The sequence below is a fragment of the Rhinatrema bivittatum genome, chromosome 6, assembly GCF_901001135.1.
Source record: "Rhinatrema bivittatum chromosome 6, aRhiBiv1.1, whole genome shotgun sequence".
In the NCBI taxonomy this organism is placed as follows: domain Eukaryota; kingdom Metazoa; phylum Chordata; class Amphibia; order Gymnophiona; family Rhinatrematidae; genus Rhinatrema; species Rhinatrema bivittatum.
In genome coordinates, this window is record NC_042620.1 from 45,994,252 (window position 1) to 46,066,340 (window position 72,089).

Below are 72,089 nucleotides of genomic sequence, written 5' to 3' on the forward strand. Positions count from 1 at the left end.
GCAAAAATCCACAGAAACCCTTGCTAGAGCTGATTATCTATATGCCTATCTGGCTTGACTAAAAGAAGATATTGGTTGTATCCTAATTCATATGCAAAGGCTCATTATACCAATAGTAGATAAATTAATTAGTCAAATACAGAGTACAAAATACTAGAAGCCCCTAATTTACCATAGGTGTTATAGGCTAAATGCCGTTTGAAACATTTTGACTGTATATGTGGCATACAAAATGGAGAATCTGGAAACAAAATGGATGCTTGTCCTGTTGTTCTCTGCACATGTGCTGACAAGCTGGACTTTTCTAAGGCGCAGACAAAAGCCTGGTATGAGACTACATAAATAAACTTATTTGCAGAGCTGACCTGGAAGCAAAGAAAGGACTATGTACCTGCAAAAACCGAGCCCGCAAGGCACCTCTCAGTCTGGGGTTCTCAGCTTCATTGTCCAAACCCCCAATCAGTGTTTAGGGGCTCATCAGAAATATATTTACCTCTCAAAGCCTGTTGAGTGTCAAGCTGGCTAAGGATAACCTATTGCATTTAAAAAAAAAGCACACAAGAATGTTAGACAAATCAGATGGTCATACTAATGAGCTAGAAAGAGACAGAAGAATAGTTATAAAAGAGGAGAGACAAAATAGGGGTTTAGTGGAAATTCCATCTATTAAGAATGGACATTTGGGTGAGATCAGAGATTATGTCTTTTCTGTAGTGGGAATCAATGCCTGGAATAACATGTCAGAACAATTAAGAATACAGAGTGAGATAGCTACTAAAGAGGTGGCTGTTTCCATGGGAATTTGGAGGGGAAGTTTAACATGGAGTCCCAGAAAAAAGGGATTATTTACCTTTAGTTTGAATAGAGTCCAGGTCAGCATTATATTGTATTGTGGTTTATATTTTATGTATGTGATCTCCAATTGGAAACCACTGCGATATTACTATGACTGGCAGTATAGACATTTTTTAAAATAAATAAACGGTTTCACTTCGGTCATGAGGAACATCGTTAAGAACTCTCAGCTCTCTTCTGCCACTCCAAGTCAGGAAGAAAACTTTTGAAGTTCCCTTCAAGGAGCTATAATGCTCCTTTAAATTAAGCTGGACTAAGTGCAGATAGGATGCCTCCTGATGTCTTTTCCAGCAGCGAGACAGCATGGCCAACGATTCTCCTGCAGTCAGGGATGAGCATGACACAGAGACTGCATAACAAGCTATGGGCATTTGTTTTCCTCACAGGATTTCAGTCAGAATGCCACTTTTGTAATTTATAAGTGCGAGAAGCAGTTGATTTAGTATGCCAGTGCCTTCCTGATTATATAACCAAAATCTTTTTTCCAGTTTTAATCTTTTCTGAATCCTTGATCCTTGTAACTCTGATAAGTAATAAGCTTATAGCAGTAAGATCATTATGTTACCTCTAAAGAAATCCCTAATAAATTTCCATTATCTAAGACAAACAGAGTAGTTTTATTTTCTGATAAGCTCAGATCATATATATATAAAAGTAGAGCTATATAACACTTATATGCTCAGTCCTTACAGCATCATGTGTTCAGATAAGTCCAATCTTATTCCGACTGCTTTATGGCAATCTCTAGTACTTGGTAAACCAAAAGAAGGAGAAAAGTATGATGAAAAGTATTTTTTTCAATCCTACATATAGAAATCAGCATCTTGAATCTTTTGAAAAACATCAACATAGGTAATTAAGCCCAATAATCTTTTTGTCTCCAATCTCCAGCTTTCTTTTGTTACCTCTTATTTTGTATCTTCACTGTGGAATAAAGATACTATGTCAACAAATCATAGTTGGAAACCTGATCTAAATTTGGAGGCCGTAGATATACCTTTAATTGTACTTCACTTTTACTGCTTAACCTCTATTAATATTCTTTATAGGTGGATGGTTTTACAATACAGGATAGCATTTATCTATTTCTTTAATTGAATGTGTTGAGAGACATGATCTGTATAGCCCTGGATATATGTAAGCCTAAGTTTCTATAGTGTAAAAAGAGATTTGAATATTAGAAGGTAGTCTAAGGGAGCAAAAGTATTCCTAGCTTCTGGGGAACACCCCTTAAGGCCATCTGAGGTTCAAGTCCAGAAGGGCTTCTTCTTTTATGATGGATGCTGGTATGCCAAATAATCCTCCTAGGTGAAATGCCTAGTCAGAAGCTCTAGGAATGATCATTGACACATTTATCTAATAAAACTATTTCCTCCAAGTTTGTCCTATGCCGTCTAAAATGCCATTACTGTTTTAGACTGTACCACCCACCCAGAAGGGTTTTCCAAACATCCACCATCCTTTCTATGAAAAAAAATGATTCCTAATGTTGGAAGACTTAAGGCGAAAAGTCAGGAAATATTATTTCAAAGATGTGTGCAAATCCTTTTTGGGGTGGGTGGTGGAGGCTAAAACAGTAATGGTGATTAAGAAGGCATCAGATATACATGGAAGATACTTAATTGCTAAAAATGAGGAGACTGGAGAACGCATGACTAGGACATGTGTTTAAGTGTCTCGGCTTATGGCGCCATACTAGATTGATTCAACAGTGAGTTAGGACCTCCAGAATTATTGACAAAGCGGGTAATTTGGTAATGTTAGGGGGTAATGTTAGAACTCATAGTGGAAACACAGGCAACCACGTTGCCATGTACAACTGATAGGCTGTGATGCTAGAATCAATTGCTAGCTGGGTCTCTTTGGCAAGCTGCAAGTTCTGTGCTACCTAAAAGTTGCAGCAGAAATGCAGATACTCATGGCAGGCCTCGCAGGGGATCTAGGAGTCTTACTAGTAATGTATATATATAATGTGTTTAAGAGGAAGTTGTATCTTTCTGTTTGTAGCAGAGGATCGGAAGATTCATCTACATACTTCTCCCAGCAGAGGCCACCAGAGGACCCTATAATCTGTCTATGCTTCAACATCCACAGTCACTACACTGTTTCCAGCTGCAGAAAACTGGAAGACTCATTTGCATACGTTTCTCAGCAGCCCCAGGGGAGGACTCCAGAGGACACTGCAAGCCTTTTAGGTTACAGCTTTTACAGCCTCTGCATTCTTATAAGCAGCAGAGGACCTGAAAGCTCATTTTCATACTTCTCTCAGCAGAGGACACTACAAGTCATCTAGGTTTGAGCTTTCACAGTCCCTGCATTTGTTTTCTAGCACCAGAGAACCTAAAGACTCATTTGCAAATTTCTCCCAGCAGTCCTGGCAGAGGAATCCAGAGGACACTGAGTTGTCTAGGCTTCAGTTTCCATGGCCCTCACACTGTTCCCATCTGCAGAGAACTGAAAGGCTCATTTGCATACATCTGCCAGCAGATGACACTGTGAGCCATTTAGGTGTGAGCTTTCAGAGTCCTTTCTAGCAGCAGAGGCTCAGAAAACTGATCTGCATAATTCTTCCAGCAGCTCCAGCAGAGGGTAGAGGATACAGCTAGCAAGCTAGGCCTCAGCTTCCACATTCTAGCTTCCACATCCCTGTTCTTTTCCAGCAGCAGAGGTTCAGAAGGCATGTGCCAAATACCACTTCCTATAAATTTCAACAACAAATTTTTATTTGAAACAATAAAAGGGAATTAGTTCAAAAGAAGGGTCAATAATGTGTGTAACCAGGTAGTTATAAATAGATTAATTGTAATGTCTGGAGGATCACTAAAAAACAAATATAAAATATACAACTAGATAATAAAAAAATATATTAAATTAGTGTGAACATCACTGCTCCCTTAGAAAATGTAAATCAGTAAGAACTGAACAAAATGAAGATGCAGAAAGTTGTCCAGCAGTAAGAGGGGGACTATCCAATCTTTTGCACTGAGTGTCACAAGTATGATTATCTACCAGTTGGTGAGAGATTGTATGTGTGTACTCGATGCTAGGGATGTGCATCCGTTTTCCACGGATTTGTAATCCGCAACTTATTTTTTGCTATCTGTTAAATACGTGGGGAGGCGAAACGCATCGCGACCCCCCACGTATAAAACAGATATCCGTTTTATTCGGCCTCCTAAATAAACATTTAAACCCCCCACCCTCCTGACTCCCCCAAGACTTACCAAAACTCCCTGGTGGTCCAGCAGGGAGTCAGGAAGCCATCCCTGCACTCGTTTGCGGTTTCCTCACGGCGCCGATAGCCTGTGTCACAGGGGCTGCTGGTGCCATTGGTCAGCCCCTGTCACATGGTCACCGACGCCATCTTGTGCTCCTACCATGTGACAGGTAGGTCATGTGGCAGGAGGTCTCTCTGGGACCCTCGTTGGACCCAACCGCAACTTTTACGGTCTGGGGAAACAAATAAGAAAGGGGATAACTTGCTGATGCGGCAGTTACTACCCTAAAACCAATAAGCCTGATACTTTGATGCAACTCCAACATTGCTCTCTGCTTCAACGGCAAGGGGTAACATGGAATTGGATTCAAACTGCACCCAACAAGGGCCCTGATGTTTACGGTCTGGGAAACTGATAAGCGTGGGGGTAACCTGCACAGTGTGGCAGATACTATCAAAAGCTTGCTGGGCAGACTGGATGGACCATCTTGCCCTTTTCTGCAATTATTTCTATATTTCTACGTCTTCCTCTTTGCGTGATCTCATACAGTTTATGAACACTAACTTTTTCTCCCTTACGTTTTCAGCTACTTTTTTAGAAAACCATAGTAGCCTCTTTTTCCTCTTCATTTTAATTTACTCTCCAACCAGTCTGCCTAGTTAAGAGTCTTCCACATAAACGTCCCATATGCAACCTAACACCAACTCCCCATCCCACCCCCATGTCGTCTTTTACCTGCCTTTTCATCCCTTTCCCTTCACTTAACCCCATATCTGTCCCTAGCATACACTAAACCTGTTAGAGTGATTTCCTCCACCATCTCTGCTGGTAGGCAGTATTAGGCCTTGTCATCTTCAGCTTTTATTCTTACAAGACTAATGCTTATCTCAACAACCAGGCTCCCATCCATGTCTTAATTAACAAGTTTTGTAAAACTCCCCACAGTCAACTAGTGAGGTTGTTGTCCAAAAAGAAAAACCCAGCCTTCCCATGCTCATTGAAGTTTAAGTTATAATCATGGTCCCTAGGTGCACGTTACCCCAGCTATCTTGGAAGCCTGATACAATGATACCACTGCTGTTCTGTGTTGTAACTGCTGCTCTACGCAGGTTACCTCAGTGCTTCTTTACCATTGTCTTTGCCACTAGGGATCCTATGTGCTTATAATATATTTTATGGAATTTTGTTATTTCTTCCCATCACTTTCTCCAGGAATCCATCCCATACATCTGGTATCCTTTTTGTGAATACATATTTACTGATATTGCTCCTAGACACAGAGAAACTTGATAATAAAAAAAAAATATTATACAGTTTAGATTGTCTGCCCATCCACAACTACTCAGCTTTGTAATCCCTACCTCTCTTTCAGAGGTCCCCAGTGCTGAGCTCATGCTTTCTTGAATTCAGGTACTGTCCTTGTTTCCCCCATCATCACTGGAAGGCTGTTCCATATATCCAACATCCTTTCTGTAAAAAAAAAAATATTTTCTTAAATCACTCCTGAGTCTATCCCTTTTCACCCTCATCCCATGACCTCCTGTGCATGGATACTGTGGAAGTATTCATAAGTCTCTATCACATCACCCCTGTTCCACCTTTTCTGTAGGGTATATATGTTTAGATCAAGTCCATTAGGAAGGCCATTGACCATGTAGCAGCCACCCTCTGGACCAGCTCCATCTAATTTATCTCCTTTTGAAGGTGTAGTCTCCAGAATTGTACACTGTATTTCTAATGAGGTCTCATCAGGAGGCTATACAGTCAAAACATCACCTCCTTTTCTTCTGCTGACCATTCCTCTCCATAGACACCCAAGCATCTTTTTCTGCCTTTTGCCATCGCCTTATCCACCTGTTTGGTCATCATCAGATACAATCAATCACTCCCAGATCCTGTCCTCAGTTTGTGCTCAGAAGACTGTAGCATTCCCTTGGGGTTTTGCAGCCCAAATACATGACCCTTTTTATTTATTTATTTATTTTTAGCATGCAAATGTAGGAGACCTGAGTACAACAGAAATGTGATGCAAATCAATGTAACAATGATTCAGAAGTAGCTCAGTGGAAAGGGACTCAGAAAGGCTGTTTTTATTTTTTTAGTCTGCAGACCTTTACTGGTGCATCAGGGGGGCTGTAAGCAAATCTCAGAAAGTCTCAAATTGCTATTTAGCAATCCTGGCAGAATCTCTTTAAGGTGCCTCAAACCTGGCTTTAAATTGCCAGGCAACTTCCTTGCAGATCAGTCATAATCACTTGTACAATCCTGACATCTGTTACAGTAAGTACTGCATAATGTGCACATGCTGAAAAGTCACAAGCCTCTCACAGGTAACAAAATCAAGCGTCTGGAATAGCTCCAGTACTGCATTTCAGTGCTACAAATGCTTTTATCTACCCTGTAACTTCTTAATTCTTGCTCTGCATCCTTTTACTAACCATATTAAAACTAAAGAAAAACAATTCTGGGTAACCTAAAACCAATCTTTTTTTTATTCCTTGCTTTTTCAGTTCCGTGTTCACATGCATAGACATGGCTAGATTTTGCCTTCTGCAAGAGATAGAAATATACAGATGGAAAACAAATAGCAATTGAGCTGTAATTCCAATGTGAGATTTCAGTGAGATCATAAAAGAGCAAGAACAAAGCTTAGGCTCTCTCTGTGAAGTCATTGAAATCCCTGGCTGGAAGGCAGGTATTTCAGATTTGCTATTTCTGTACACCAAATGTTCATCTAATAAATAATGATGTGGTGGCTGAAATCTCTATAAGCTTTGGCTTTACACACCACGAGAGCGGCTCAATTTTCTCAGCAGAAACTTTCAGCATGTAATGTAATCCTTTTTTATGGCTGCTATTGCATGTCTGGCTTTGAGATACCCACAAAATAAAGGATTAGATGACAGAGTAGTACCTTAGCTTACATTTCCTCTGAGATAGGGAAGCTTGCAGGAATGTTTGTAGACAAACCTGTCTAGGCCGTTTGTCAAGCAAACCCCTTATGAGCCTCTGTGCTTAAGTATCCAGTTTAGTCTGCTATGGTTGAACATCTGAGCATTTTCTTGCATTTCATCCACATCCATAGCTGAACTAACAATAATCTGAGTTTTCATGAAAAAATAAATACTAATGCATTCCTTGTGAAATATGACTGTGCTTCCGTATTTATATGTAGCAGCCATGTTAGAGGGCTGAGAAAGAGGGACATAGCCATTGCACCCATGCATGGAGTGTTTGATGTTTACATCTGCAATATGGCCATTAGAATTTGAAAGAAACCATGCACCTCTACTGCAGCAGAGAGGAAGAGGAAGGGGCCTAAGGAAAAGAAAAACAGAGCAAGTGCCGCCTGAGAAACAGCAGGGCCCTAGGATAGGGTGTGGAGGAGAGCATAAAAGATGGACTGGCTGGATATCAAAGAGGCAGAAGAAGAAGATAAAGGAGAAACCTAAGGGAGCCCTCCCCATCTGCAAGAACAAGGAGTTGTGGAAAGGCAACAGCAGGCGGTTGGATGAAAACTAGGCCCACCGAAGTGAACCAGCTCTCAACATAACCCTCTCCATCAAGGGTTCGCTGCAGCAGACGTGGAGCAGGATAGGCGAGAAAATTGAACTTTCTCTGAAGAGAGAGCGGTGTTAAGTGGTGTACCACAAGGATCGGTGTTGGGACCGGTCCTGTTCAATATCTTTGTGAGCGACATTGCGGAAGGGATAGAAGGTAAGATTTGTCTTTTTGCGGATGACACTAAGATCTGCAACAGAGTGGACACGCCGGAAGGAGACGGGATTTAAGGAAACTGGGAGAGTGGTCGAAGATATGGCAGCTGAGATTCAATGCCAAGAAGTGCAAAGTAATGCATATGGGGAATGGAAATCCAAATGAACTGTATTCGATGGGGGGGAAAGGCTGATGTGCACGGAGCAGGAGAGAGACCTAGGGGTTATAGTATCTAATGATATGAAGTCTGCGAAACAATGCGACAAGGCGATAGCAAAAGCCAGAAGAATGCTGGGCTGCATAGAGAGAGGAATATCGAGTAAGAAAAGGGAAGTGATTATCCCCTTGTACAGGTCATTGGTGAGGCCTCACCTAGAGTACTGTGTTCAGATCTGGAGACCGTATCTACAAAGAGACAGAGACAAGATGGAAGCGGTACAGAGAAGGGCGACCAGAAAGGTGGAGGGTCTTCATTGGATGTCATTCGAGGAGAGATTAAAGATTCTGAATATGTACACCCTGGAGGAAAGGAGGAGCAGGGGTGATATGATTCAGACCTTCAGATACTTGAAAAACTTTAACGATCCAAAGACAACGACAAACCTTTTCCACCAGAAAAAAATCAGCAGAACCAGGGGTCACGAGCTGAGGCTCCAGGGAGGAAGACTAAGAACCAGTGGCAGGAAGTATTTCTTCTCGGAGAGAGTGGTGGATGCATGGAATGCCCTTCCGGAGAAAGTGGTGAAGTCCAAAACTGTGAAGGACTTCAAAGGGGCGTGGGATAAACATTGTGGGGCGGATTTTAAGAGCCCTGCTCGCCTAAATCCGCCCAAAACGGGCGGATTTAGGCGAGCAGGGCCCTGCGCGCCGGGAAGCCTATTTTACATAGGCCTACCGGCGCGCGCAGAGCCCCGGGACTCGCGTAAGTCCCGGGGTTCTCCGAGGGGGGCGTGTCGGGGGAGTGTCGGGGGCGGGCCCGGTCGACGCGGCGTTTCGGGGGCGTGTCGGCAGCGTTTTGGGGGCGGGTAGGGGGCGTGGCTACGGCCCGGGGTGGTCCGGGGGCGTGGCCGCGCCCTCCGTACCCGCCCCCAGGTCGCTGCCCGGCGCGCAGGAGGCCCGCTCGCGCGCGGGGATTTACGCCTCCCAGAGGGAGGCGTAAATCCCCGGAGAAAGGTAAGGGGGAGGTGTAGACAGGGCCGGGCGGGTGGGTTAGGTAGAGGAAGGGAGGGGAAGGTGAGTGGAGGGCGTTAGAGGATTCCCTCCAAGGCCGCTCCGATTTCGGAGCGGCCTTGGAGGGAACGGGGGTAGGCTGCGCGGCTCGGCGCACACAGGCTATACAAAATCCATAGCCTTGCGCGCGCCGATCCAGGTTTTTAGCAGATACGCGCGGCTCCGCGCATATCTACTAAAATCCAGCGTACTTTTGTTTGCGCCTGGAGCGCAAACAAAAGTAGGCTATTCGCGCTCCTTTTAAAATCCGCCCCTGTGGATCCATCAGGTCTAGAGGACGTGTATAAAGAGGAGGCAGCAAAACACTGCACGGAGTGGCAGTAGCCACAGAGGCATTCACGGAGCGGGATGCCAGTGGCCAGTGGTTGGTGTTCCACCTTCACGGAGCGGAAGGATGGAGGGCTGCCATCTCCAAATTAAATTAAAAAAACAAACAAAAAAAACATGGGTGGGAAAGAGTATGTAAAATTAACAGAGAGTTCATAGGCTATAGGTATTACCAATTATTAGGCTAATTCAATATTTGTTGATAGTTAATGTGGCTTTCAATGCATACTTCACTTTCAATGCATATCCAGCATAGCTCTCTGCTTCAACGGCAAGGGAGAAGAAAAACTAATACTTCACGCATATCCAGCATAGCTCTCTGCTTCAACGGCAGAGGAGAAGAAAAACTTAATACTTCACGCATATCCAGCATAGCTCTCTGCTTCAACGGCAGGGGAGAAGAAAAACTAATACTTCACGCATATCCAGCATAGCTCTCTGCTTCAACGGCAGGGGAGAAGAAAAACTAATACTTCACGCATATCCAGCATAGCTCTCTGCTTCAATGGCAGGGGAGAAGAAAAACTAATACTTCACGCATATCCAGCATAGCTCTCTGCTTCAACGGCAGGGGAGAAGAAAAACTAATACTTCACGCATATCCAGCATAGCTCTCTGCTTCAACGGCAGGGGAGAAGAAAAACTAATACTTCACGCATATCCAGCATAGCTCTCTGCTTCAACGGCAGGGGAGAAGAAAAACAACCAATAAGGGCTGAATAACATAGTCTGGGTAAACAAATAAGTATGGGTGTAGCTTGCTTGTTGCGGCGGTTACTACCCCTAACTAATCGGGCTTGATGTTTCACTTGGCTGCAGCTCCATCACTGCTCTCTGCATTGATGGTGGGGGTGAAAGGGAAATGGAACCAAGGGTGGCTGGGAGCCAAGAGAAACAGATAAGTATGAAGGGAAGGATGTGTGAGGCTTGCTGGGCAGACTGGATGGGCCGATTGGTCTTCTTCTGCCGTCATTTCTATGTCATAAAAAGAGCTAGAAAAGAGTCACTTCTGGAGCAGGTGAAAGGAGCAGCCTTGAATGCAGAGCCCAAGATCCAAAAGACATAACTTTAAAATTTAAATGCCAAGACTTCTGAACTGAAAGATTTTCCCAGGCTCAGTGCCTAAATTTAAATCACCTTAAATCACAAGATTCCTAAAATCACAAGATTCCTAAATTTAGGTGCCTTTAAAGGGGTGGGATCAGGGCAGGGACACAGGTCTCAGAGCTGATTTCTAGCATTGAGCACCTAAATGAGACTTCTAAATTTAGGAGAGTCAGTAACTCACCTATGTCCAACTACCTCGAGTTTAGGATCCTATATTCAGTCATATAAAGCACCTTATTTGCGGATCTTATGGAGGCACCTATATTCAAGTGTCTTAAGGCACCTTATTTAGGTGCCTGAAATGACTGAATATAGGTGCCTAATAAGGTTCCTAATTAAGTTGACTTAAATCAGGCTCTGAGCCCCCTGAATATCAAGTGTTTGGTGGTAGAAAGCCCAGTAGACACAAAACCAACAGAAGTGTGGTAAAGAGGTGAAAAACCCCAGGACCATCTGATTGCCCCAGCACCAGCAGTGATCAAGCATTAGGCAGTAAAGGAGAACAGCTAATGCCAGACACACTGGCACCTAAATTGTCCACTTCTAGAACCAGAGGCAGTTCTCTAAGCAAGGAACCAGGAGAGCCAGATGAATAGAGCATCCTGCAGTAGTAAATCGGATACTGCCTCAAGTCATGTGGGGGGTTTAAACACAGGCCTCTAGTAAGCCTACGCCCTTATCCCTGAGAGTCACCACTGGCTGGGACCTGTGGTCTGCACCTTCCCCGGATAAGGATGAGGGAGGCATTAGGGCAAGGGGCCTAGATGACAAAGGCAGACAGGATAAGCTTTCAGGTTATTGCCAGCGCGCCAAAGTAGTTTTCACCTACTGAGTTTTAAATTTGAGAAACAACTTTATTTTGATGAATGCTTCCCCACGGATGGCTGGATTTCATGTTTGGAAAACTCTGTACCTTCCTGCATTCGTCACCAGAGAGGGTAATTGGCTCAAAAAAAAAACAAAAAAAAAACCACAGCATATTACCTGGACAAGCCAACCTATGCTGAGAAGTACTGGAGGTTTTCCAGCTCATGAGAGGGAAGCTAGGAGTATCTTTAGCCCAAAATAAACAGAGGGTCCCAAGCAAGTCATAACTTTTGCAGGCATTGGAACTGATACCAGGAGAATAGAAACTAAACTACCGGAAGGCAAAATGAAAACATTGAAATGTCTCATTACATGCACAGTGGGAAGCAACAAGGTGATGCTGAAACAGCTGCAGGCTTTAATTGGCCATTTGTGTTTTTCATGCCAGATAATGCCAATGGAAGCTGGCCCATTCAACTGCTGGGATGCAAACAGGCCATCATTTTAGTAGGGTTAATGCCAACATTAGGGACGTCTTGTCAGTGTGGAAGTGACTGATGGATTTATATAACAGGAGAATGTTGCTAAGGTTACCTGAAGTGAGAATTAGGGAGATACAGGTGAATCTGGAAGGAAAGGATGCAGGATGTACTTAAACAAAAAATGGTGCACGGAGGAGTGGTCTAGAGCGTGACAAAATAGAGGCTTTACCAAAAATGTATTGGTTTTGGAGCTCTTTCTAATAGTCATTGCCCTGCACATATGGGAGTCAGAACTGAGGAGCAGATAGGTAGTTTTCAGAGACAACAACATGACAGTGGTACAGAAAATAAACTCGTAAGCTGCACACTGTCATTCAGTAAGTATTGAAATTAATTGGGGAGCTGTTTCTAAAGTATTTGAATCTCAGTATGGATTAATGGCAAAGAATTTGCCTAGTAATGTAAATAACATTGCTCATGCCCTTTCCTGCTTCTAATGGTGTTCTTTCAGGTGACTGGCACTGGAAGATGAGGAGCAACCCACATGAATCCTGGCAAGGTTCAGGAAGATTAAGAGTGTTCATTCATTTTGAAATGACATGAAAAATGCAAACAAAACACTCTGTATCAATAGGAAACAAAACAAAAAACACGAATGGCCAGATAACAGAATGGTGCTGGACTCAGAGCTGGCCAGTGCCATTTTGAAAATGGGACCATGTGAGACAAGAGCAGCTGGGGTCTGACCCTGCCCCATTGCAACATCGTAAGATACATGGATGGGGTAAGATGGGACTCTTAAGGTTGAAATGAGGGTAATTTTTTATTGCAGCTGTGCTTTGGGGTTGTCCTTCATTTCTTGGGGGGGGAGGGGGTTCCTCTTTGATGTTTATTTCAGTCAAGTAAACAAAATGAATCAAAATAAACATCAAATGAAAAGTAATGAACTAAAAATCACAACTCAAATGATAAAAAACAAAACGAATATTTTTGCCCTTGCACAGAGTTTCTAGCAGACTGACCAGAGAAGTCACTGGTAAGGACTGGAAAAAAATTAAGACATGAAGAGAGGTGGGTGGAGTATATGATCAGAGGATGGAAATATGGCCCAATTCAGAGAGGAACAAAAGAAAAAGGGTGCTTTATGGGCAACATTAATTTATTTCTTGCAGGTATAGATTTCCTTTTAAGATTTAGCAGTAATGAAGATCTAACCAAAACATTTTTCATAAAAGAGCTAACGTAGGCACGGAGAAAGCAGGAGAGCTCAAAGAAAGATTGGAGGTAGCAGAATCAATGCTCTTGAAGGACCAGTATGGGGCATCAGTAAGAATGGCAAGGGACAGTTATGAGTGCAGATTATATAAGGTGGTTGTTTGGATCATGGTTTTCAGGGCATTTATGTTGCGTAAGGGACCAGAAGAAGCAAAAAACATTGTACATGGTCCAGCACTCCCTTCAGAGGGGAGACGGCAATAAGATAAAGATATGACTGATGTGCTCTAAGATGGATACGACAGCAGCAGGAAGAAAGATTCAGAGCTAAGAAGGAGAATCTGTACCAGGCCATCAGACGGGGGGGGGGGGGGGGGGGGGGGGGGCATATTTTTTATGCATAAGGATCAGAGTGTGTTGTAGCAACTTTCACTTCCTGAGGGTAATGTCTAAAATACCTGGAGACAATGGGTGAGGGATCCCAAAAATTTCTGGACACACTCATCCAGAGCTGGAGTGGCTTTGCTTGTCAAGATGCTGGGCAGATCAGGGTTTGGAAGTTGGACAGTGAAAGGTTACGTAACATGGGAACAATACTGAAATGAATGCTGTCTTTGTTACAGAGGCAGAAATAGTGTGGTGCTCACTAGAATAAACTACTTGGACGGTGGGGTATTCCTTTACATTTTGCGCCTGGAAGCAAGGGATTGGGCATTTCACATGAGAAGGTGGTGGTGAAGTGGGCGAAGTGAAACCATGAGATACCTGCATTTTGGCAGGAGGCAAGGGGGCAACCAAAGCCAGACATAGCCATAATCCATTTAAGAGATAATGACTTGGTGTCCCTTGAAGGCATCAGTCTTAGTAGTAAAAATCAGAAAAGGCATGCAGCGGTAACACTGATGAAAATGCAATGGCCAAGGGTGACAATGCATTGGTCTTACGCAATTCCACGGTGGATCTGGAGGGGAGCTGGGAACGCCAAAGGTAATGAGAGGAGCAGGAAACTGAATAAGGAAGTGAGCGAGTTTGTTAGAACTTTCAGCAGGGAATAAACAAGGCACAGCAATTTGAAAGGTGCATACGAAGACCTTTTTGGGGCAGATGAGGTCCTCCTTACAAACACAGGGCTTGACATATTTAGCCAGGCAATTCAATTGGCAGACAAAAACATGGGGGGGGGGGTGTGGAGGTAAGCCCATGTAAGGTTATACTGGCCCCTCCTTGTGGCAGCAATCCAGTGTCTAAAAGGAAGAACAGCTGGAAGTGGGGTTGTTAAGATGTCATTAGATAGGGGCCACCTGGCCTGGCAGTGCTGTGTGTGTTAGTTTTGTTCAACGAAGGCCCCTGATAGCAAGGGGGGGGGGGCGGGGGTCTGGAGGTGAAGTTTTGGAAACTGCCTCCTTGCCAATAAGTGTTTTTCTCAATGTTTGAAATGTGTTATAGGGAATATATTGTTATTATTGCTATTGCAAAAGGTTGCAGCCCATTCATCTGCATATAAAGGTTGTGGTATTAAGGTCCATTAGAGTAGTTGATATTCAGAGTAAGAGATTCTGGCATATTTATATGGAGGAAAGGCTGAAAAGGAAGAAAGTGTCCGTGTGCAAGTATTATGTACAGGGCACACTGTATTCCTTTCCATCCTAAGTCTGTCTCGGTCAACTCAGAGAAAGTAAATGCTTCATTTCCTCTGATTATTTCCACAATGAATACAATGAGTCTTTCTCCGATGAATATTTCCACATGAATATTATTACAGTAAAAGCCTGATTATCTGGCATTCAACCAACTAACTGGCATCCAGCCACACGGCTTTCTTTTCTCTTTTACTGCAGGACCATGCGCTCATGCATCCTTTTACAGCTCTGCCATACTGCACTGAGCAGGGCCTTCTGCCTTAAAGGTAAAGGAAGAGAAGCACTGGGGAAGGAGGGAGAGCAGAGGAGAGAGGGAGGGAGTATGGAGAGAACTTGGGGAAGGGAGAGCTGGTTTTAAGCACAACAGGACCACCTGATGGTGCTTCGTTGGGGTGCAGGAAGAGCACTGGGGAAGGGAAAGCAGAGGAGAGAGGGAGGAAAAGCTGCGGAGAATGGAGAGCAAGGGGGGGGGGGGGGGACAGCTGGTTTTAAGTAGAAGAGAATCCATCTGATGGTGCTTAGATGAGGTGGAAGGAGAGCACCGGGGAAGGGAGGACATTTGGGGAAGGAAGAGCACTGTGGGGGCTAATTTCAGGGAGGGGGTGGCAAAGAGAACCCCCACATTACATCTCAGTACCAACACTTTTTATCCTAGAAAAAAAAAAAAAGCACCAATCTTGTCTATTCTGCAACGATGGCTAGTACTAGTACTCCATCAACAAGCGAAGGCCAGAAACAAATAAGTGTGTGGTATAGATAGACCCTCAAGCAGAAATTGGACATAATCAGTGTCCTGTCTTCACAGGTGTTTTCCTGTTTGTTTATTCTTGTCCTTCTTTCACAAAGTCCTGCTACCATAGCAGCTTTGTCGGTTTCTGTTTGTTAATGCTGTGTCCATGCTTTTATTCTACATAAAGTTTCTTTATTTGTTGTTATACCACCAATTGGTGGTTGGCCCGGATGTTCAATGCTTCTGGTGTATATTCACTGCAGCTGGCTCTGAAGAGTTAACCTCTGAGGGGAAACCTCAGAGTTTTTACTCATATGTCCAATCACCTCGGCTCGGCCTATGTGCTTCATCAGCTGACCTGCCCTACTCTAGCCCTGCGAAGAAGCCTCTTTTTACCTGTCTTTATTTTCTGTGACCCAGACTGCTTTGGTTGTTGTTTCCTCCAGTTTATTCACGGTAAGATTCTTTTACCTGTTTTAATTTTTAATAAGGCTTGGAGATGAAGAAGTGAAGCAAATACTGAGTTAAACTATCTGTATAGAGCCTTCCGAGAACAGGAAAATGCCTACAGTATCTGAATGCAATCTGCATTGAAGTGGCTGAAAGGCAGAATATAAATCAAAAGAAATTAAAAGAAAATAAATACAAATAAATAGAATAATCACCTGGAGAAAGGAGAAAACTGAGACAGGTTGATGCAGGAAATCAATGTTGGCTCATCTACAATCTACAACATCGAGGCACAGAAGATGGAATTACTGACACAAGCAAAGCAATTGATCAATGCGGTATGATGCACAAACCCAAACCAGAACATATAGATAAGGTAATGTTTGACTGCTTTCCCTTAAAACATTTTGAGGGAACTCCAATTTCTGTTATAATGCAGTGATTTTTGCTGAGGGATCTTCTGAGGAAGAATTTGAAGATTTTAGTGTATGAGAAAAAGAATTAATCAAGAGAAATTCTTGATGTTCTTTCAAATACTGACCCCACACACCCTGTCACTAAAATTAAAGAGACAGATATTAGAAACATAGTAACATGTCAGTAGAAAAAGACTTTATGGCCCATCCAGTCTGCCCATCCATCCAATTAATTTAGCATTATAATTCCCATCACTTCCTTAGAGATCCCCTGTATTTATCCCATGCTTTCTTGAATCAGATACTGTTTTTGTCTCCAGCACTTCCACTGGGAAACTTTCCACACGTTCACCATCCTATCTGTAAAGAAATATTTTCTGAGATTACGCCTGATTCTACCCCCTTTCAACCTCATCTCATGGCCCCTTGTTCTAGAGCCTCTTTCCATTGAAAAAGGCCTACCTCCTGTGCATGGAAGCCTTTGAGATATTTAAATTTCTCTATCATATCTCCCTTATCCCACCTTTCCTCTAGGGAATACATGTTTAGATCTTTAAATCTATCCCATATGCTTTAGAACGAAAACCAAGTAGCCACCCTCTAGACTGACTCCATCCTGTATACATTTTTTGAAGGTGCAGTCTCCAGGATTGTTCACAGCATTCCAAGTGAGGTCTCACCAGGGACCTATACTGGGTAATATCACCTCACGTTTTCTGCTGACCATCCCTCTCCCTAGGCATCCAAGCATCTTTCTGGCTTTTACTGTTGCTTTATCCATCTGTTTGGCCATCTTAAGATCATCAGATACAATTACCCCCAGATGCTGCTCTTCCTTTGTTATTAGAAGAATTTCACCTCCAATACTGTACCTTTCCCTTGGGTTTTTTAATCTAAATGCAATACTGTACATTTTTTTAGTAATAAATTTTAACTGCCAGATCACTCCTGCTGGGCCTTCCCGCCTGCACCACCAAACCCCTCCAGATGGTCTTGAATGCCACAGCAAGAATTCTCACCAACGCCAAAAAAAGGGACCATATCACCCCGATCCTCCAGCATCTCCACTGGCTCCCCATTAAATACAGGATACAGTTCAAAACCAGCATGATGATTCATAAGGCCCTACATAGCATCTCTCCACTCAACTTAACCTTCCAGCTCCAACTACACACTTCTAAAAAGCCAACCAGAAGGGCATATCAGAACAGAATGATCACCCAACCAGCAAAATCCTCCCTGAGGAAACGCGCACTATCCACAGCGGGCCCTTCGCTCTGGAACTCACTACCACCAGACCTCCGCCTTGAGCCGTGCCATTCCACGTTCAAAGTGAAACTCAAGACTTGGCTCTTCCTACAAGCTTTCCCAGAGAGCTAAGAGCAGGAAGAATAACAACCCTCCCATCCCACAGCAATTTTGTAATGTTTATTTGCCTTATTTATGTGTTCTTAGTAGATCTTAGTTTGTATTCTACTTTATAATAGATTAACTGTTCGATATGTTCCATGTAAACCGCCATCCCGGCGATAGTTATCTCTGTTATCTGTGAACCGGAGTGATATGTATATTATACAGGAACTTCCGGTATATAAAAACCAAAAATAAATAAATAAATAAATCTTAGATCATTCCTTGAGCTTCATTAGATCCCTCCTCATTATTCCACTTCCTCCTGGCTGTTCACCCTGTTACAGATTTTGGTATAATCAGCAAAAAGACAAATGTTTCCCAACATCCCTTCGCTTACAAAAATGTTTTAAAGATGGCGCGGGCCATCCAGTGCTCCTACTATGTGACAGGGGCCGGCCAATGGCACGGATACCCTGTCACATGGTAAGGTCAAAGGCCATTGGCGCCATTTTTATTAGTGGCAGCCGACGGCCCGAGAGTGGGACATCGCTCCCGGGACTCCCACTGGACCACCAGGTACCTGTAAAAAGTTTTGGGGGGAGGGGTCGGGAGGGTGGGGGAAGCTAAGGGATTATTTTTAAAGGGTCAGGGTGGGTTTTTTGTTTATTGGCTTGGGCGCAACTGATAAAAAAACCACGATCGGGCCGGACGAAAAAAAACATGATGTGAATCGGAACCGGAATCAGAACCAATTCCGGTTCCGATTTACATCTCTATTAAAATCCCTTAGCAGCAGCACCTTCCTTTTCACATCAATGTTGTTAATATCCTGCATTAAATCTCTATCCATCTCTTCTGTCTGTGATAGAGGTCTGTATATTACACCAATATAAATAGATGTTCTATACTCTCTTTCCAGATTAACACACAATGCCTCCTCCTTACCTCATAAGCCCAGCTGTGCTGTTGCTTTAATACTGTTCTTTATATATATATATATATTTAATGCCAAATCAAAACTTTAATATTACAAATAACCCTTACTTATGCTAAAATTATAGAAAAAAATCGTGAATTTGGAAAATTCCACTGCACCTGAAGAAAAGGAGCGTTGCTAGGTAATTTATAGACCCATAAGTCCTTCCTTTCCTTCAACAGAGTTGCCATAATTCCACAGACCAGAAATGGACACTTGAGGTCTGGGGGGTGGGGGGGAGCAGGAACCTGATCACCTGATCCTCCCCTTCTTTGCATACATTTGCCCCTGAATTGGCCTCCTCTCTCTCTCTCGCTCGTCCCTCTGTTCCTTCTTTTTTAGCATCCCCAGGATAATAGTAATGAACAATCTAACAATGTATCAACAGAACCAACAGTGATGAGTGATGCACTCATGAACCAACTTGAAAGAATATGAAAATGATGGATCATAATCTGAATAGATGCATGCATTCCATTAATTGTGTGCATGTATGTGTATTATGGGGGCATTGCTCATTTTTCCTAGTGTTATGAAAACTTTATGAGTGCATCTATCATCTACATTCTTCACTGATCTCTTCTTAAGGTGTTCCCAACAGCTGGCTGAGGGCCCAGACACAGCATAGAGAGCATACAGCCTTTAGATTATATTGTGCTGTCTTTGATGCAGAAAATTAATTGATAATGAATCCTCTGAAAAAACAGAATAGCAAACCTCCCATTCCAAAATGGCACTAACTGCCAGAACTCAAATCAGTAACAACCCTACCTCTGAAAAGGCAACACTGCAAATATTACACTAGTATAAACAGAAATGTGCAGATAAAACTGAACTGGAAACCACAAGAAACCAGACCCTGTATGCAGTACAACAATGGAAAAACAGAAACATCACATTCCACAGAAAACATCAAACTTTAAAATCAAGAAATCTAAAACATCATGATAGTAAAACCATACTCAGAAATTGAAAAAATATTTCAAATAGCTGGCAAAAAAATATCCAATTAAAACAATAAAACATTTTCTATATTTATCTTAAAAGATTTATAGCATGCACCAATAAAATGTTTCAAAATAGAAAAAACATCAAATAACATGAAATAATTAAAACATTAAGAAAATTTCCAGCTCTCCATACTTGGAAACTTTTGATTTTCAGTCATGTTGAAATTCTCATGGATTAAATGGGGGGGGGGCGAGCGCAAATTTTCTCCTAACTCATATACACTCTCTAACACACATACACTCATCTACTCACACATGCTCACTCTCTCACACCCCACACATGCTCTCTCTCTCTCTTCCATATGTTCTCGCATGTCCCCTTATCTCTCACACACACATGCCTGATGCTCTCTCTTTCCCTCTCCCTCTTCCCAGAACGTAGAGACAGCTTCAGCCTTCTCCTTGGGCTTGCATATCATTTCTTACCCACAGACATGCTCTCATGCAAGCTTTCTCACATGCTCTCTTACATAAGCTCTTACATGCTCTCTGTATTTTACATACACACCCCCCCCACACACATGCTGTCTCTCTCTCTCCCTGTAACATGCAGGTGACAGCAGCAGCCTCCTCCTTGAACCCACAAAGCATCTCTCACACACATGTACTCTCTCTCTCTCACGCATACATAGATATGCTCACAGCACAAGCTCTCTCACATGTACTCTCTGTCTCCACCCTCCCCACCCCCACCCCCAATATGTTTTCATACAGTATGCACTGTCTCTCTCCCTGGAAAATGCAGGCAGCAGCAGCCTCTTCCTTGGGCTCATGAGGCATCACTCATCACTCAAGAATTCTGACTGGTAAAAGTAAAAGAGACCATATCACTGAAACCCTAGCTGAACTACCCTGGTTACCCATCGAGCAAAGAATACAATACAAAACCCTATGCACCATACATAAATTAATACATAATGAAAAAGCTGAATGGCTGAACACAGCCCTTCGCATACACGTCCTTCACAGAAACCTGAGATCAGCAAATAAAGCTTTACTAACCATTCCCTCAATTAAAACAGCAAGAGTAACCCAAGTAAGGGAAAGAGCACTTTCCTTAGCAGGACCTAAACTATGGAACACCATGCCTGTCGAGATCCGCTTACAAAGAGACATCAAAACCTTCAGAAAACATTTAAAAACATGGTTATTTAAACAAGCGTACAACAAAGAGAAAGGAGAGTAGAACACAAGGAAAATGGGAGGCGATCTGCAGAACACCCACGCACACTACCCTAATCTATATGGGTATGTATTTTATTTTTATATATTTTCGCTCACCACCAAAGAATAAGATACTATACGTTATCTATTTTAAATCTGTCACTGATAAGAATGGACATGATGTATCATACCCACCAATGAGTAATTATAACAAACTATGTTGGCACCTGTTTAGTGGATAGAAATCAAGATTTTTTTCCAACATTAATATTTGTGCCTTATTGTAAACCATTGTGATGGCACCTAACTTAACGATGGTATAGAAAAGTTTTTAAATAAATAAATATACAAACAAGCTCTCACAAATGCTATTGCTCACACATACTCACAAACACAAGTTCTCACTTATGCTATTGCTCACACACACACACACAAGCTCTCATGCATGCTATTGCTCACACACACATACTTTTTCTCTCTCTTCCCGGAATGTGCAGGTTGCAGGCAGCAGAAGTGTCCTCTCTTTGACTGAGCTGACACGGCAGCTTCATCTTTACTACCACATGGACCAGATATAGCAACCCTCTCTAATCAGCACACAGAGTGGGTTAACACAGCAGCTTTCTCTCTTCAGCTGCATGACCTAGCCTGACACAGCAGCAGCCCCTTACGTTTAGCCACAGACCGAGCCAACACAACAGCTCCCTCTTTTCAACTGTACAGGAGTAGGGACCTAGCAGGCATATGTGGTCTTAAGAACATAAGAAATTGCCATGCTGGGTCAGACCAAGGGTCCATCAAGCCCAGCATCCTGTTTCCAACAGAGGCCAAACCAGGCCACAAGAACCTGGCAATCACCCAAACACCAAGAAGATCCCATGCTACTGATGCAATTAATAGCAGTGGCTATTCCCTAAGTAAACTTGATTAATAGCCGTTAATGGATCTCCTCCAAAAACCTATCCAAACCTTTTTTGAACCCAGCTACACTAACTGCACTAACCACATCCTCTGGCAACAAATTCCAGAGCTTAATTGTGCGTTGAGTGAAAAAGAATTTGCTCTGATTAGTCTTAAATGTGCTACTTGCTAACTTCATGGAATGCCCCCTAGTCCTTCTATTATCCAAAAGTGTAAATAACCGATTCACATCTACTTGTTCAAGACCTCTCATGATATTAAAGACCAATCACTACACCAGTTTGCCCAGTCTACCTCAAGATCATCCAGCCTGCACTCCCCCCATTACCCTGGACCACTCACCCTGGTGTGCTAGGCCTAAACAGCAATTCTGCAGGCTTATACCTCATCTGGAGCAGCAGTAAATCTACAAGGCTAATAAGCCGCCACCATGCACTGCAGCCGCCGAATTAAAAATATGGATTTACATGCATAACTGTTGGGCCTGCCCCAGAACGCCCCGACATGCCCTAGGTCTACCTCTTTTTTATTTTACTTGCGCATACATATATATATGTGTGTAATAATTTCTGGCTTTTAAAATACTCATTGGCCTGGATACCTGTGTATATGGGCCTTTTAGCAGAAGCAAAGCATTTAAAAGTGACCCCTAAATCTACTTGGTTAATAACAGTTTATGGACTTCTCCAGGAACTTTTCCAAACCTTTTTTAAATCCAGGTATGCTAACTGCCTTAACCATATCCTTTGGTAATGAATTTCATAGCTTAATTGTGTGTTGAGTGAAAAAGTATTTTCTCTGATTTGTTTTGAATGTGCTACTTATTAACTTCATGGAATAGATCCTAGCATTTGTATTTTTTGAAAAAGTAAATAGCTGATTTACATTTATCTGTTCCATTCCACTCATGATTGTATAGACCTCTATCATATTCCCCCTCAGCCGTCCTTCTCCAAGCTGAACAGCCCTAACCATTTATTATTTTGAACACCCTTCTCTGTGCTTTATCCAATGCAGCTATGTCTTTTTGAAATGTTTATGTGTTTCACTGGATCTTCTTATGAGAAAAGCATTGAATAGTACTATAAGCAATACAATCCTCATTTAATTTTCTAGGCAATGCAGTTGAACTGGTTTGCAAACAGTTTTGAATGAGTTCCATGTTGACTAAAGACATCTCATTCTTTTGCAAATATAATAAAAAAACATTTGACAACATGCTTCCAAAATCACTGAGTATGGCATTGAATTGAGAATTGAATTGCACTTCCTTAGTTACAGACAAATGTCAGCAATGTGAATCCTAGTATGACTAGATATGGAATTGTATGCATGCCATGAAAAATAATTCATCTTTGTCAAAATGTTCTGGAAACTAGGATAATTGATGCTGATATAGCAGAGGGCAGCCCAGCCATTTAAAATTATTTTATCATGCTTGCAAGACTTTCATAAAGCTTGAAAGCATTAAAACCTATATCTTCTTTTGTAAGATCAAAGAAGGAAGAGCAGGATTCCAGAAAAATGTTCACTTGCTTCTTCTACCATAGGTGGAAATGGGATTGTCAACCCTCGCACGAGTGAAATTAACACCCTTATAGGAATACTAATGTTGTTAGCATTAAACACCAACTTTGGAGTCATTTTCAAACTGTCAGCCTTGGCGAAAGGTCCATGGGTAGTTTGCACCGATAGACTTTGCTAAAAAGGTATAACATGTTGTGCACACCAGCCGTATTTTCAAAAGGAAACTCCAGGGAATCTCATTTTTTGCACTTTCCAGGAGCACATTTTCAAAAGATTAGTAGGAATCCTACACATATCAAATAAGGAGTGAAGCGCGTAGATTGAAGGACTTTCATTGCTGCACTTTGCTTCATTTTTTGGGTGTTTGTCAGCCTTGTCTGTCTTTTCTGTTTGTGAATCTGTATGTGCCTCCTGTTTGGGTGATTGTTCTGGGTGAGCTGGTAGTAGTTCTGGGTGAATAATTTGTGGGTAATAGTGCTGTGAGCACTGTTAATGTGTAGATTCTGCAGAATCTGCATTGGCGGAGGGAGAAGCAGCAAAGAAGAAGGTAATTCATGGAGAGGATATATAGGCCCAGGACCCAGTTTTTAACTTACTGGAAGAGAAAGTGCTGCACAGTTTCAGATTTGATAAGGTGACCATAATATACTTGTGCCAGCAGCTAAATCATATCCACACATATTTAGCTGAGACTGTTTATATCCCAGCCAATAAAGCAATCCAAATTCACTAGGAAGACCTTTTTTGGTTTCTCCTATGTAGAGAAGTAGCCATTGGCTAGAGCAGCAGGCTACAAACCAGGAAGGCTAGGGCTCAAATCCCACTGCCACTCCTTGTAAGCTTGGGCACTTTACCCTCCATTGCCTCAGGTACAAACTTAGATTGTGAGCCCTCTGGGGACAGGGAAATACCTGCAGTGCCTGAATGTAATCTGCTTTGAAGTGCTAAAAAGTGGAATATAAAAATCTGATAAAATAATTTAAGGACAGTAACATGAAACATGGCTTAGACTTGTTAGGCAACAGCTACCAATCAGTCTGCATAGAAATAATAAACTAGCCTGGGCCTTATGTATGCATCTAGGAAGGAATGTGCAGTGTCTGCCAATCTCTCAGTAGCATTCTGGCTGTCTGGTGCAAGGTCTGTCCTCTCTGGGGCTGGCAACACCTGAAGGGAGTTGAGTACCTCCATGGCTTAGCTGGAATCAAGTCCACAATGTCCATATAGATGAGAAATGTTTCTTATCAATCCTGGGAAGGCAGAAGGCTTTCTGCAAGGAAAGACTGGCAGATGAGTCTTTTCAAGCTAGCATTTAGGGGCTGGTCAGGCTTGCAACACGTGTAGATAGGCAGGGACCACATGGAGGATGTCAGTGTGGCATTCAGCACAGGCAGAGGTATAAATAAAAGTTCAGCAGGTAAAAACCCTTGCCTTCTTTTTTTTTTTAGGTTCCCTCTTCTTCTTCCTAATCCCTTTCTCCTCTAGACTGTCAAGGCTCCAGGTTCAGATGTGAATGGCCACTGTCTCCCAAAGGTAAGCACTGATTGGATATGCCACACTCCATGGGTATAGCACTGGTGGGTAATTAAAAGCTGATTTGCTCCTTAGCAGCAGGTTCACATGATGGAAGACACAGAATGTCCTGCTTAACTGGATACGATGTCTGTGAAGGCCACTGCAGCCTCAACAAGTTCATGTCCAGAGATAGTTTAAACTTTAGAGTGTCCTGTTTGTGGAACAATAACAGTTCTTTGTTCCATGCACTGCTGCGACATCCATCTTTGGTTCAGGACCAGGTTTGCTTAGCTCATTGACATGAACAGCTCTTTTAAGAGTGACCTGGGTTAGGCCCCACGAGGGGAGAGGGGTGATCTGTGGCCTTCCTCACAGAGACACATAGAAATACAGAAATGAAGATCAGGCCGTGCCCCTGCCAGTGCACCTGAAAGTTACCACAGCCTTGGGTTTTTTCACTACCAGAAGCTTCTGGACTACTCTGGGGGTCACAGCAGGAATAAGCCAGTTATCCACTTTACTCTGTAGTACTCAAGTTTCTGAGTGCTATTCTCAGGATAATGCATCAATATATTTCTTTTCCTGAAGAACTAACAGAAAACAATGACAGAAATGGAGGAATAGCCTAGTGGTTAGAGCAACAGGCTGCAAGCCAGGCTTCAAATCCCACCGCCGCTCCATGTGATCTTAGGCAAGTTACTTCACCCTCCATTGTCTCAGATACAAACTTAAGGCCTCATTCACTAAGCCACATTAGGCTTTTTTTTGTGTGTGGTAAATGGCCTAATATGGGGATATCATGAGATACTTGAAATATCTTGTGGAATCTGAGCCCTGGCATGGCACGTATTTAAATGAGCTCAATATTGCCCTAAACTATGCTAATCAGATAAAGCAGCTTGCCAAAAAGTTTGCAAGCCGTGTTATTTGACTAGAAATTAGCTACAACCTAGGAGTTTTGTGACTCCTGCAGTATTTTTCCCTCAGGGAAAAATAGCACAGGTTAGTGAATGATCCTCTTAGGTTGTAAGACACCTGGGGACAGGGAAATACTTACAGAGCTTGAATGTAATCTGCTTGAAATAGCTAACCAGTCATAAAAGACAGACTATAAAAAGAAAATATTTATGATGTTGCTCAGTTTGGGGAGGCAGTTGATTACACACACAAGCCACCTTCAGGGAGGGAGGCTAGCTGCTGTAACCATAAGACCTTTCACTGCCTGAATATGCAGGTGATCTGCTGATAGCAGAGAGTTAGCAGAAATGCAAGTAAGAGAAGCAGAAGCTGTACAGCACATGGAACACCTTTAATAGTTTGTACAAAAAGATGGAGTCAGAAAACTTCCTGCTTCTTGTACAGAGTGCAGAGGAAGCAGCCCCTTAAAAAAAAAAAAAAAAAAAAAACCTTTAAGCAGAATAACACTGACAAATACACAGTTTCTATACAACACTAGTACACAGCTGAGAACAGATGTTTAATAACATTCTGGATTCAAAATACAGGTCTAACATCTGCAATGCATCAGGTTCCATCACTGATATTGTATCAAGGTTCACGGCCTCGTTCCATGATTCCTATATTTTGTCACAGTCAGGCATCCATGACCATTTGGAAAGTGGCAAAAACAATGAGGTGGCTTGAAGGTAAGTAAGCAGCTCTGACAACTACTCTCCGCCTAAGAATTACTGTGTTCTCTCTATAGCTGGCCACTATCTGGAAATCACCTGTTCACATCTGAGGTAAAAAAGACAAAAAAAAATTGAAAAAAAAGAAAAGAACAGCGTTGAAACTGGGATGAGATGATGAATTTGAAAAGAATAAAAGGTCTGAGGGACCCGCCCCTCCCCCGATGTCATCGCTCACAGAACTGATCCATTATAAGTGCCAAGCCAGCAGGCGCCGCGCACCGTGCATCGCGCGACAAAGGGGCACTCCCCTTTGTGCACCCCTTCGTGCAACCCCTAGTTTTAAATATTCCCCTTGTTATCTTTATTCCCTTGCTAACAATTTTCTACTTTATAATTGTTTTACATTTCTGACAAAGGCAATGTATGCTTTTTAGTATAATTTGTTGATTGTTCTATGTAACGCTCACAGGCGAAGTTATGTTTTTATTGTAAACCGGTGTGATTTGTATTTTATACAGGAATGTCAGTATATAAAAGTTAAAAATAAATAAATAAATAAATATACACCCATAAAAAATTTTTCAGATTGACAGAAGGACGCTCATTGAAGTAGCAGCAATGGGCCTGCCATATTACACTGCACCTTTGCCTCCCTAATACTAATCCTTTCTGCCATCTCCCCTCAGGTGAGGGGAGATTAACCCCTGAGAAACTGACATATGGTTCCCACTTCAGTCCCCAGAGTTCAGCAGAGTAGTGCAACAACCCAGCCCTTAAGCAGTCCAGGGCTATAACAGAAAGAACGTTTGGCATCCTCAAGGGCTGTTTCAAGTGTCTAGACTGAACAGGTGGGGCTGTCTTGTATGAGTCTACCAAAACCTGTGACATATTTATGGCCTGCTGTATCCTGCATAATTTAGCCAAGACCTGCCAGCAACCTCTTTTTGAGAGGCTTCAGTCATAGCCTCCAGAAAATGATGCTGCAGAAGAGAAAAGTGCAATGTCAAAAGGTTCACTTTTTTGTGTGCTTTTATTTACAGAAATGGGGTGAATGTTATGTGGGTCACCTGTCTGCACAAGTCAGACAAGCTTAGGCAACTAGAATTAAGGATTCAGGCTCATGTGCCTGTCAAATTTGTGACTGGAACTTTGATCAAGGTGTAGGGAAGTAGTCCTGTTAGAGTTTGTTTGCAATAATTATAGCTTATTGTTTTAATGCATTCATATTTGCTGAAAATAATGTATTTTAAGGGGAGGGGTTATTTTTGGGCAGATATAATTCCCTGTACTTAGATATAGATTTGGTGGCAGGTGTAATCTGTTCCTGCCTCCTACATGTGCTCTACAGCATCAGTTAACTGTTAGACACAGAGCCACTCTGATTGTGCGACATTAGCAATGTATTATGGGGAAGTGTGGTCTTTATTACTTGCAGTGCTATGAAATCCAGATTGCCTCTCTAGTAAAAATTTGTGCAGCACAAATATTGTTGGGGTTTTCATACATTAGGGGTATACATAGCAAAAATTGTCATTCAGTTTCTCATGTTGTTTTTTTTTTTATTAGTTTCATGTTGGGTTTTTGTTTTTGTTTTTCTTTTGCTTTCAGAAAATATTGCATATTATTTGTAAATAGTGTGCACTATGGTCTGAATTTTAAAAGCTTGCTCATGCTTAAAAGCTCATATACACGAGTATGTGGGCCACACATGAGCGATATGTATTTTAAAAGCTGGAAGTTACCTGCATATATATATGCGTGCATGAATAACAAAAAGGGTGGCACAAAAGGGGTAGGGTTGGGGGCGGGGCATGGACATTCCGGGGTGGGGCCAGCAGTTACACTTGTTACTCCACATTTTAAAACCAGATGCCGCAGTGCGCAGCAGCTGCTTAACCAAGTAAAGTTACTTCTCTTTCTGATGAGGAGCAAGACTGCAGAAATCACATTTTAGGGCTTATATGACAGAGCGAGGGATCTGGGTCAACTTGGGGGGGGGGGGGCGTGCAGGATGAAGAACCAGAGAGTTCTAGATCACATCAAGATAGACTGGGCAAACTGGTGGACTAATTGATAAAACTGGGATTCTCCCTCACGCAAGCATGGTTTAAAATCCGTTTACCTGCGTGCGTTAAAGTCAATAATTTCTCAAGGAATATACATGAAGTACGTTTGCTCGAGTAACGGCTTAAAATTAGGAGCACACATAAGCGCGCAAGGTGTATTTTAAATTTTACATGCGTAAATACGTGCACGATTTAAAATTCCAGCGTATGTCCTCTCAAGCACTCATTTTAAAATTAGCTTGTATTTACAAACAGCACACCCATCACATGGTAGGGTGAAAGGGCAGCCAGTGCCGTTTTTCAAAAAGATGGCCGCCGGGTCTAGAAGCAGAAAGGTTGCTCCTAGGCCCCCACTAGACCACCAGGCATGATTTTGTGAGTTTGGGGGGGGGGGGGGGAGGGAACAGGAGGGTGGGCTTGGGTGGGTCATGGGGAAGGCCTGCTCTCAGGGAGGGGCTATTTTCTAAAAAGGGAAGGGGCTGGGGGTGGGATGAAGCCTGTGACTGGGGTTTTATTTTTAAAAAATACTACTTTTTCTCAGGAAATGGCTGCCTGCAAGGGTGTCAAGGGGGATGGTACAGGGGGTCTCCAATAACCTTCAAGTTTGGATGTTTATTGGGAGTACCTGTGCATACTATTTGCAAACAGTGAGCACAAAAAACAATAGAAAAAACCCACAAAATTTCATGAGTTTCTTTTCCCTGTCATTTAGTCTCAAAAACAACGTGTATGGGGCCGTTTTTGCGCAAGCAATGCTTTAAAAATCTACCTGAATGGAGGCAGTGCATGCAAATCTATCTTATTCATATTCATTATGGATAGCATGAAACTCTGTCCTGTTTGTGGCTCTCAAGGACCGGACATGGCCCCATCTCTGCCATTAGCCCCTTGAGATGGCCGCCATGTTCTGATGCAGTCACTTCAGAGCTGTGACCACACACCTGGCTTCTGTCAGAGAAGCGGGAGCTCCTCCAAAAGATCCAGGCTCAAAAGCTATGGCCAGCTCTGGAGGAGTAGCCTAGTGCTTGGAGCAGCGCCGGGCTATGAACCAGGAGACCAGGGCTCAAGTCCCACTGTAGCTCCTTGTGACCTTGGGCAAGTCACTTTACCCTCCATTGCCTCAGGTAAAAGCTTTGATTGTAAGCCCTCTGGGGATAATTTGCTTTGAAGTGCTTAAAAAAAAAAGTGTGATTAAAAAAAAAAAATCTAAATAAACTTACGGCTTCTTCCTCCAAAATAATGAGCACCTTGGGACCTTCATCCTCAGCTCCCAGGGCAAAACTAGAGGGAGGTACAAGAAGGGGGATAAGGCTGAAGGAAGTAGTAGAAGAAGAAGTAGGGGAGGTTTCAGCCTCCAGCAGTCCTGAGAAAGGTGATGGAGGAGCTGGTTCTGACTCCAGGGCTAGTGGCAAGGGTGCAGCTGGCAGCAGGGATGAAGGAGGCAGGCAGCCTGTGGGACCAGCAGTGTAGCAGAGGCCTCAGTAACCTCATGCCCCTCTGAGAAGCTGGAGCTATGCACATCTAACCCTCTTCCTCCTCCTCAGAGGACCTGGTGATATCTGTTAAAAGAAAGAGATATGAGGTTTATTTTATTTATTTTTATTTTAAATCTTTTCTATGCCGTCGTTCGGTGGGGACCGTCACAACGGTTTACAGTAAGGCACATAAAAGTAATGATACTAGAATTTGTCAGTTTAAACAGGTGCCATAAGGTTCGATAACATACGGGCCAACACAGTAAGGTGCGGTAGAAAGAGGTGCGTTAGTGCCGGGCGCACCCGCATTTGCCGCACGCACACTCTGGGTCACATACCGCTCGATACTGTATTTAAATGGCATGCAAATGCAAGCCGCGTCCAACGCGCGTCCATGAAGCGCAATCCATTTTACTATATAGGCGCTATAAAGCTGGCGGCGAGACCGGGCGCTCCCCATGGCTCCCTATTCTCTAAAAGGTAATGAGTGCACGCCGTGACCTCGGACGTCGCACACCGTAACCTGAGCACCTGGCTGGACGTCCGAGGTCATGGCGTGCGCCAGCTGACCCCGGGAGGAGGGGAGAGAGGACTGGGGCTACTCCGGAGCTGTCAGCACGGGAGATGGACGTGGCCAGGGCAGGTGAGCGGGGGCTGGCGGAAAGTTTGCCCGATTCACTTTGGTCTTGTCCGGGGAGTGAGGGGGTCAGGCAGTGAAGCGGGGCTGGCTGGGGTTGCTCCGTGGCCCGTGAAATTTTGTCTCGGCTTGTCTGACGCTCCACACTAACGCAGGGGTAGGGGTAGGCGGAAAATTAGCAGGTTAAACGCGCGGCAAAACTTCAGGTTTAAAAAGCGATAATCGGGGCGCGCGTTACTGTATGGGAGGGAATAGCTAATCCGATCGTTTACATCTCATATACATGCCGCGGGCGGAAAGGGATACCAGTTGATTTAAAGAGGCAGTAAGGGTGGGTTAAAAGGGATAGTGAATCACAGGTTGGACGTGGCCAAATTATGAGTAGAAAGCGGGTTAGAAGCAGGGTAACCGCGGCCGCACTTTACTGTATCAGCCTGATAGTTTGTAATCAATGTTAATTGGTAAATGTGATGAATCATGTCCAGGTCTCTCTATCTCAGATTTTGAGTACAAAACTATCTTTATAACTGTAACTTATCCTTTAGTGATAAGCTCTCTATTAAAAACTACACATTTAGTGCATACAGCAGTGTATGTGGGTGTTTTATTGTTCGTGCTTTGCTCAACCCTGGTTTCTATTCACCCTTCTCTTTCTGAAAAGCTTGTTTAAAGAGCCAGGTTTTTAAACATTTTCTAAAGGTTTTGCTGTCTCTTTGTAATCTTAACTCCAAGGGCATGGAGTTCCATAGTATGGGTCCTGCCAAGGATAGCGCCCTTTCTCTTACTTGTGTTAGTCGTGCTGTTTTGACTGATGGAATAGTTAGGAGTGCTTTGTTTGCTGACCTTAGGTTTCTGTTAGGGACGTGTACACGAAGGGCTGTGTGCCAAGGTTGTCCCTTGGCAGTATGAAACTCACTATGAGCATATTTGACAAAAGTGTAGGGTTGACACGGAGAAAGCCTTGCTGTAAGGGGAAGGTAAGCTAGAACTGGGGGGTACCCTGCACTGAGCATGAGCTCAAGCCCAATTCTTGAATGCTATGGTAGGAGGAAATTGTTGGCGGCTACCTCCCACCACTTAGTAGCTGCGGTGATTATTAAAGATCTTAGTTGTGAGCCCTTCTAGAAAACATGTTGGAAAGGATACACAATTTTCATTAGAATAACAGAGCTACAGTAAACAAAAAGATTGCATAGTGCCTATAGGTTCAGCAATGCATAATTACAACGGAGAATAAACACACATTCCTGTATTTGCATCAGTCCCCCTTACTGCCTAGCTTGTGATTAGTTATCAGTACTATACCAGTGCCTGGAGGGATACCTTGAGAGACAGCCTTCTGCAGAAGTAGGACACACAAATAGTGTCTATAGCCCAAAAGTGCACATAGAGAAAGAAATGTGAGAACTCTATGGATGTGATATTAGTGTACTTACCTATGGCCTGCTTAAGCTTAGCACAGGCCTGCTCCAACCACATCTACTTGTGGGGCACATGTGCTGTCTCTTCTTCTGTAAGTCTTCCACTTAGATACAAAGAAAGACAGAGATATCGCATGGGAGCAGCCTCATGGTGTGCCCACTTTCCTTCCTGATGCTTAGCTTCTCATCCCTTCCAATCTTAGGATCTAGGAATCCTCATTGCATCTAACATGCTGTCTGAAATTTGGTTTATCATTTCTGTCTGTAGCACTTGCCTTGGGAGCCCATTCCATGCCCCCCATCACCCTTTCCATGAACACAGTAATATTGTCAAATAATTAAAAATGACCAAACCCACCATCTTGTCCATCCAGTCTGACCAGTTATCCTGTCTCTAATGAGGATTATTCCCAGCTGCTAGGCACTTAGGGGTAGATTTTCAAAGGGTTACGCGCGTACTATACGCGTGTGACCCCCCAAAAACCTACCCCTGTGCATGCAAGCCCCGGGAGCGCGTATGTCCCGGGGCGGGCCCGAGTCCTCCGGCACAGCAGCAGCTTTAGGCACACTCGTCAAATAAGGTGGGGGGGGGGGGGATTTAGGTAAAGGCCGGGGAGGTGGGTTAGAAAGGGGAAGAGAGGGAAAGGTGAGGGGGGAGATCCAAAAAACTTTTCCCTCGAAGGCTGCTCCGATTTCGGTATGGCCTTGGAGGGAACAGGGAAAGCAATCGGGGCTCCCCTTGGACTCGGCACGCGCAAGGTGCACAAGTGTGCACCCCCTTGCGCACAATGACCCTGGATTTTATAACATGCGCGCAGTAGCGCGCGCATGTTATAAAATCGGGTGCACATTTGTGCGCACCGGGTAGCGCGCACAAATGTACCCCGCGCACGCTCCTTTAAAAATCTGGCCCTTATTGTGACCACCTGCCACAGTTGTCCTTATCCAGAATAAATGGAAGGCACTGAAGTGATGTCTCTTTGGCATCATCCTCTAGGCAGATATTGCCATTTTTAAAGGACCGAGATGTGAGTAGGAGTGAGTGGGGTCCAGGGTGGGATTTCCCTGGCTCTGAGCTGCAGGCTGGCCCTAGACTGGTTTGGTTGGATTCGTTTTTTTGGGCCCAGTATGGGGATTGGAGAGGTCTGAAGAGATCCAGGCTCCAGGGGTTTCCAGGGCCATGGAAGGCCCAAATACCTGAAAAATTTCAGGTATTTTCATAGAAGGCTATTTTCAGTTCAATTAATTTGGAACAAACCAAAAATGGCCTCATTACTTGCATTTTTTGCATTTGTTTCAACCAAAAGCGCTTCCCTAGTTTTTAAAATACCTGCATAAATGTAGCCATGAGCCATTCCATGGCTAGGTGCACACTTGCCCACACTTAAATGCGATTAACTTATGCCATCATTCGGAAACAGGTAAAGTTACACATGTACATTTAGCATTATAACAACCCAATATTTAAACACAATGCAGGTTCCTTGTCTGAAACTAGAGTTGTTTTGTGCTTTAAAAAAAAAAAGAAAGAGTAATTTTCCAGATAAGCACCCTCCTGAAAATGTACTTAGTACATTTAGTGCATCATTTTGGTGACCTTCCTTTTAAATCACCTCTGTCTTTTCTATGCTCTTTCATATATGTGAGTTTCAGAAATGGGCACAATGCTCTATGATTTATTATATTTAAATTGCATATATATTTTTTTATGTTTTTAGTTGTGATCTGCTTAGAACAACAGTCTTAGTTGCATTGAGCAGAATTTACATTTTTTTAAATCAATGCAATAAATAAATTTCACCAGTATCTAATATCTATACAATGATATTACCACTCTCTTTCTACTAATTATACCTCTCTTTAGGCACCCTGTTAATATTTTCCATTACTTTGTCACACTGACTGACTACCTTCATGTCATTAGAGATGACTGTTGTGAACTCCGGCCGCCCCTACTCACCCAGCAGATGCGGCCTCCGTCTGCTTCCAAGGTCCTGCCAGGCAGGCTGCATTGGGCCTTTGCTGCAGTGTTCTCCCCATGAGGGAGACGCCACCAACTCCCTCCTGGATTCTTCCTCCCAAGGCGCGCGCACACGGCCTAGCTCTGCATTTAAAGGGAGTGCGGCGGGAAACCTCGGCCCGGCCCCCAACGAGTCATCACGGCTAGGGCTATAAAAACTCACTTCCTGCTTCTCTTCCTTGCCTTGGCAACAGGTCAGCTCATGATAGTAGCTAGTTACTTGTTCCTTGGCATTCCTGCTTCCATTCCTGTGTTCCTGCTTGTTCCAGCTCCTGTGCTCCTGCTCCTGTGGTTCCGCTCCTCTTCCAGTTCCTGTCTTCGGTTGTCTCCTTGGCTCTGACCTTGGCTTGGTGTCCTGATGTTCCTGACTTCTGCCCGTCCTGACCTCTGGCATGTTCTCTGGTTCCTGCTTGTCTTCCGCCTGCCCTGACTTCTTGCCTGGTTTACCGTGTTGCACCGCAGCTGCCCGCCTCGACTCCTGGACCATCTATGTTCTTCCGGATCTCCACCAGCCTCAACTTGGACCGTCTCCTGGACTCTCCCTGCCTGGAGACCTTCGCCTAAGTCCTGCTGGCATTGGCACCCAAGGGCTCAACCTGCAGGGAACAAGGGCTGGTAGGTGAAGCTCCAGTCTGGTCTCCTGGTCCTTCTCTGCCTCCCGGCTAAGAGTACCATTAGAGGGCCTCACCTCGGTGGATCCATCTGCTCTTAAGCCAGCTCAAGGGTCCAAAAACTCAACAATGACTCCGTTTTTGCTGACCCAACTGCCCTTGAATATCTGAACCTTAAATGCTTGATTTTGCATTTTTAGAAAATTAACAGTCACTAAAACCTTGTCTAATCGTCAAATGTTTTAAATCATCATTTGTTTTATCTAGGACACCAGCATGTTAGATTTTCATGTCATCTACAAAATGTCGCACTATCCCTTCTAGTACTTCCTCAATGTTACCTACAGAGACTTTGAAAATGACCAGGCATACCACTGATTTTTGCAGCACCCCATTAGTCACCTCTTCATCAATATGAAACTCACTTACCACCAATCCCTAAATCAGGTTTATGAACCAACTTCTTACCGAGTTTGATGATGAAATACTCAGTCCCTTGTTGCTTAGGTCAACAGGCTGCTGCATCAAGGTTGGTAGTGTGTCAAAAAGTTAAAATTGGAATAGGTCCTTATAACTACCAAAATTCACTTCTGACTCAAATAAGAAAGATCCAGTCATTGACATGCTAAAGCTCATAAACAGGCCAATGTAGAGCGCATAATTTTACTCTCAGTTGTACGCACATTTTCGAGCATAAATGTTACTCTCACTGCAGCAAGGAGTTTTGCATCCTGCTTAGCACCCTTGCTTGGAAATGCCATGCAAATGAATGCATTAACTATTATCCCCAAAAGAGAGAGGGGTACTGGCTTCTTGGTGTTTGGTACTTGCCAGGTTCTTGTGACCTGGTTTGGCCTCTTTGGAAACAGGATGCTGGGCTTGATGGACCCTTGGTCTGATCCAGCATGGCAATTTCTTATGTTCTTAAATCAGGTTTTCTTAGCACTGGAAATTTTACTTCTGCTTAGAGGAGTCAATCTATGGGCAGAAGCTACAGTTCTAGCACCAAGACCTATAATGAGATTAATGCACAGAAAATATGCTTTGCGTACACAAATAAATACTTTCCTAGGTTTATGCACACAAATATATACTTTCTGTGCTTAAAGCACTTTTGTGCCCATAAATCATTTTGTGTGTGCATAAATGTCTTTTTTGCACACAAAATATGAATTTTGTGTGCATATAAATCATGGATGAGAGACTCCCCCACTCCCCTGAGTTTAATATTTGCATTCAGCCCATACTGAGCGCACATTTCATTTCCACTTTGTGTGCACATTTTCCTGTCAGTGCACTTTTCTTTTTAACTCTCACTGCATTAACCACACTATTACCATGCCTGATCAGGAGTTAAAACATTTATTATACCTGTGCTTTATAAAATGTGTGCTGATTTTCAGGCGCAGTTTTAATCCACACATTATTGCATTGACCCCCAAGTCATGCTTCCTCAAATTCATTCCTTTTACAACTAAGCAGGACAGTTTTGACAAACAAGATTTCTATTCTCCAGTACAACTAATTCAGGTGTATGATATAACTTTCTCATTGTCACTGCTTCAAGTTCTTTCTTATCTTGGCATAACCATCATGTACAATGTCTTCCTGATCTTATCTTACCATATTTCATTCGGAAATAACTGCAGGCTTTTATTAACAGTGCTATAGAGTTCTATTTATCAGTAGGACAGGTGTATCATCACCTGATAAAGCAACGGGATCTCCTGAATGCATGACTTATTTTATTTCTTTCTATACTAGTAATCAGAGCACACAGCATAGCACCACAAGGGGCATTTTTCATTTCTTACTTGTGGTACAATTGTAAATTATCAGTTTTCAGCAATAGCTCTTGTCATTTAATGAAAAATAAAGCCCAATCATATCTCTCGAGGGTCATAACAGAGAGTAAATTAAAACAAAAGTTGTATTAAATTTGATGACAAAATGAAATATTAGGACAACTGTGTGCATGAAAGTTATTTGTGCAGATAATACGCTAAAGTGATTTGAAATAAAAAGACTTAATTTAGATGTTTAGAAAGAGAGAGAGACTGCACATCCTTTTCTTGAAAGCAAATAGTCAGCCAGTTACATCGCACCTTCTTCCTGAAATCTAGAAATTCTCAGGCTACACAGAAAAATGAATACATGGGAAAAAAATCTGAAGTCGCCAAAATTTAAAAAAATAAAAAAGTTTAAAGTTTCATCTCACTAGAGCAGGGATGGGCAATTCCAGTCCTCGAGGGCCGCAAACCGGTCGGGTTTTCAGGATATCCCTAATGAATATGCATGAAAGAGATTTGCATGCACTCTGCCTCAGTCATATGTAAATCTTTTTCATGCATATTCATTAGGGATATCCTGAAAACCCAACCGGTTTGCAGCCCTCGAGGACCGGAATTGCCCACCCCTGCACTAGAGTCTTCCTGAATCATTTGTTAGCCTACTTTCTGAAGAGAGTGAGGCTTATAGGGATGTGAATCGTTTTTTGACGATTTAAAATATCGTCCGATATATTTTAAATCATCAAAAATTGTTAGAGCCGCGATACAATAACAATTCCCCCGATTTATCGTCAAAAAATCGTAAATCGGGGGAAGGGGGAGGGCGGGAAAACCGGCACACTAAAACAACCCTAAAACCCACCCCGACCCTTTAAAATAAATCCCCCACCCTCCCGAACCCCCCCAAAATGCCTTAAATTATCTGGGGTCCAGAGGAAGGGTCCCGGTGTGATCTTTTACTCTTGGACCTCCGTGCGTTGTAGAAATGGCGCCGGCGCTACCTTTGACCTTTGCACAAAATGGCGCCGGCCGTACAGCAACACGATTCGACTGCAGGAGGTCGTTCCGGACCCCCGCTGGACTTTTGGCAAGTCTTGTGGGGGTCAGAAGGCCCCCCCAAGCTGGCCAAAAGTCCCTGGGGGTCCGGCATGACCTCCTGCAGTCGAATCGTTTTTCCGTACGGAAAAACGATTCGCGGTAGGAGATCGTTCCGGACCCCTGCTGGACTTTTGGCAAGTCTTGTGGGGGTCAGGAGGCCCCCCCAAGCTGGCCAAAAGTCCCTGGGGGTCTAGCAGGGGTCCGGGAGCGATCTCCTACGCTCCTGACGTCGGGGGACAAAAAACCAAAATGGCACCGGCGCTACCTTTGACCAGTCATATGACAGGTCAAAGGTAGCGCCAGCGCCATTTCTACAACACACGGAGGTCCGAGAGTAAAAGATCACACCCGGACCCTTCCTCTGGACCCCAGGTAATTTAAGGCATTTTGGGGGGGTTCGGGAGGGTGGGGGATTTATTTTAAAGGGTCAGGTGGGTTTTAGGGTTGTTTTAGTGTGCCGGTTTTCCCGCCCTCCCCCTTCCCCTCCCCCTTCCCCTCCCCCCCACTGGACCCCAGGTAATTTAAGGCATTTTGGGGGGGTTCGGGAGGGTGGGGGATTTATTTTAAAGGGTCGGGGTGGGTTTTAGGGATGTTTTAGTGTGCCGGTTTTCGATTTACACGATATTTAAAAAACCCAAACTGCGACGATCCGATTCCCTCCCCATCCCAGCCGAAATCGATCGTTAAGACGATCGATCACATGATTCACATCTCTAGAGGCTTATGCCATCATCCTGTCAGGCTGTGTCTGTCCCCTACGAATAACTTTCCCTTTCTGTGGCCTCTGATCCACACCAAATTTTCAGGGATTATTTGCGGGGTGGGGAGGGAACATGAATATTCTGACAGGGTAATTTTATTTGATCCACGAATTCCATGAACACAAATGCAATTGTCATCCAGCAATATGTGTGGGTTTTGCATGTGTTTTACAACCAAAGTCACATTAAATTCTTACAACATGTCAGGGGGACCACTGGGAGTTTTTGTTTGAAAATTAGATTGCAGATCTGCAAAGGCCCCTTAGGGTTTTAAAATTGCATTCATAGTTTATGCTGTTTTAATATGCAAAACAACAAACTACAAAAGAATAGATGTTCTCTGGTAAACTGATGAGTTCAGGAGATTGAAGCAAATTTTACGCACTTAAGAACAAAAGTGGAGAAAAGAACCAGCACCCCAAAATCTATGCCTATTTAAGGTACAGTTAGGAAAATACAGACCTCTGATTAATCAAGCTAAAAGGAAATATTACTCAAGTAAATGTCATGATATCAGATTTAATCCAAAACCTCTTTACTCAACAGTGAAATACCTCACAAAACTATATGCCAAACTTTAAATGACAAGAACAATTGTTTGTCACCATCTAAATGCAATGAAATTTCAGACTTCTCTAATGACAAAAATGAAAAGTTGACTAACAAGTTCCCCCCCCCCCCCCCCCCCGTACAAGAGACACAACTCAGTTATCAGACTACACTCAGCACAACTTGGAATTACTTCATACTGACCTCAAACCTTGAAATCCAAGAAATCATTGTGAAAATGAATCCAGCCAATTGTCCATTAGATCCATTTCCAACCACTGCTTGGAAAGCCATCCATTGCCTGTTATAAATAAACTAATTAAGTTGTCCCTTCAGAATGGTCTTTTATCACCTTCTTTAAAAAGAGCCTCCATTAGACAATCCTGAAGAACCAGAAGATCGATGAAAATGTATTAGGTAGCTACAGACTGATTTTCTCATTACCCTTCCCAGCTAAATTCATGGAAAAGGTAGTACTTCACCAACTGACTGATTATCTTGAAGAAATAGCTTGCTCTACCAGAATCAATTTGGTTTCAGAAAGAACTATTATTACTATTATCCATCTTTGATGTCAACTGGTGACGTTTCAAAAATGGATAGAATTACATTCTTGTACTTGCTTGACCTCTCAGCAGCATTCAACACAATTGACCACAATATCTTATTAACAAGACTAGATGTCAGAGTTATTTGGTACTCAAATAGATAAATTCTTTCCTAGACATTAGATCATTAAGATATAAAATGACAATATTCATCACATAGACCCATAAAAACTGGGGTACCCCATGGGTCTGCAACCCTCTTCAACATATACCCTTGACCTCTATATAAACTTCTTGCTGGTCTTGATCTCAATTTCTGTATTTATGCAGATGAAGTACAATTTCTCATTCTGATTACTCACTCTATAGCACATACCCTAAAGCACTTAACAATCTATATCACAGTTATCCAAAAATGGCTATTTCACAATAGACTTACATTAAAAATTGATAAAATACAATTAATCCACCTTATAAGAAAATTGACCACTGAACCAGTCCTAATTTTCAGATTTGGCTCCAATACCATTGCTATCTAAAGCTCAGCATGTGATCTTGGGATAACCCTGGACAGCAAACTCACCCTGATTATTAATATTTGGGCAATGATCATATCCAATTATTATAAACTTTGTATGTTGAAGCATTTAAAAACACTACTTGAACACGATAACTTTTGTAGAATTTACAAATTCTCATATTTGCAAATATTGCAAAATGCAGAATTTGTGCAGAATTCCTATGCTTCACAGAATTTTTATTTTTTACTCAGAATTTGTAGAAAGGCCTGCGATTCATGAGTGGAACCCATCCCGCTCATGGCTGATGAACAGGAAGGCTGCGAGCTACAAGCGAAGCCCATTCTGCTCATGACAGAAGAGTGAGACTGCCAGGCCACGAGTGGAACCCATCCCTCTTACAGCCAAAGAAGACAGGAGAAGCAAGAAAGGCAAAAAAGCCTGTGTGAGAGAGAGTATTGTTGTACTCTGCACGTAGGATGACTGTGTGTGCCAGACAGAGAGGAAGCCTGTGTGAGAGAGTGTGTATGTGAGTGGGAGATTAGGAATCTGTATGTGAGAGAGAGGGATAGGTTGTGTATGAGGTCTGGTGCATGTTTGTATGTGTACGAGAGAGGGAGAGCCTATGTGCAGGGGTCTGTATGTATCTGTATGTAAGAGAGAGAGATAGTCTGTAAGAGGGTGAGTGAATATGTGTACTGAGAGGGAGGGTGTGTATGTGGGAAAGAGAGAGAAGCAGCTTGTGTGAGTGTGTGTATGCATAGTAGAGAGAAAGGGAGCATGTGTGTGTGTATGTGTATGCGTGAGTGGGACAGAGGAAGAGTGTATTTGTGTATGTGCACAAAAGAGAGGGGGGAGCCTTTGTGAGTGGCTGAATGAGAGAAGGGTCAAACACTGGGAGTGGAAGGTTGGGGTTGAGATAGAGTGGAAGGGGTTGAATGTGGAGGGGAATGGGAGAGATTGTGGAGAGACTGGAGATCAAAGGAGTTGTGGCCTGTGAAGTCAGTGAAAGGGGTCTGGCCAGGGTAATAAGGAAAGGGTCAGAAGGGGCATTCTTACAATATTCATTTAGGGGAAATCTGCTCAAAATATTGAAAACTGCATCTTTGAATAAAACTTTTCTGCATTTCATTTAAAATTAATTATTTTGACCAATATAAAATATGCAGAATTTTACATTTTTGTGCACAGAATTCCACTAGGAGTAATTATTGCATTTCTTTATTCCTGGATCTACCAGCAGGTACCCTGAGATCCCGCAAAATGCTTCAGATTTCAGCAGCTTGTATACTTAGGATCAAAAAAAGTGACCATAATACACCTGTTTTATCTGCCTTTCACTGTCTCCTGGTTTAATATCACATACAATATAAGGTACTTATACTAGCTCACAAAATCATCAGTAATGATGACAATGTTTGGCTAGGGGCCACACTATGTTTCTATGTGCCCTTGTAGGGAGATATCTCATGTTTACCACCTAATCATCAAATATGAATCATCTTTATCTTTATCTTTATTTGTATTTATAAACCACCTAAAGCAAGAAGACTAGGCAATGTACAGGTAGTACAATCATAAAATACATAAAATAATATGCAAAAACATATCACATAAAAAACACATTCATGAGACCAGCTCAGTTACAGCTAATGTAAACCAATAGTTTGATTAGACGATTCTCAGATCAAGCTATATGCTTGCTTAAATAGCCATATTTTCAGCAAGGATTTGAAAGATTTTAGACTATCAACTAAATGTAGGGCCTCAGGCAGTGCGTTCCTCAAAATTGGAGCTGCCACAGAAAAGGCACAGTCCTTGGTGCAGCATAATCTTGCTTGGCGCACTGAAGGCACATCCAGGAAGCCCCTTTGAGAAAAGCGTAGTTGGCGTGTGGGGCAGTACATATGTAAAAGTGCAGGGCCGGATTTTAAATGCCCTGCGCGCCGGCGTGCCTATTTTGCATAGGCCGCCGGCGCGCGCAGAGCCCCGGGACGTGCGTAAGTCCTGGGGCTTTGTAAAAGGGGCGTGTCGGGGGCGTGTCCTAAATGATGCGGCGTTTCGGGGCGTGACGCGGCATTGCGGGGGCGGGCCCGGGGGCATGGCACCGGCCCGGGGGCGTGGTCGAGGCCTCCGGACAAGCCTCCGGGTCAGGTGATGGCGTGCCAGCAGCCCGCTGGCGCGCGCAGATTTACATCTGCTTTTAGCAGGCATAAATCGTGCAACAAAGGTAAGGGGGGGGGTTAGATAGGGCCGGGGGGGGGGGGTGGGTTAGGTAGGGGAAGGCAGGGGAAGGTGGGGGGAGGGTGAAGGAAAATTCCCTCTGAGGCCGCTCCGAAATCGGAGCGGCCTCGGAGGGAACAGGCAGCGCGCGCTGGGCTTGGCGCACACAGGTTGCACAAATGTGCACCCCTTGCGCGCGCCGACCCCGGATTTTATAAGATATACGCGGCTACGCGCGTATCTTATAAAATCCAGCGTACTTTTGTTCGCGCCTGGTGAGCGAACAAAAGTATGCGCTCGCGCAAAATTATAAAATCTACCCCACATTGTTCCATGGTTACATGTCTAAATAGATCAGTTTAAAGGTGGTAATAGTAATTTTATATTTGATCTGTTCCGTGATGGGGAAGCCAATGAAGGTCCACAAGCACAGGGGGTAGTGTGGTTGTGTCTTTTTTGCCCAGAGATAAGATGGGCAGCTGCATTAAGCAATAATTGCAGAGGCTTGATTGTCATGGCAGGTAAGTCGAGAAGAATGGAGTTACAATAAACCACCAATGATAGAATTGATGCTTACACAACCATCCTAAAGTCTGGTTCCTCCAAGAGATGATTAAGACCACACATTACCTGAAGCTTGTAGAAACCAGATTTTAGCAGGCTTCTTACATGGGGATGGAAAGACAGAGCAGGGTCTAAAACTACTCCTAAATTCTGGATACAGACGTCAAGTGAAAAAACAGTATTATCAATAACAATTGATGTTTGTTGAATCTTAGTTGGAGATTGCTGAATCAGAACACATTGGGCTAGATTTTAAAAGCCCTGCGCACACAAAGCCCTGGGACGCGCGTAAGTCCCGGGGCTTCGTAAAAGGGGCGGGAGGGGGCGTGTCCAGGGTCAGGGGGTGGTCCGGGGTGGGTCCGGGGGTGTGGCGACGGTTCGGGGGCAGGCCGGGAGAGCGGTCCTGATCCCCCGGCACTGCGGCTTTGCCGGGGGATGCCGAGGCGGCGCGCGCAAGTTACGCCTGCTTCAAGCAGGCGTAACTTGCACAACAAAGGTAGGGGGGATTTAGGTAGGGCTGGGGGGTGGGGTAGATGGGGAAGGGAGGGGAAGGTGGGGGGACACAGAAGGAAAGTTCCCTCCGAGGCCGCTCCGATTTCGGAGCGGCCTCGGAGGGAACGGAGGCAGGCTGCGCGTGTCGGCACGCGCGGGCTGCCGTTTTTGCGCAGCTTTGTGTGCGCTGACCCCGGATTTTATAAGGTACGCGTGGCTACGCACGTATCTTATAAAATCCAGCGTACTTTTGGTCGTGCCGCATGCGCGTACTTATTTAAGATCTACCTCAGTGTGTTTTTGCAAGGTTCGGAGATAGTTTATTCTAGAAAAGCCACTTCCTGATAGTTGTAACACTTAGGTTTACAAGATCTACTCTCTCTGACCATGATGGACATACATGGATGAAAAACTGGATGTTATCAACGTATAGTTTATATCCTTCTCAGAGGCCCACTAAGACCTTACACAATGGGGCTAGTATAAATTAAATAACATAGCAGATAAAGCTCACCCTCATGGTAATCCAGTTGTGATATGTGAGCATTGCAAAGTCAGCCGCACAGCCAATCGGGGGACAGCCCCTTTGGCTTAAATCGAGGAGCGGCAGGCAGAAAAATCCTTTTCGTTGCGAAAGGAGCTCCGGGGATCGCTGAGGGCCTGCGCATTCGGCGCCGAGACCTGCCGGGGTAAGGCCTTTAAAAATTCTCAGCTTACCCACGGCAGTCCCAGCGCCGACCACGAGGCTGTCCCGATAATACCGCGCCTCTTCTCCGCCTCCTCCCTCGCCGGAACCAATCGCCAGCTCAGCCGCACAGCCAATCGGGGGACAGCCCCTTTGGCTTAAATCGAGGAGCGGCAGGCAGAAAAATCCTTTTCGTTGCGGAAGGAGCTCCGGGGATCGCTGAGGGCCTGCGCATTCGGCGCCGAGACCTGCCGGGGTAAGGCCTTTAAAAATTCTCAGCTTACCCACGGCAGTCCCAGCGCCGACCACGAGGCTGTCCCGATAATACCGCGCCTCTTCTCCGCCTCCTCCCTCGCCGGAACCAATCGCCAGCTCAGCCGCACAGCCAATCGGGGGACAGCCCCTTTGGCTTAAATCGACGAGAGGCAGCTGGGCGTCGCGCGCCGAAGGAGCGCAACAAAGGGGCCTGCCCCTTTGTGCGCCCCTTCGTGCGGACCCTTAGAGCGGAGAAGAACACCATAGCGCTAAGCAAAAGTACTCCAGCTCATCCTCACGCTCCCTTCAGCGAGTTTCAACGTTCAAACTCAAATTGGCTCACACTACAGCCACACCAAACATTAATCATATATATATGACCAGTCACCTAATCCCTCTTCAAACGGCTGCAGACAGACAGCACAAACAGATAATCAGACAATACAGCACAGACAACTAGACAATTAAACTATCCAAACGAAACGTCCAGACCCCTCAACTCAGACATCAACTCAGACAACAACCTCCAGACAACAATTCAGACAATAACTTCCAGACGCCATAACGCAGACAACTCAGACAACAACTTCCAGACGCCATAACGCAGACAACAACTCAGACAACAACTTCCAGACGCCATAACGCAGACAACCCAACTTCTACTTACAAACACCACCAACACTTCGAATAATGCAAACAATCTGCCACGGTCTCCCAATACCAATTCTCCACCATCGAACGCTACTTGCAGAAAAATCATCAACAATATTCTACAATCAACGCTCCTATAAATCCCTTATACCTATCATGATTGCCCCAATCACCCAACTTTTAGGATGTGCTCTCTTCTCATTGATGCTATTTAATGCACAATCACTTTCCAAGAAATCACTGATCTTAAATGACCTTCTCCTAGATTCAAATCCAGACCTCTGTGCTATAACAGAAACATGGCTTAAATCTACAGATACAGCTTTGATTAACCAGCTACCAACTCAGACCTACGACTTCTTCTCCATCCCCCGACAGAAGAAAAGGGGTGGGGGCATTCTCCTAGCAGCTAAAAAAGATTTTAGACTCACACACTACCCAATTAAATCGGACTCAAAACTAGAAACAGGCTTGTTCAAATCAGACACTCTCCAAATCCTTCTAGTATACGCCCCTCCAGGCCTCCTAGAAGCAGATGCATCGCCCATCCTAGAAATTATAGCTTCTTATATTAAACCAGGCTCCCCAACAATAATCCTAGGAGATTTTAACTTACACGTAGACAACCCCACACTCTCAACCAGCTGCGAAACATTCCTTACCGCTATGTCCGCAATGGGATTCAGACAAATAATCAATGAACCTACACACAAGGCAGGTCACACACTGGACCTTATCTTTCTGAACTCAGGTATAACAAATTCTGCACATAACACATGTAAACCAGTTCCCTGGTCGGACCATTCACTAATCTCCACCACTTTGTCGATGACCCAAACGAGCAACAAACACCCACCTCAACACTCATTTATCTACAGAAAAGTATGCTCATCTGACGAACTCAGCAACCATCTAATCTCGGATCTCCTACGCATAGACTACACGACACCCAATTCAGCGTTAAATTCCTGGTCAACCATAACGGAAACAGTGGCAAACAAACTATGTCCACTGATAACAAAAAATGTCAAACAAGGAGCAACAAAAAGACAGCCTTGGTTCACAAATGAACTTAAAACCCTTAAACTTAATTTACGTCAAAAAGAAAGTAAATGGCGTAAAGCCCCTTCTGCCGCTACACTCGCTATCTACAAACTCGCCCTCCACTCATACAAGAGTTCCACCTTAAAAACAAAAAGAGACTATTACGCACACAAGATTCATGACATCATCTACGACTCCAAAGCGCTTTTCACTCTCGTCTCCAATTTAACTCAGGAAAATCCACCAGACATACCATCTAACCTAGCTCAATCAAGAGCAGATGAGCTAGCAATCTTTTTCAGTAATAAAATCACGAAACTTCTAACACAACTTAAGCCCAGTACAAGCACAACAGCCAGCACATACGTACTCCACAACAAGGAAATAACCCTCCAATCTTTTGAACTCACCACTGCCGCAGAGATCCAAACACTTCTGAAGAAAATGAAACCCTCTTCCCATCCCTTCGACCAAATCCCATCTAAACTACTACTACTAATCCCGGACACCATAAACAAAACTCTAGCAGACATCATAAATTGCTCATTCTCCCAGGGTTACTACCCTGATGATCTTGAACTAGCTTCCATCAAACCACTTCTCAAGAAACCAAACCTGGACCCCAAAGATCCTAACAGTTACCGTCAAATTTCCAATCTTCCTTTCATTGCCAAGGTCATGGAGAAACTAGCAAACACGCAACTATCGGATTACATAGAAGAACACAATATTCTATTCCCTACTCAATTCGGTTTCAGAAAAGCCTCAAACACCGAATCACTACTCATCTCACTGACGGACTACCTGACTTTGGGCCTTGACAAAGGACAGGCCTTCCTATTGATTTTATTAGATCTATCGGCAGCTTTCGACACTGTAAACCACGCCATATTATTAAACCAGCTGGCTAACATCGGTATTGCAGAATCAGCGCTGACATGGTTTAAGACTTTTTTAGAGAACAGAGGTTTCAAAGTCAAAATCCTTAACAAAGAATCCCATAGATACCCATCCTCACAAGGAGTTCCTCAGGGCTCCTCTCTCTCACCTACACTCTTCAATCTATACCTTCTCCCACTTTGCCAACTTCTAAACAATCTGAACCTATAACACTTTATTTATGCCGACGATGTCCAGATTGTGATCCCCCTCCAAGAATCCATCAATAAAACTCTAAAATTGTGGGAAAACTGTTTCAAAGAAATTAATGACCTCCTATCCAGCTTAAACCTAATTCTAAACCAATCAAAAAGTGAATTCCTGCTAATCTCACCGGACAACTGCAAAATCACTACGAACCCGCCAGCCAATTTACAAATCTCAAAAGTAAGAGATCTAGGAGTTTCCATAGACAACAGACTAAACCTAAAAGCATTCATTAATCAAACAACTAAAGACTGCTTCCACAAACTTCACACATTAAAAAGAATAAAACCCCTATTTCATTTCCATGATTATAGAACAGTGCTCCAAGCAATCATCTTTGCAAAAATAGATTATTGCAACGCTATACTACTAGACCTCCCATCATCCTATACCAAACCTCTCCAAATGATTCAAAACACGGCAGCAAGAATCCTAACTAACAAGAAAAGAAGAGATCACATCACACCAGTCCTTAAAGACCTTCACTGGCTGCCAATCCACTACAGGATAATCCATAAATCCCTAACCACAATCTTCAAAAATATCCATGGACTAGCTCCACTCCATCTACAAATAGCACTCAAAAAATACTCCTCCAACAGACCCACTAGAGAAGTGTACAGAGAACTTCTACAGGTACCACACGCCAATACCACCCAACATATAACCCTGAGAGACAGGGCCTTCTCTACAGCAGGCCCTCCACTTTGGAACTCAATCCCCTTAGAATTAAGACAGGAACCATGTCTTCCAACCTTCAGAAAGAGACTTAAGACATGGCTGTTCAAGAAAGCCTTTCCGGACTCTGACTGATGCTCTTTCACCAAATACAGAATGACGGACTATCTCCCACTAAACGGATACTGACATACCAAACACTGCACGTTCTTATTCTTGTTAAATTTCTATCATCTTCTTCTTCCTCTCCCAGTTAGAACCATCCTTGTTTTATTGTAACTGATTTTTCTGCGCACTTTTATAACTTGTTATAATTTGTAATTGTATAAAACGTATACTCATGTTATATTTATGCACGTTTATAATGTATTGATCACCCCCCTGTTTTATGTAAACCGACATGATACGAATCCCCGTGAATGCCGGTATAGAAAAACTCAAATAAATAAATAAATAAATAAAATGTTGTTGTGCTCTATACGTTGAAACTGCTGTGAAGAAATATACAGGCCAAAAACTGACAGGCCACAAGCACTGTCATAGCAAGAGAAAGACTTTTACCCAGATGAACTTTAAAAATGCACTGTCTCAATGAAAAATGAAGAATTTTTGTCCTGTTACACTGAAGGATATCTTATCAGATCTGCCTATTTGCATGTTTCTGTGTCAATAGGAGCAAAGCAAACAGAGAGACAATGACTTAAGCTCCTAAGCGAATGTCAGGGATGAGCCAAAGTGAGTCCATAGATCAGAAATACCCCTGGGGGGGGGGGGGCAGTCAGAGATGGAGAAATATGCTGACACTGATAGATAACTTGTCATACAGACATGGTAGTTCTTCCCCCTAAGAAATGAGGAGGGGGAAGAACCCCGCCCCTGAAGTAATGGGGATGCTGGAAAAAGACCTGCAATGCGGCAAAAGACCTGCCACCCACCAAGTGGTTGTGCATGAAATTACGCATATTCATCAGCTGGGAAGTATAAGACAGGCGGACAAAGAAGGAAAAGGGAGCAACCCTGAAACCAAAAAGAGGAGGGATGAAGCTATAGACACCCTGGGAAGAGCAACCCTGAAACCAAGGGGAGGAAAAGGCTGAAGGAAAGGACCCCCTGTAGGAGGAAAAGGAGAAAAAGAGCACAAATACCAGGAGAAAACTCGGAGAGCGAATCCTGAGAAAGCAAGAAGCTGTGCCAAAATATCCCTGCAAGTGAAAGGGGAGGGGATTAGAAGCAGATCAGCACAGGGAGAAGAATAGGTGTGGCCAGGAGACTGGAAAAACGAGGTGCCAGATCAGGTATGGAGAGTGACATGGAGTATGAGATGGTGAGGGGCACAAGCAAGTCCAGACAGCCAGCCAGTACCAGAGCCAGAAGCAAATCTCCTTCCGAGACCACCTGTCTGCTCTGCCAGGTCCAAGCCCAGGAAGCAGATCTTCCCTGCATACATTCTCCAGCCGGAGCCTGTTTCAGAAGTGAACAGAGGTATCACCTGAAGTTGAAATCAGGGCTAAATAAGTGAACCTTTAAGTGTTAATATATTAAATAGGCTAAGGTTTATAGCATGTCTGTCACCACTGACGCATAGTGACCAGGATGGTAGAGACAAGAATTGTTGATATTTTCTAAATGTTTTATAATGCCAAATATGATAAATAAAAGTCTATTTCTGGGGAGAATATATGTTGTCTTTTTCCTGACATAGGATCGCAAGTAAGGTGGGAGGGCAGCTGGCAGTGTCCTGTAGCAGATAGATCCCTGCACCCCTAAACCTGCTTACACCCTAGAGGACGTTAACATCAGCAAATAAGGGGTCACTTAATGTGCCCATTTATCCACTGCACACATCTCATGGAAGTATATGAAGAGCAATTTCAATAGCAGGGCCAAAGCTATGGAACACAACACTAGAACCTCTAAGAACGTTAATCGATCCAACTAGATTATTAAGATTATATTCTCTAAATCTCTAGTCTATCTCTCTCAAGCCCCTGAAGCAGACGGGTATCGTCGAAACACTGGCAGTGGTCGGGCAAAGGGCACCAAGCAGGGTGGCATGTTGAGCCACATATAAGTCAAATAATTTAAACATGTACAATGTTGTTATTCCTTCCTGAGAGGTGCGCTGATAATACAGAGAGAGTAATGGATATGTTGACTTCTAGTTGAAGAAGAATTTTATTTGCGCATATAAAAAGGACTTTAAAAAATTGATGTTGGATATATATATATATATATATATATATATATATATATATATATATATATATATATATATATATATTAAAACAGTACTTGGATAAATTGAGGGTTGCAGCCAGAAGGTTGGTTAGGACCCCTACACAAGATACCGGAGAACAGAGATTATTAAGAAGTAATAACTCCCCACATTTTTGTGTTTGATGTATTTCTAGGGGAAAGTTTGATGGGCTCATGGTATTTTATGGTTGAAAACTAGGGAGAAAAGGGTTCAAATCCCCTTTCTTCTACTGAAGTCACTATCTCCTGTTGCCACCAATACATTTTGCACCTGAATATTAATGGTGCTGTAAGACCCCTCAAGCATCATTTGTAAAGGTGGGCTAAAAATCCCCAAATGGATTATCAAAGGGTATATAATCAAGCTACCCATGCTGTAGGTGAACCCTGCAGGTATTTTTTTCTTGTAGGACTTGCCAAAGTAATTAAAACTACATACTTAGCCCCACAAAAAGTACCTGCTCAAATTTGCATCTGCTGTTTAATTTTATGTAGGAGGTGTTTTTAAGCAAAATTATTTCAGCAGGTAAATTATTCACATAAGTGCCTCCCTCAACCTATTCCCACCCTGGGAACACCTCCAAAGCTATGAGGGCAAAATTACCCATGTTGCTGACTTTCATGGGTATTTTTATCCACATAAAGGGCAGGCAATAATCAAAAAGCCCATTTATGCAGTTAAAATAGTGTTTTACCTGTGGAAAGGGCTTTCAGAATTGCTAACTAATTATTACATCTAGTGCTTCTTCTTTTCTTCATCTCTCCTACAGTCTGGCCTTCCTCCAGTTTCTTCATATTAATCTTTCATCCCTTCTTCCTCTCTCCTCCACTTCCAATCTGGTTTTCCCCAGCCTTACCCCTACCGCTGATCCCTCCTTCTCTCCCAACTTCAAATTTCCTAACTTCTTCCCCTTCCTCTCATCTGGTTTGTTCTCTTGTTGCCCCAGAATATCATCCCTCCACCTACCGTCTCTCACTCCTGATAATTCATATTATTCTGACAGATCTTTCCCCCCAACCTCATTCACTGTTGCCGCTCTCCTCCATTAGTTGCAGAGTTCTGTTTGCTCTGAGTAAAATGGCCATGGGCAGGAAGAATGTAACTGAAGCCGATGGCAGCATCTGGGAAGAGGAGCAGTATGAAGCACTGGGGGTCCTGCCTTAGAAGGGCAGTGGTGACTCCAGAGAGCGAGGAGGGGGAGGGGAAGGGGAACCCCCACACCCCACATCCCCCTCCCAGTCTGTCCAGATCACTTTGATTGGGTGGTGGGAAAGGCATTTGGCTCTCGCCCACCCTGAAATTCACTGTGTGCCCCCTCAATCTTTCCCCCATTTAAAAATTGCTGGAGCTGTCACTGAAGGGGTGGGCAGGCAGGAGGGCACAGGAGTCGCTGTGCTATTCTCAGTGGCAACATGTAGGGGGAAAGGCAGCAAGCACCAGTGCTGGCCTCAGAAGTGGGCAGAGGGAAGAAGTAGGAGATGCTGGGGCTAACCACAGTGGAGATGGGTAGAAAGATATAGGCACCACTGAGGCCAGCCTTAGAGGCAGTAGAGGGAAGAAGCAAGGGCTTCCAGGACCAGCCTCAGCGGCAATGTGAGGAAGAGACCAGCACTGTGGGATCTGGCCTCAGCAGCGGCACAACAGGATGGAGGGAGTAGCAGGGGTCAGTGGAGGGTAGAAATGTGGTTAACTACATTTCCACTGACAGTGCCAGGGAGGCAAAAAGAACAGTTGTACATCGTCCACCACTCTTAGGAGCCTTCTAAAATGCTTAAGTCGCTGAAGAAATTGACAGTCTTAGAGCTGAGTTTGGGATCGTGGAAGCAACTGCTAAGGCAGTCATGCCCAAAAGTACAAGAACCAATCCTGCAAGCCCAAAGCATAGTTTAAATTAGTCTAAAAGTCCATGTGCTGTTCTAGAAGGCCACCAAAAGTTTCAGGTTGAAGCAGAATTGCCAACTGACTTCAGATTTTCAGGACAGGTTGATCCAATCCTGGGTTTTACATCACTGCATAAAGGAACTTGTAATTTTGCTTTCCTTAAGGCATGCATAGGTAAGTCAGAACTACAAGTCCCTGCATGCAATAGGTAAAACCAGGACTGGATCAACCTGTCCTGAAAATCTGGAGCCATCTGGCAACCCTCAGATTGATATGTTTGTCAGCTGTTTATGTGATATGATAAAATGCTAAGCTTCAATAACAAATTTGGATTCTTTGATGATCCTACATCCATATGAATGTAACTCATTTACAGAAATATGTTCTTAATTCCCTCTGTCCCACCACCAGACATACGGTATGTACTTCATGTCACATCTTTCTTTGACATTCACCTTGTGTCTTTGCCAGGAGAAGGTGGAATAAAATCTGGAAAGCCATGCATACATTTTAATAATCAGATCAGATGCAAATAAATAAATAAATAAATAATGCATCTATTCTGTAACAAACATGCCCAGATGATTTGGAAACAAATTTTCCCCAGAAAAAGCTGTCACATTCTGCAGTTTGTTATTGACATCTTTTCTCAGCACCAGTAGCATTTGTAGGGGCCATGACAAGAAGGAGAACAAAGAAATCCCAAAGAGTACATAGCTACAGCAAATTGTTACTTGAAAGAAACAAACTGTCTCAGCCGATCCCAATGTAGGCATAGCCCTCCGCACGGGCCTGATGTTGCGTGTGGGCGTGGCTGAGCGGGATGGCTCCTCCTCAAATACCTTAACGTCAGTGAAGAATAACATTCTGACCTCACCAATAATCACCGAGGAGTCTGCAAGACTAAAAGCTATTAAAAAGAAATGTGTGACTGTAATAATTAATAAAATATGAAGTAAATAGTGCAATAATAATAATAAACCAGTTTTTAATATATTTTTCCTTTTTTATCCTTGTTTTTTGTTATCACAAAAATTTAGTGCCTCAAATACCATGATTAGTCTTAAAAGCAAGGGGTGGGGGTGGGGGTGGGGGGCACTAGTTTATACCTTTCCCGGGGCCCATTTGTATTTTCACACAGCATTGTCCACAGCTGCAAAATCCCAGGAGAAGTAGGATTTCAGTTTGCACATACTGATGGGAATTTATGAAAAGCACAAACTTAAAGGAAATAAGGATATGTCTGGGATCAGCATCAAAAGTGAATTTATAGTGTGAGGACTACAAATGACCATGTTCTGCATTAAGAAAGGGACTCCATACAGTCATTCCTCATTTCCAAGAGTCTCAATTTATTGAATATGTTTTTATTTTTATTTTTTTAAATATGTGCCATTAGTCATGAATAAATTAAGCAATTAGGAATCCTGGACTTTTTCGAGTCATTACAGAAACTCTGAAAGATGAGGTTTTTAACCCCATATGAATAATGCGCTCTCATTTTAGCTAGCCCAGAGCTATCGTCTAACCATTTTGAAGCTGTACAATATTTTAGAAACTATATGCTTTTTTCTTTTTTTTTTAATTCTATTGTCTGTGACAAATGGTCTACCAGTTTAAATCCTTAATCAATGAGTGCATTAATGTCCTGGTATCCTGAAGACTAATTTCTAATCTTGTAACTCCGAAAAATGTGTTAACTAACTATCATGCTTTCATCTCATAAAATCTGACAGGGAATTACCAGTGTAAAAATAAACCTCAAAGGAGCTAATATTCAAAGTCACCTGACCAGCTAATAGAAGAGTTAAGCAACCAGACTGGCATTTTCGAAAATCTGCCAGCGCTGGGCATTTAAATTTAGCCACACAACATCTGGGTGGAGTTAGGTCAGGGGATGGAATTTAAGCCAGCTAGCAGGTGTAATGACCCACTGGGGTTTATTACTTTTAATTCCCTTAGTTTAACTCCTTTTAGCTAGGGACAGCATAGGTTGGAGTTAGGGGAGTAACCATTCTTTACAGCCCCTCCCTTTGAGAGTGCTGGGATGGCCATCCTCCTGGTAGGAAATACTGAAGGGAAAAAAACGAGAATTGGATGATAAGAAGCCCTTTATTAGAAATTGCCCGACTCTGGCCGAGTTTCGCTCTTTACATAGAGCTGCCTCAGGGGCAATTGAATTGGCAGGACTTAGAATGTGCCTGCAGGGCCAATGAAGCAGTGTCATGCAAAGTCTCAAACTTGTGCCTGCAGAATATGTCACCGATAATTCAGCAGCTCGATAGCTGACTTAGAATGTGCCTGCAGGGCCAATGAAGCAGTTTCATGCAAAGTCTCAAACTTGTGCCTGCGGAATATGTCACTCGATAGCTGCTGAATTATCGGTGACATATTTCGCAGGCACAAGTTTGAGACTTTGCATGACACTGCTTCATTGGCCCTACAGGCACATTCTAAGTCCTGCCAATTCAATTGCCCCTGAGGCAGCTCTATGTAAAGAGCGAAACTCGGCCAGAGTCGGGCAATTTCTAATAAAAGGGCTTCTTATCATCCGATTCTCGTTTTTTTCACTGCTACACAACCAACTGGATCGGCTTCCGCTTAGCTTTTTAGGAAATACTGAAGGCAATGCTTTTGGGCCTGGTCTAAAGACTCAGGCAAACCCTGGCTGGTGTTCCTGAGCAAGGTTAGAACGCAGCCCTTCCAGTCCACTCACTGGCTAGCTAGGTTTGTTTCCAGGGTTGTTTGGGGTTTTTGCATTTTTCTTGGTAAAAAGCCTGCAGAGAGGACATGGGGAAACCTCTCCCTAATTGGGGGGGGGGGGGGGGTTGGCCGGGATAGGAAAGACTGCCCCTCTGCAATCTCCTGCAGGACAGAGGAATGGTGGTGACCCGCAGAAGAGAACTTCTGGTGTTAGGATTCATTTTTGAAAAGATACTTTTTGGTTAGAGTAACAGGAAGGAAGAGATTTGTTGCCCCCTTCCACCCCTGGAGAATGGAACATCGAGAGCTGTGTGTTCCAGTGTGGATTCCTGCCATCATGAGATTCGAAAGAGTGAGAGAAATTGAGAGAAACATTGGAGATCTGTAAGACCAAACTGAGATCTATCAAGGACCCCCAATTGGAATTTTTGACCCCTAGGGAGAAAGGGAAAGTTTGACTCTCTGGAGCCAATGTATTAAGACCAGCAGCAAAACAGGCACTAGTTATGAGAGCGGGTTTTGATTACTACGTATGGCTAAAGCTGGCGCCTCTGCGAGATGTAAAAAAAAAAAATTATGCAAATGATTTGCACACAGAAATCCACGCAGCCATGAAGAAATGCGCATACCTACGCACGGTAAGGCCCTATGCAACAAGCGGCTGCATCCGCACTGAAAATCTGCACCGAAAATCCACCCACAAAAGCAAGCAAGCGAACGGGTCTCCCTATTCTGTGAAAGTATGACTCTGGAATGTATTTTTATTATTTCAAATAACTCTGTACTGCAGAAAAAAAGGGCAAATATTTTCATGGGTGCTAATTCATACTGCATGGCAGTGAGATAGGCGTTCAGCTGGGTGCAAATCTGGATGCTCGGATAGGCACTCAGCTGGGCATGACTCTGGATGCTCAGGCACCCAAAAAAGTGCCTAGCTAACCACGAATCTGTGAATACGTCTCCCTATTCAGTGAAAGTATGACCCTGGAATGTATTTTTATTATTTTGAATAATTGTGTGCTGCAGAAAACATGGCTAATATTTTCATGGGTGATAATTCACACCATATGGCAGCGATAATGGCGGGTCTTTTAAGAGCGGGAAAAGCAGTGCCTGTTCTATTTGCTGCATCGGTAAGCGTGGGAAATGTAGCATTGGCTGTATAGGGGAGAGCAGGAAATTCTAGCACACGTTTTATTGGTTTTGTACAGTAAGAACATAAGAAATTGCCATGCTGGGTCAGACCAAGGGTCCATCAAGTCCAACATCCTGTTTCCAACAGAGGCCAAACCAGGCCACAAGAACCTGGCAATTACCCAAACACTAAGAACATCCCATGCTACTGATACAATTAATAGCAGTGGCTGTTCCCTAAGTAAACTTGATTAATAGCCGTTAATGGACTTCTCCAAGAACTAATCCAAACCTTTTTTGAACCCAGATACACTAACTGCATTAACCACATCCTCTGGCAACAAATTCCAGAGCTTTATTGTGTGTTTAGTGAAAAAGAATTTTTTCCAATTAGTCTTAAATGTGCTACTTGCTAACTTCATGGAATGCTCCCTAGTCCTTCTATTATTTGAAAGTGTAAATAACTGAGTCACATCTACTCGTTCAAGACCTCTCATGATCTTAAAGACCTCTATCATATCCCCCCTCAGCCGTCTCTTCTCCAAGCTGAACAGCCCTAATTTCTTCAGCCTTTCCTCATAATGGAGCTGTTCTATCCCCTTTATCATTTTGGTTGCCCTTCACTGTACCTTCTCCATCGTAACTATATCTTTTTTGAGATGCGGCGACAAGAATTGTACACAGTATTCAAGGTGCAGTCTCACCATGGAGCGATACAGAGGCATTATGACATTTTCTGTTTTATTATCCATTCCCTTCCTAATAATTCCTAACATTCTATTTGCTTTTTTGCCTGCTGCAGCACACTGAGCTGACGATTTTAAAGTATTATCCACTATGATGCCTAGATCTTTTTCCTGGGTGGTAGCTCCTAATATGGAATCTAACATCGTGTAACTACAGCAAGGGTTATTTTTCCCTATATGCAACACCTTGCACTTGTCCACATTAAACGTCATCTGCCATTTGGATGTCCAATCTTCCAGTCTTGCAAGGTCCTCCTGTAATGTATCACAATCCGTTTGTGATTTAACTATTCTGAATAATTTTGTATCATCCGCAAATTTGATAACCTCACTCGTCATATTCCTTTCCAGATCATTTATATATATATTGAAAAGCACCGGTCCAACTAGAGATCCCTGAGGCACTCCACTGTTTACCCTTTTCCACTGAGAAAATTGACCTTTTAATCCTACTCTCTGTTTCCTGTCTTTTAACCAGTTTGTAATCCACGAAAGGACATCGCCTCCTATCCCATGACTTTTTAGTTTTCTTAGAAGCCTCTCATGAGGGCCTTTGTCAAATGCCTTCTGAAAATCCAAATACACTACATCTACCAGTTCACCTTTATCCACATGTTTATTAACCCCTTCAAAAAAAATGAAGCAGATTTGTGAGGCAAGACTTCTCTTGGGTAAATCCATGTTGACTGTGTTCCATTAAACCATGTCTTTCCATATGCTCTGTGATTTTGATCTTTAGAATAGTTTCCACTATTTTTCCCAGCACTGAAGTCATGCTCACTGGTCTATAGTTATCCGGATTGCCCCTGGAGCCTTTTTTAAATATTGGGGTTACATTGGCCACCCTCCAGTCTTCGGGTACAATGGATGATTTTAATGAAAGGTTACAAATTCTAACTAATACTACTCGACCATCATCATTTTACTTTATGTTAAATAAACCATTTGCACAGGTTTCACCTTATTTTATTTATTTAAAGGTTCTGTCCATCAATTTCTATTCACCTAAGGTACTCCCTTTCCCAAACTTTCTCCCCCTTCAATCCCTCTTCCCCTCCTCTCCCAGGCAAGACTGGATCCTCACATATTCTCTGCTCACTAATCCCTTCCCCACTACAATCTCTCCCCTACTCTTCCCACTTTCTTTATAATCCCAACCCACCCACCCCCCTTGTCATAAGAGAGTTGTGTTCATCACAGCACACACCCCCTCCCCTTCTCCTTTGTAAACTGTTCACTATTTTAAAACTCCTAAAACTAACTCACCTTCTGTCTGCCCTTCCCAACATCCTATTTAATTGCTGAAGCCTAGCAAAATAAAGGACACACTCACCGTTTCAATTAAAATATTATTTTTTATAAATTATTTAAACTATTTACAATATTTAAAAAAAAATGGAAGCAGTGGGATTAACTAAGGAGAAAAACTATCTACATGAAAAAAAAAATGGGCTGGGACGGTAGGGAGGGCAGAGGCAACAAATTTAGGGGATTTTGCTGATGCGGAAATAGGCCCATGCGCCTAGCTAAGGCCAGCAGAGGTCTGGTGTGATTCTGCTGGACCTCAACTAGGTACATGGCAGCCTCAGCAAAAGCCCCAAGGGCTGCCCGATTCACCATCATCTTCCCCAACATCTGGACGGCTCGAGCGAATTGCTGCTGAGAAACCGGCTCTTTGCTTGCAACGGTTGCTGTAGGCAATGAGCCAAGTTCTCCAACCAAGCCACCAGATGTTGAAGGCAGAGATGGATGGTGAGAGAAGCCTCCCTTTGGCAGCCATTGGCGTCCGTTTTCATTACTGGCAGATGGCCGGTTCTGAAAACCGATGCCGACTTTACCTGTGTCAGTTTTCGTAACCGGCAGCCGCCGCGGGTTCGTGTTAGCAAGGAGGCACTAGGGGCGCACAAGCGACCCTAGTGCCTCCTTGCTAATGCGACCCCCTATTTACAATATAGCATGGCACCCCCCTTGCAAGCACCATGCGCGCATAAAGGAAGTGGGCGCTGACTTTTCAGCTCCCACTTTCCGCGCGCTTTTTTTTTTTTTGCATCAGCCCCTCTGAGTCCCTGCAACCTTACTGCCCCAATCAGAATGGGGAGGAGGGTGGGGGAGAGGGTACTGTGGCTGCGGTGGGGGAGGAACATCCTGCTGCTCCCCAGGAGCAGATGCAGCTGCCTGGACGGGGCCCAGGACTGGTGTGTCGCCGGCGTCCATGTCCTCATCTTTCTCCTCCTCCTCCTCCTCTTACTCTTCCAGCAACGGGATGTTATCTGTAACGAGAGCAAGAAATATTGTCATGCAATTTGCACCCAATCTTTTTAAGGGCATAGCTTTACCAGTTGAGATGTAGGGAAAGGAAAAAGCTAATAGGTCCAAGGAACCTAACCCATAGACAATACCTTTGAGTTTCAGATAAACAAAATAAAAAGGCTGAAGTTTGATGTTGCTTTGCATGTGCATTGGGTGGTGTTTTGTTCTCCTTGACAGAGTCTGAAGTGTGGGTTTCACCACTTTACAAGTTATACATGAATAATTTAATATAAATAAAACTATGGCTTTATGCATAATGTTATGCCTCTCGGTCGCAGACGGCTGCAACCGTGAGTACTCACATCCTGCACTGCTCTCCTGCCCTCCCCAGGGCTGCTCGCTGTGCAGGCCTGTCTACATCGCCGCACTCCGCGGGACTTCTCTCGGCTGCATGGATGCCGCTGCTTCATGCTCCAACGCTGGGCCTTCCTAGGCACACGCGCGTCACAGGTCCTGCCTTTGAAGCCTCTTCGGTGGGAACTTCAGGGGCGTGCCTCTGTGAAGACGTCATTGGCCTCTCGTATTTAAGCTCCACCTTCACCTCCAGTAAGCTGACTTGGCAACAAGTTCCATTCATGGTCTGAATTCCTGTATGTTCCTGAGACGCTGCCTGCTGCCTCGCTCTTGGACCCTCCATCAGAACACCGGCTCTTGGACCCTGATCTCCATCGGAACACCGGCAACCTGAGAGTTCCTCGTCTGGCCTCTCCGCTCCTCGGGGTTGCGCCTGTATCTTCACCAAGTCTGCCTGCACTTTCCCGTTCCTTCTATTCAAGAGAACTACCTAGTTCCACCCCACTCCTCGGGGCTGATCTCCAGCTTGTTCCTGTCAGCTGTCCCACTCGTCGAGTCAGTCCCTTGCTATACTGCTGGCAATACCTCCGTTCTATGGGTTCCTGCCCACGTCAGCAGCTGGGTTCGGGACCAGACTATCCTACCCCATGGGTGGTCTATATCTCTTACCTACATCCACCATGCTGCAGCTCAGCCCCCTTGGGGCTGACCTCCCAGAGAACCTCCTACATGACTATCCCTGTGCTTACCGCTCCGCGGGTCACCTGGCGTCTCTATTTCCAAGGACTCTCTCCAAGAACCGCCTACAGCCTACAATCCTGCAGTGGTTAGCTCCTGGTCCCTGGGGCCTCTCCACCGCTGTGCCTAAAGCTCCCCACTGTGCTGGTATCTCACCTCCTGATGGTGCGGACCTGTGGGGCTCCCCCCCCCCCCCCCCATAGGCTGTAACAACTTGCGCCTTGGGCCAAGGGTTCACATACCCACAAACCATAACACATAAATTTCACAACTGATACTAATGACCCTCCCCTTGCACAATATTCCAACTGACATCCCATGCAGTATAATACAAGTACCGGCCCCTGGAGCCTCACTCAAGGCAGTAAGTACCCACCCCATGGACAACATTCCAACTTCCAACCTCTAGAGATCCCACCCCAGGCATTAAATACCCAGTCCAAGTCCCTGTAACCCCTAACCCAGGCCCTACTCTATGTAAATGAGAGGCTCCTTTATTGAATTCTTCCCTCAGCTCCTCCCAGGCTCTTGCCATCTTGCTGGAATTATGCCTCTCACAGCACCGATAGAGGTTTTCCTCATTAGCTACCACCAGTGATGCCAAAAGGGAAACATTCCTGGTGTTAAAATTGGGCTGGTGTGCTAGTGGGGCATTGTGGCGACACACCCAAGCAAACAGGAAGGTCTGCCCTTGCGAAAGTTAATACTAGCATGCGCGTGTGCATTCGTGCATGCTCAGCCAGGCACGATTCAGAGTATTTGGGTACCCAGAAAGGTGCCTAGCTAAGCTGGCCACTCAAGCACCAAGATAGGTGCATAGCTGGGCACAATCCAGGGCACTCGGCCACTCAGAAAGACACTTAGCTAAGCTGGAATCTGGCACCTTATCTTCCTCCTTCCCACTACTAACCCCCTTCCAAGTGTTACTTCCACCGAGCCCTCTCCAACCACCCTTCTCCATCCTCCTTCCCCCTCTCAAAAGTTCAAGAACCCCACCACTCTCTCTCCTCCCCTCCCCTCCTCTCACAATCATGGGTTTCTCCTAACACTGTATCTTCCCTTCCCCTACTACTAACTCCAATTTCAACTATTACCTCCACTCATCCCTCTCCCACTACCCCTTTCCCATCCTACCTACCCCCCCAAACATCTACCAACCCCACTGCTCTCTCTTCCCCCCTTCCCAAACATGAGTTTATCCTAACACCTTCATCTCCCACTACCAACCCCCCTTCCCACTACTACCTCCTCTTCTTATTTCCTTCCCCCTTTCCCATCATCCCTCCCCCTCCCAAAACCATGTGGAAATTTTCAGTTCCCAGCACACTAGTATCAAAATACTGGTGTCCATAAGCCCAGAGACTACCACCCCAGTGTAAAGGAAAATTAACTGAAACATGGTTGCTGAGCTTGGCAGAGTTATGCTATGTGTGTTGCCTGCCCAGTTTTGTAAGGCAGTGGACCCTGGACACTAGGCTGGCAAACCCAAAGACCACACCATACAAAGGACAGGATCCAATGCAGTAGAGAACAATTTAAAAATATAATTCTTAAAGAAATAAACATTGATTATCAATACATTAAACAAAATGTACAAGAACAGCTATGAGAGCCTTCAGTACAATTCCAGAACTTTCTGGCACAGTCCAAAAGAGAATGGCACTGCTCATCCAAAATAGTCTGCGATGAGCTATCACTTTATTTCATTTCCCCTACACTGTATTGTTGCTTTCTGGTGCTGGAGTGCATATCTCTGGCTCTGTTTCAAAGTCCGGGTTCAGTTCCTGCTCGATGCCATACTGAAAGGCTATAATCGTGCAGCATACAGCATGCTACCACATATCAGCTACTTTTTCTGGGGAGTATTGTAGAGCCCCTCCTGAGTGATCAAGGCACCCAAATCTACTTTTAAATAGACCAAATGTGCGCTCTATTACACCCCTTGTTTTTGCATGTGCCTCCTGAAATTTTCTTTCCACCGCAGTATGACACATTGCCAATGGCATCAGCACCCATGACCTGCATCCATACAGATAATCCCAGAGCCGCGATCGAGTAATAGGATGGCCATGGGAGGGATTATCTGTAAAGAAGAAAAAAATCCCCAAACTGAGTTAGCAATTCAAGAGGTGTTCCTGACGAAGTGGGCAGTGAAACATGATCATGTCAAACTAAAACTCTGGACTGGGTAATTGAATATTCACCTGAAAAGGTGAAGTACTTTAAATAACATTGAACAAAGTCAGTGAAAGTGGTTTTTAGTTATCAATAAACAAAGAAAAAATATTCTAATATTATGTGTGGACATTATGGACCAATGATTAAAAATGACCCTATGCGGTAAAAATGTTGAGTAACATTACTCTCTACCTGCAGGGTGTTATGAAGGTCCTTGAAATAAGGAAAAAGAAAATGAAAAATGTAAAATAGTGAACGTTCACATAACATTTTTGGGGATAAATTATAAATAAGCTGAATTTAGATTAAAGTTAATAATCGACATTTTGTTTAAAAAAATATATTGGATTCGTTGATTACCAAGAGGAGCACAATTGTTTGTTAGTGGTCCGATTCTGGTATGCCATCTCTCTTCCACGAGGAGGGGTGAGAGCCACATGGGTACAGTTGATAGTTCCCATCACATTTGGCATACCAGCTATGTCGGAAAATGCTCTCATTTGCTGCCACTCCCGAAGCTGCTGTGGGTAACTCATGTACTGCTTGACCCTCTTCAGCATGGTCCTCAGTACCTGGGTGAAGTGACAGGAGAACGTGGATTGCTCCATGCCAGCCACCACAGCCACTGTGTTCTGGAAAAAACTGGTGGCCAGAAAATGAAGGGCTCTGAGCAGCTTCACAAGGCATGGGATGGCATGTCCACGTTCTGTGAGGGGATCGATGTCCTCTCTGAGCTCTTCATACAGGCCCATAATAGCCCTGGCACTCAGTCTGTAGGTCCTCACACATCTGACTCCTGCATCCCCATCAGTGTGGTCCTGAGACGAAAAATCTGCTCCCTCCTTACTGTTCTGTGGCCTGTTCCAGCAGGAACGAGCCTGCTCCTCAAGATTCCTCCTCGCCAACTGCTCACTCCTGATCCTCTCTCTCCTGCCACACCTTCTACTACTGTCATACTTTGGCAAACCTGCAGGATATACCACAGCATCAGGAACAGCTGGACACAATCAGAAATCTCCATCATAAAAATCAAACCAGAGCTGCGTGGTCAGACAACCACACCACACCAATGCACGCAATTTCGGCGCTGTCACTTAACTGATCCTCTGACCGTAACAATAAAAAACCCGCATTAAAAACCCACACTTGCATTAGTCCGGCTCTCTGCATTGTCTATGATTAGGTAATACCTCCTTTGCATGCCATTAGCATGCATTTGCACAGGGAAAACCCCGGGTCAGTAAGTGTGTTCATACGTGCTTTTTTCTGGTGTCCAAAACTCTTATTACATCCCCATATAGGGCTTTGCATGGGAAATGCACGTACAAATACACGTACATGCATGCGACAGCTTAGCGCACCATATTAGAACTGCCCCCTCTGTGCGTAGACTGTTACCTATTTTTGCCAGTTTGGAAGGGTTTTATCCTGCCCATGCAAAGGATACCCTGTCCACTTGGGAGCCTCATTTTATCCAAGCCCTGGAGTGTGAGTGCTTCCCTGTCCTGGTATTGAAACACCCATACACAGATACGGGACAGACTGTAACTGGGACTGTGGTGCTGGGGACTGTAGTAACTGTGTCATTTCTTTATCTGATTCACCTTCAGTAAAGTATTTATTTTGGACACTCAACCAGAGTCTCCAGTGTGTTATTTGGCACTAGCATCATTCACAACAGTAAAAAGGGTATCCTATCCAGGAAAGAGAGTTTGGGAGACAACTCCCCCAGATTTAGATTGGCTAGATTTAGGCTCATTATCAGCTGCAAAGATGGCCACCTACATTCAACTGAAAGTGGGCTTAATTTAGCCAGCCGAAATCTGGTTGGCTAGGTAAGGCACTTTGCCCCATACTGAGAATGTATGTTTATTGTAGAAGTCATCATGATGAAATGGTCTAATGACCGGATTAAATAGCAATGCAAAATCTACTAAAAAGGGCCTTATTTTTTGCAGCTTCAGAAACATGTCATGGTTGCAATGGAGATTGTTCTAGCTCTATATTCATGAAATATAGCAGAATTTGTGCGAATTGAGGGAGGCTATCGTGCAACGGGATTTGTTGTTTGAGACGCATTGACTGAGACGTGTCAAGTAACCTCGTAATGAATTCACTCTGTGCAGTCTTAATTGACTTTGTTCATATGTAGAATTCACTGCGGGTTTACAATCCCATACTGAGGGAAATCAAGTGTAGAAATCTTCAAACAAAAGATAAAAAGAGCAGGAAGAGTGAAGCAACTGATCAGCTCTATACTGCAAAATCATATTGAGTTTTTTTTCTTTGGTTCATCTTAAACAGCAGAAATAAAGTTAAGTGACATGGGGGCCGATGTAATAAGCTGTGCTGACTTTACCATGGGTTTTAACTCCTAATTTAGCATGGCTTTTTCGGTGCTAACCTAACCTTGGTATGTAATAGGGGTTTTAGTGCCGGAAAAACCCTCGACGAAGTTAACACATCTCATGCTAATTGCAAGGTAATAAGTCTTATTGGCTATTACCCTGCAATACAAGGAGGTGCACTAAGGGTGAAGTAGCCTAGCGTGACTCCTTTTTAATGCTTTATGGAACCAATTTCCTGTCACACTGCGGAAAGAGGAATGCAACACAATGTTTAAAAAGGACCTTAAGTCTAATTTGTTTAAATTAGCTGTTTATTAATATATTTGTAACAAAGTCAACACTTCATTGAACAAACTATATGTCTATAGATTTATTCTGTATGTGCATTCTTTTTTCTTATTTACATGATTTTATGAATGTGATATTTGAAAGCCGCCAAGAACTTTGAATTGAGCGACATATAAATTTCATAAATAAATAAATAAATAGCGAGAAATTGAACTTCTCTCAGAGGCAGGAATAAAACCCTGCAGGAACGAGGAAAGCAGGGTTTATAGTATGGCCAGCCGAGCCTCCAAGTCCTCCCACTCTCTCTCCCTCTCCAAGAATGCAGAAACTGCTCCCTCTCACCTTGAACAAAGGGGTCGGGAGTCCCTCCTCCCTCCCTCTCCCTCTCAGCTTTGCTGAACTAACTTCCATCTCTGAAACCCCAAGGAACCTTACCTCCTCAGACAGGGCCCTTTTGGCAGAAAAATTGGTCCCTCCACTGTCACATGCCAGTGAAAGCACCATTTCAGAATTCTGAAAGGCCAGCCTTCTGAAAGGGGATTGGTCCTTTCCCTGGCATGTGACAGTGGAGGGACCAGTCAGCTGCCAGAAAGGGAACAGTCCAACCAGAGGAGATAAGGTCTTCTTCAGCTGGTGTTCTCTGAGTGAGGAAGGTGGGTTTCCAGAGATGAGAGTTAGTTCAGCAAAGTTGAGAAGGAGGGAGAGGGCAGAGGGACCCTGGACCCAGACCATTTTTTTTTAAGGTGAGAGGGAAGAATTTCTGGATTCTTGGGAGGGATGGAGATAAGAGGAAGAATTTGCCAGCCCAGCCATACTACCATCTGCTGGGTTAGAAGTCATGGGTCAATTAAGAGGCAGAAAAGGTTTTTTTTGGGTTTTTTTTTTGCATGGATCGGCATGAGGATAGACCATGAGCAAGAAAAGCATCTTTTTTTCAGTTTAGTGAGCTTTATTTTTTAATCCTGGTCTATTTGTATGTCATTAGCTTCCTGCATCCCAAGGGAATCTGAAGTTTTAACATGCACATTAAATAAACTCATTCTAAAATCTAACTCCGATTTTAGCATGAGTTTTATTATATCATCCCATGGATAGAATGTACTCTTTGCTATTCTGACCATGCCATCTTGGAGCTTTTTGAAGGAATTTGCATGCTGCTTGCAGAAGTGCAATGTCAGAGAGAATGTTTTACTCAGATTTTGCAGTGAAGTAGAGGAGCCAGTTACCCCTGAGGCAGATATTCCATCTAAACATGGTGGCCTTGTTTGGGAGATAAGTCTTGCTTGGAGTGGAGTCTAAGAATTTTGAACACGATAACCCAGAAACAAGCTAACATTTCATTAATACCTTCTCATCAGTTCAGAAATGATGAAGCTGTACCTCTAAGAAAAGTTAAAAAACAGTTATAAATAAATTAAATATACCTTACATTTGTTTCTGATTCTCCTTGTTTTGTCAACAAGGATTTTCATTTTCAACGGATGGTGTACCTGCATGACTGCAGGAAACAAACAGCATTTATATCAAAGAGCTATCAGTCATTCTTGTGTACTGCAGCTGCTAGCAAAGCCATAGGACAAAGGCATTTATATGTGAGATAAGCTCATTCTGCAGAACAAATTAATGTGAGATGGTGAATTAAATGGCATGTCTTTTGGACAGCTAATTAGCTGTGTGCTGCTCAATTAAGCTTTCAAAGGACACGTTGTGTTTCTTGATGGAACTAAAAAAATAACATTTCAAGGCTCTGTTCTGGATGATGATTTTTAGACATTAAATTGTGATTCCCTACCATCACAACACAAAACAAAAAAAAATGATAGGAAAGAAAGCAAAGATGAAAAATGAGTTGAAATGATGAAATTACAAAGGACTGGTTAGCCCTTTCATTTGGACTATGGTATTATGCAAGATCTTTAAGGCGATGCCAAGAGAAAAGTATTGAAACAAAGCTGGCACCGTATGCATTAATGTTATCTGAAGGATATGGAAAGCACATGTGGGATTATGGAAAAACACAGCAAAATTATTTGTAGACTCAACTGTATACGTATCAGAATTTACAGCAGAAGATATAGACACATTAACTGTCAACACCTTACATCCAAGCAAAGAAAGAACAATTTATTCAAAGACCCAAGATTTATCAACAATGCCTAAAAAGACCAGGGTAGAAAGCAGTTTCCCTCCATAGTCCCAGAGTATTCACCAAACAAGCACTATTCTCAAATGTGGTTTGGTTTCGTGTTTCACATACTTTTCAAGGGGGTGCAGCTTCAAAAAGAAAGCTAATATTTAGGGAGTCATTATCTAACAGGCTGCAAAAATGTGCAGGCTGTTATGGGCCCAATTTTCAAAGCAAACCTACACATGTAGACTTGCCTTGAAAATTATCCCGTCAAAATGATGCATGTGCAATTCCATTCTATTTTGTGTGCGTCGTTTTGCCAAGAGAAATTTATGTCCATGCTTTTTAAAATCAAAACAGTATGCATGTACATCCCAGCCCCAATCAGGCTCCATCCCTGGAATGCCTCTCCCTTATGTGTGTAAAACTTAAGACCCGTGTGCGGGCGCACATGTGCGTGCATTTGCCAGCACACGCACATGGACGCCGCGATTTTAACACATGCGTACATATATGCACATATACGCACGCGTGTTATTAAATCAGCTATACATATGTACGTGTACATTTTATATTGATGCACATCTGTGCACATATGGTGACGAGCACGTAAGTGGGGGAATTTTAGTAGATACGCGTGCTGACTTAATTATCTGTTTCCCCAGTTTGTTCCCAGTTCGGCACATTAACGTCAACCCTGCCAGTTGACATTCAGGAAAAAACTCAAGACCTGGCTGTTTCAACAAGCCTTCACTTAACTCAGGCCCGTCTCAGCTATGCCACAGTTCATATACTAATGCCTTCTATTCAGTGCACTCCATTTCAGACATTGTAAATGATTTGCTATAGTTACCGAGTTACCTTCTGCTATTGGCTTCTCTTCTCCCTAGTTCCAGTACCCTTGTTTTATTGTAACTTTTGCCTTTTCCTCTATGTTAATGTTATAACCCCCTGTACCTTGTAAACCGATATGATATGATCGTATCATGAATGTCGGTATAAAAAAAGCACTAAATAAATAAATAAACAAATAAATAAAGGAAAGGACTTCCTAAATCCCCTAGCTAATTTGACTCTCTTTTACCCTATTAGCCCCAAGCTTTAAAACCCCACTGACTAGCCTTGTTACCTAGTTTCTTTTCTTATATGACTTACACGCCGTCCATACCAGAAGTAAAGTTATGTGGTAGGGGATCCCGGCGCGCACTTCTCATGTAAACACTTACTCGCAGACCTCATGGCGCAGTTCTGGCCCTCCCAGACCATGTCAATGCCTCGCCCCGTTTGGCAAATAAAAAAATTGTATGCATGTACTGGGAGATATGCGTGTACCTGCGAGGGTTTTAAAATCCACACCGCATGCACTGCGCCAAGTCACACACATATTTCCCGGCTTCAGCGAACATAGGGGTTTTAAAATCTACTAGATAGAGTATATAATTGCATGTGTGTATCGGCCATGGCATTCTCTAAAAGACCAGTTCTACAGTTAAAGCACTAAGTTACTCACAAAAGTCCTTTCGAAAAGCATCCTTTTAAAGGTCTGGTTCACCAAGGCCTTTTCCTATTCTGTGTCTTTGGGATAAGACTTTGATAAATCAAATCCGTGAAGCTGCTACTGATGCAGCCAATGGTAGATGACAGACAAGTCTTCAATCAATCAATTTACATACCAGACAAAAAATTAGTCAGAGCAGGATGATATTACATTTTTTCTGAACTCTGCTATTGCCCACATCTTTTCAAACAGAAATAATTAACAGATTTTAATAAAAGTAATCCGATAAAAAGAGGACAAATTCCATTTTCTCACTCATCACTTAAAGGATTAAAAATATTTCAATAGGAAATCCAAGCCATCTCCTTTTAAAACAATAATTTAGGTTTATCTCCTCCCTAACAGAGATTTTAATTAGTTCAATACCCATAAAACTGAACTCTGACAAATTGCCCCACAAGTATTATTATAATCCCCTGCAATCCTATCCTGCTTCATAAATGATACTATATGTTCATATATTCTGTGCTTTAAGCGCCTCTTGGATCCTGCCACATATTTCTGATTGCAAATATAACATAAAAATCTGAGACCGATGCTCAAATTAAATACTCCCACACACATACAAGGGTGTCATCTTCCGAGACTCCTGGGCTGTTTGTTACTTGGTGAAAAATACATGGATTCGTGCTGTGGTGGAAAATATTCATCTATAAGACCCAGGGGATCAGACTCCAAACAAAATCAGTCCATGCAAAGTCTTGTGTTCCAAACTAAAAGATAGGGACGGTAACTTTTTTTTCTCTCTCTCTTTATTCATTTTCAAAGCTTACATTTCAAGAAACGATTTACAAACAATTGTGAATAATTATACAGAAAAGTCAAACAAGTGAAATATATATATATAAAAAAAAACAGAAAAAGTATAATCTTCACTTTAGACCTCATAAAAGGGGGGGATTTAATCAGGAAACAAACAACGGAAATTTTCTACCGCAGGATAATGTTTGAAAGAACCCTGCTTTACCTGTTAGGAACTGGTATCCAAAATAGACTGAGACGGATTCCTATTTTGGAGAAAGCCTTCCAATTGTTCTGGTTCAAAAAAGACAAATCTGGCACCAGCGAACTTAATCAAACACCTTCAAGGAAATTTTAAAACAAAAGTTGCCCCAAGATCAATCACTCTGTTTTTTTATCCAGAAAAAGCTTACGCCTTTTCTGAGTAGATTTAGATACACCTGGAAATAGAGATATTTTCTGACCTAAAAATAAAACATTTCTCTGATGAAAAAATAGTTTGAGTGCAAATCTTATTTAGTTCTAATGCATATGTTACAGCAAAGTGGCTCTAGCTGTAATTTCTTCTTGAGAATTTGTAAGATTAGATATATCAGAAGGTCTATCAACCTGCCCTGAAGCACTTGGATCAGGGCCAGACTCTCCTGAAGAGGCTTTAGTTCTCGGAGGAATTGATTCAGGAACGACCTTAAGGCATTCCAAATAGTACTTTTTCTTTTAACATATAAGACGACTTTGGAAAAGTTAAAAATTGTAACTTTAATCTCCTTGCATAATTTTCCATGTTTTCTACTCTTTTATGTAAATTACAAGTATTTCTGCAAAAGGACAAATCATTATCTAACAATTTTTTACACTGAGATTCACATTCTATCTTTCTGTCTCCATGCTCACACACACATATGCTCACATACACACACATATACAAGGGTGTCATCTTCAGAGACTCCTGGGTTGTTTGTTACTTGGTGAAAAGTACATGGATTCATGCTGTGGTGGAAATATTCATCTATAAGACCCAGAGGCTCACACTCTGAATAAAATCAGTCCATGCAAGGTCTTGTGTTCCCAACTAAAAGATAGGGATGGTAACTTTTAAACACACGGGCACACATGTACGCACATTTGGCAACTCACGACCAGATATGCGTCCATTTTACAACAAGCGCGTATATATGCATGCATATATATATTTCTCCGATTAGTTTTAAATGTACCACATGCTAACTTCATGGAGTTAGCTATGAGCATGTTTGGACATGTGTCTTGGACACACCAATCCCCTTATTGCATTGGGTGTTAGCCTAACGTGTCCAAAATGTGCATCCAATCACGAGCTAACCTGTGCACTAGCCTGAGCGCATGATATTGCATCAGTCCCTTAATGTGATAAACCCATGTCTTTCTGTGTAGACAGGTGAAAATATGGCTCCCTTTAACATAAGGAACAAGTTCATTTTCTTACAATTTAACCTTGGAAACCTATGCTAGGAGCTTCCCATTTTCTGTCCCTAAGAATATGTCTCTGCCCCTTATAAACAGGCAGTATGTGACTTCAGCTGGTTAGGGAGGTCTCACAAGACCTTGGCTGCCTATAGTGTCAGCATAATATCAAGAGTTGAGGGGCAAGCACCATTGTCCATTGGGGGCAATATGAAGGTATAAAACCCTTGCTCCCATGTGAAATGGGGCAAGAGCGGAGTTGGAAATTCCAAGATCTGGAGTCTTATTTGTCGTGTGGAGTAGGGATGTGGAGGGGAAAAAATACGTTTTTGTTATTCTGTTCTTTTTGAGAGGTTTTTTTCCCCACAAATTTTCATCTTGGATTGCTTGATTTGTTTCATTCATGCGAAAAAAAATGAATCAAGCAATAAACAAAAAAAAGCCAAAAAACAAAAGCGAAACCTCCCTCCCAGCCTCCCGGAAAAATGCCAGGGCCAGAATCCCCCTTGACCCCCACTTATCTGGTCTGGTGAAAATCCAAAGGCAAGACTAGGCCAAAGCCTTAGATTTGCATAGTCTGAGATCGTGATAGGTCGCCACGGCCTTGGCCAACTCAAGGCCAAAGTTTCAGCCTAGGCTGGAGCATGGACCCAGGCCCAATGCCGCAGCACAGAGGCCGGGTCTTAATGCGGGGACCTCTTCCTGAACCCAAGCCGAAAGCTGCATCCTGACCCAGAGCCCAGGTCCCAACGCCAGGGTCTCAGCCCGGACCAAGGCCAGATGCCGCAACCCAATCCTAAGGCCAGATCCCAACACCAGGGGCTTGGCCTAGGTTGGATCTGGAGCAAGGCCCAATGCCATGACCTGCCCCAGAGGCTGGGTCCAAACACCTGGCCCTCAGCCTAGTCTGGAACCCAAGCCCAGGCCCAATGTCATGATCTGACCCGGAGACTGAGTCCCGACACCGGGGCCTCAGCTGGACCCATGCCCAACACTGTGACCTGTCCCAGAGGCCAGGTCCTGATACCGGAGGAGAAGTCCATTACCTGCTATTAATTGAGTTGACTTAGAAAATAGCCACTGCTATTACTAGCAACAGTAACATGGAATAGACTTAGTTTTTGGGTACTTGCCAGGTTCTTATGGCCTGGATTGGCCACTGTTGGAAACAGGATGCTGGGCTTGATGGACCCCTGGTCTGACCCAGTATGGCATGTTCTTATGGCTTTGGCCCGGGCCCAGGTGCGATGCCACAACCCACCCCAGGCCCGATGCCACAACCCAACCCCACCTGGTAGCTAATGTTTGGGACTCAGTCTAGGCCAGAGCCTGAGCCCAGGCCAAATGCTGCGACCTGTCCCAGAAGCCAGGTCCTTATGTCAGGAGTTGTTATGGGTGCATCAAGGGTAGCACTAATGTGCTCTTCTGGAACCCAACAAGTGTCTCTATGGGGCAGCTAGTACAATGACTTTGCATATATGGCCAATCATAGATGCAAGCTAAATACTGGCCAGGTTCGAAGGGCAGGAAAATATTCACGTTCATGTTCTAAACATTTGCTTGGTCATTTTACTGGTTACCCCATAGAGTGGCACCTGTTGGGTTCCAGAAGAGCACCCATAACAACTTCATCAGGCAGGCAGTACATTTATTCACAAGCATTGATGGGACATTAAAAAGCATGTGCAAGGTAGGAAAAAAGACTGAGCACATTTTTGTGAAATCTGCATTTTAAGCAAGTCTCGTATGTAGTGTCTTACCTTTTCTTGTTTTGTGCTTAAATAAAAGCTTGGAAACCTGTAGCTGGTACCTTGTCTGT

At 43.5% G+C, this 72,089-nt stretch overlaps 1 long non-coding RNA gene across 1 annotated transcript; it reads left to right on the forward strand.

The window, feature by feature from the left end:
• The first annotated feature begins 14,792 nt into the window (after window positions 1–14,792).
• LOC115093196 lies at window positions 14,793–40,759 on the forward strand. The gene is made up of 3 exons (XR_003857211.1): window positions 14,793–14,864; window positions 24,594–24,678; window positions 40,040–40,759. It is a non-coding gene; the product is annotated as an uncharacterized LOC115093196 (long non-coding RNA).
• Window positions 40,760–72,089: the final 31,330 nt, after the last annotated feature.